Source organism: Cantharellus anzutake, assembly GCF_015039405.1.
Source record: "Cantharellus anzutake strain C23 chromosome Unknown EI90scaffold_14, whole genome shotgun sequence".
Taxonomy (NCBI): domain Eukaryota; kingdom Fungi; phylum Basidiomycota; class Agaricomycetes; order Cantharellales; family Hydnaceae; genus Cantharellus; species Cantharellus anzutake.
Window position 1 is genome coordinate 67,499 of NW_024066964.1, and position 71,713 is coordinate 139,211.

Below are 71,713 nucleotides of genomic sequence, written 5' to 3' on the forward strand. Positions count from 1 at the left end.
GACGGGCCCGATCCGGGATGACGATCCCTGGCCACTCAGACTGAAGTGGGAATCGTGAGAAGAAGGTTACTTCTTCGGTTCCCACCCCAGGTACTTTTATGTACATGCGGCTTGGGTCACATGAGGTTTGCCACGTCACCCCACATACAGCCGCAGTCATCCGGGGCTGGGTGCATCATGCATGCATCACGGGCGGGTCGATAATACATAGATAAGGGGAAATGTTGTCCGTGTGGATAAAGATAGAAGAAAGGGCAAGAGAGCAAAAGAACAGAAAGACACAAGGAAAAACATGAAGTGAGAAACAATGCTGAAGAGTGAGGGGTGGAGGTGGGCAGGGTACTGGGTGAGGGCGGGTGGAGCCGGGTCGGGCGGGTCTGCCCTGACATGGTGACCAAAACTCTGAAGATGGTAGGAAAGCACTCTCACTCACTCCCCTAAGGATTAGGGAAGAAAGTAGGGGCTAGGGGTGCAATGATTGACAGGTCCATGAAATCAACTAGGGGGAGAACTCGAGGTAACACTAAGTAATCTTCAATTTCTTGTCATGGTGGATTTCCCTAAGGGCCTCTGTTGCCCTTACCAGTCAAGTGGCCATTCACAACACACTAAGTACACAGACTTCAAAAATGGAAGGAGAGGGGGGAATCGTCTATTCCATTTCAATCGCTACATACATATACCCATACAACAAACATACAACTTGTGAAAAGAGTCTGAAATATATGGGTTTGGCTGAGCTAAGCCTCCACCAACAATGGTGGTAAGGTTCAGCTGCCATTGGCTTAGAATAGAATTCTGAACAACAAAAGAAAATGAAAAGAAAACACAAACTTCCTCATACCACTCCAAACACCGCGTCAAAACTCCGTCCCTTTATTCCATTCGACTCTCCTCGTCCATAGCTTTCTAATGATACCGACTTTGTAAAATTTGGTGGAGATTTGACTGAGAACAGGAATTCTCAGAAACGGAATATATATCTTGATTATCCGTGCACAGGGAAACTTGGACCAAATAATATGCAATAATTCCAAGACTCCTCCAATGACTTCTTTAGCATTTGTATCATTTAACTAGCCCGTATTCTCTTGGAATTTCACTGAGACTAGCTTGCATGTGAGCATCTGCATAGTTTATATCGTCCCATGACTCCCATCATGCCCAACAATCAGAATATCTCCACAACCACTGAGCCGATTAGGGTGAAATTCAACACTGAGTCTTTGGGCATTTTTCTGGATTTAATGACCCCAATATCGTCCTCTTCCGACAACTTTTGACCCTGTTCTCATCGATGCGGTCAAGTGCACAGACTTCGCACATGAGGACATCTCAGGTTGAATTTCTCCACCAAACCTTAACCGATTCCTTCGCGGAAAGGTTCTTTCGGTTCGTACGAAAACCCTCTTTCTTTTTTCTTATTACTCCTCCCTATAATTCCTTTTTCCTAATAATGTACAAAGGCAAGTGCCCAATTTTGACATATTTGCTGCATAAGGTTCCATGAAATTGAGCACACCTGTTATGCACTCCTACAACGTGCCAATCATCATCGAGACAGATGCTTCCGACTATGCAATATCGGGCATCATCTCCATCTGCTGCCCAGATGATGAGATTTGCCCTGTTGCTTTTTGGTCAAGGACACTGATGGCATGTCACGGCCCTGCAAAGTCCCTGCCCTTCTACCACTTCTATCATCTTCACCCCCATTCTTGCACCTGTTAATCGCACCCGTTAATTGCACCGTTGTCCATCACTTAGTGGCGCCGATAGTGATTCCTGTCTATGGCCCCGTAGCAGCGCCTCCTTCTTTCTCCTGCCACCACTTGAGTTCCTCAGCCATTCGGCCGACACCATTTTATTCTTATTCATTTGCTTAACTTACTAGCAGTCGATATTGTCGCCGCTGATCTGCTCCTTATTGACACCCGGTTTATTCCTTTATTGACACTTGGTTATTCCTTTATTGACATTTGATTTATTCGTATATTGACATTCTGATCCGCCACCATATTGGCACCTAGATTGTCGGCCTATTCATTCTGCCTCCCAACTTCACCGTCCTCTGTTCCATTCATTTCTTCTGTTCCATTTCCCTGGTCCTCATCCCCCTTTTAGTTTTGTCGCACTTACCATTCCGCTCCTGTCCTGCGCCGGACCAACCAGCCCCTTCTCTGTTCTCCTTTCATACTTATACTTGTAGTTTACTGTCGATGTACCTTAGTTCGAATATCGACTAGAAATCCCCCCAAGTCTTCTCACCTCTAAGCTCATCCCTAAGTTCCAACTTCATCTGAGTAAACGTCGCTGCAAGGTCCTCCCGCTACCCTGAAATATGGGACAGCCTCAAACGCGTGGTACAATGCTCCAGCTGAGTCATTGAAGCCAAAGTCCCACCTCCTAAGACGCCTTGCAACAGAGTTGCACATTAGCTAAGTGAACACTCACACCACCGCACTTCACTCCGCTTCCCACGATCACTGTTAGAACGGGCAGATTCAGACGACTCCGGAGTGGAATCAGAGACTTAGCGTGGAGGGACCTTGGCCTCAGTGACTCAAGCGGAGTGCTGTGCCATTGCTGTTTGTCCATTTGGTCCTTAATTTCACAGTAGGCGAGCAGGAAGTCTCTAGGGGGCATTTCAGGTCGATTTCAGACTGAGCCCGATACAAGTATGTACAAGCGCCAATATATATAATGAGGGGGCAAAAGCACAAGGAAGCAAAGGGGAACCGAATCGGGATGGAGGCGTCCAAACAGGAACAAAGGGATGTCAGAAGCGGAGTGGTACCAAAGGTCATAAGGCAGAACCTGTGATACGTCCGAAAGGAGGTAAGGAGGGCGAGGCCCAGAGGGGCAGGAGGATGAGGGGAAGTGGGGATGATGACTACTGGCTAAAATGGGAAGAAGCAGCAGTCCAAATAGGGATGAGGGAGAAATGCGAGAAATACATTACAAGCGGCGAGAGTGCCGAAGATGATCCACGAAGCTCGGAGGTTGCGGAGCTTACGGAGCTTACGGAGGTGGGGTTGAAAGTCTGAGGAATATTGGCAATGGTGTTTACGTAGTATGAGGTCACCAATGCAATGGACTAAGACCGAGGTGGAGTCAAAGTCCGAGGTAGGGACTATGACAGAGGCTTGGAGCAAAGGTACGAGCGGTGCCTGAGTACGAAGTACGGGTCAGTGGCGGAAGGTCGTAACTTGGCGGGAGGTTGGTGGGAGAGTACCAGAGGGGAGAGAGAGGAGAAAGGGAAGAGGGAAGGAGTGGTGGAAAGGGGGGTTGTCAGGTCCGAAGGTGAGTATCGGAGCAGACGGGAGGAGCGTAGGAGGATGACGGAAGGGTGGAGGTGTTGTGAGGAGGGAGCGGAGGAGTATGAGGAGGAGTAGAAGGAGGGTGGCGAGAGGGGTGGTGTTCGGTCCGAGGTGGTTATCGGAATGGACGGAGATAGGACAGGAGAGTGACAGAGGAGTGGAGGTGGCATGGGAGGTGAAGGGTGGTGTGGTGCCAGGACCGAAGGTGAATATCGGAACGGACAGCGGTAGGGTAGGATTCCGGAGGTGGGTGTTAGAAATGGGCGGAAACAGACGACTCCGGAGTGGAATCGGAGACTTAGCGTGGAGGGACCTTGGCCTCAGCGACTCAAGTGGAGCGCTGTGCCATTGCTGTTTGTCCATTTGGTCCTTAATTTCACAGTAGGCGAGCAGGAAGTCTCTAGGGGGCATTTCAGGTTGATTTCGGACTGAGCCCCAAACGAGTATGTACAAGCGCCGATATATATAATGGAGGGGGCAAAAGCACAAGGAGACAAAGGGGATCCGAATCGGAATGAAGACGTCCGAACAGGAACAAAGGGTAGACAGAAGCAGAGCGGTACCGAAGGTCATAAGGCAGGACCTGTGATACGTCTGAAAGGAGGTAGGGAGGGCGAGGCTCAGAGGGGCAGGAGGATGAGGAGAAGTGGGGATGATGACTAACTGGCTAGAATGGGAAGAAGCAGCAGTCCAAATAGGGATGAGGGGAAATGTCAGGGCAACCACACCTGACCATACAACCCCAGAACCACCTTCCCTAACCTCCCCCCACTTCCCTCATCCTCCCATCTTTCACAACTACAGCCCGCATGCGAACCCGTGGGAAAAATCACGTGGGTCAAGGCGAGCAACTCGCCTTAACCCATGTGACACCTTTTCCACATCGCGGGAACATGCTCGGCTTCTACCCATAGTCACGTTACGAACTGTACACTACATTTCCTTTTATAGCAGCCAAGCGGGGAATAGGGAAACTTACCCTTCTTCTCAACTCAATCCCCGCTTAGGCAAGTTGTAGCTACCTTCCATAATACATGACAACTCAATCCCCGCTTAGTGAGTTTGAGGAGCTTGGGATAGGATCCAGCACCTGGCTACCTGGGACACCGCAAGTGTCCAGCTCTGAGGTAGGGCCGCCCCTGGACGGAGGCCAGGCCCTGACAGGAAAATGCGAAAGATACATTACAAGAGGCGAAAGTGCTGAAGGAGATCCACGAAGCTCGGAGGTTGCGGAGCTTACGGAGGTTATGTCAGAGATCTAGAATATTGTCAGAGGCTGAATTATTGTCGGAGTCGGAGATTGTGGCAGAGGTCTGTTGGAGCGCGCGCACGGATATGCGGGCAGAAATATGCGGCGTGTCCGGAAGCGCTGTCCAAGGTTAGCAGAGTGGGATCGCGGCCTCAGCGACTCAGGTGGAGCGCTGTGCCCTGAGCTTGACGTTTGGGGGAGATCCCGTATTTACAAACTGACACTTACAGCGGACTTCAAACAAGACTTGCGGGCGGAGCGGACCTGTAGGAGGAGCATGGACTCCGCGAGCATGGACTCAGAGGGGGGGAAGCCCCCTTTGCAGAAGGAGAGACTCAGACCAGACAGGGGGGTACTCTAGTTGATTTCAGACTGGGGTCCCCGAAAGTATTTACAAGGTATATAAATAGGCAAGAGGAAATATAGAAAGGCCGGTCAGTCCGGCGCGGAGATAAGCGGGGATTGTCAAACTAAATAAGGACAAGAGCCCGGGAACTGGAAACAAGGAACAGATCAATAAACAATAAGTGGCAAGGGTTATTGATGAATAACTGAATGAGATCAATAACTTAGTGCCAATAAAGAGGGGATCAAATGCCGATATTGGCAGGGAAGCAAACAATAGATGGCACTCGGCAAGGAATGAATGATAAGCTGCCAAGTGACAAATGACCAGAGGAAAAGCGGAGGTCAGCGCGCGGCGCCGATACAAGTCCGCAAATAAGCGGGGTCGGTGCGGTGCCGACACAAGTCCGCGAACAGAGGTTGATCTGCCAGCACTGTCACACAGGGACAGCATGAAGGCCAACAGAGGTACAGAGGGGAGTGGGAGTGTTGACCTGACCAGAGGTGTCAAGGGCAACCAGAAGTGGCCAGAAGGTGCAGAGATGGGCAGAGGGTGCGGAGTGGGCAGAGGGTGCGGAATGCATGGAAGCAGGGCATGGCTGTGACCACATAGCGGGAAGCGATGAGTGTGGTTCAGATGGAGACAAGGCAGGCATGACTGAATGCCGGGAGCGCCAAGGGCTCAGGAACTGGAGGTAAGGTCGGAATACCGGCAGGGTCTAGGTTCTGATTATTGGCCAAGTCTCATGCAGTAAGGCAGGGGGCCAGACATGGGGTTGGGGGCTGGTTAGGATGGGTTTCGGGTCGGCGGATTCGCCTATCGGCATTGGTTCGCCGCTGATGGAGCCCCGGGATTTGTCGGTCGTGACAGGTTACAGAGGTGGGGTTGAAAGTCCGAGGAATATTGGCAATGGTGTTTATGTAGTATGAGGTCACCAATGCAATGGACTAAGACCGAGGTGGAGTCAAAGTCCGAGGTAGGGACTATGATGGAGGCTCGGAGCAAAGATACGAGCGGTGCCCAAGTACGAAGTACGGGACAGCAGTGGAAGGTCGTAACTTGGCGGAGGGTCAGTGGAAGAGTACCAGAGGGAGGAGAGAGGAGAAAGGTAAGAGAGAAGGAGTGGCAGGGAGGAGAGTTGTCAGGTCCGAAGGTGAGTATCGGAGCGGACAGGGGAAGCGTAGGAGGGTGACAGAAGGGTGGAGGTGTTGTGAAGGAGGAGCGGAGTAGGAGGAGGAGTAGTAGGAGGGTGGCGAGAGGGGCGGTGTTCGGTCCGAGGTGAATATCGGAGCAGACGGAGATAGGGGAGGAGAGGGAAGGAGGAGTAGAGGTGGCATGGGAGGTAAAAGGAGGTGTGTTGCCAGGACCGAAGGTGAATATCGGAACGGGCAGCGGTAGGGTAAGACTCCGGAGGTGGGGAAGGAGGAGGTCCGGGAGTCGGGTTGGGATCGGGTATGCACAGATATGACAGTGGGGAAGAAGGAGGTCCGGAAATCGGGGCGGGGTTGGGTATGCACAGATATGACAATCACCTCGAATACCGTTTCTGACACGGTGCCGGAACTCAATTATGACACCCACAACAAAGAACTTCTAGCCATCTATGAAGCCTTTCGAGGGTGGTGGCACTACTTAGAGGGCTCGGGAAACACCCATTGATGTGGTCACTGACCACAAAAACTTGGAATATTTTTGCACCATGAAACTCTTGACCCACCGCCAGGCACAGTGGTCAGAGTTTTTATCCCAATTCAACATGGTGGTCCGTTTCTGCCTGGGAAAACTGGGTGCAAAACCGGATGCATTGACTAGATGCTGGGACATCTACCCCAAAGAGGGGGATAGGGACTACGCTCACATTAACCCTCAAAACTTCAGACCGGTGTTCATGCAGGAGCAGCTCACATCCTCCCTAAGAGCTACATACCTTGTCAAACCCGTCCTCCATGCGAGTTCCCTCGTTGATGTCGATGCCATCCATAAGGACATCATCACCGCCCTTCCCAACGACCCTGCTGTTGCGGACTATCTCACTGCCATGATACCAGAGGATTCCCGTTGGTCTAGGGACACAGAGGGCCTCGTACGGCTAGACAACCGGATCTACATCCCAGATGCCAACGACCTCAGGCTTCACATGCTGAGGTACAAGCACGACCACCGGCCATAGTTTCATCGTTGCCCGACAACGATGTTACCAGCACCCCAGACATGGGTATTAGAATGTCTAATTCGCACATAGCGCCATAATGTCAGGGTCCATCCCTTGTCCAGAGGGGACGTAGCGATGAGGCCTGGGAGTGGCACTGGAGAGTCTTCTCCAGCCACTAATTCCTCAAAGTCGCTGAGGGGACTTGCCCTGGGCTTCACAGGGAATGAGTTGAGAAGAAGGGTAACCTTCTCAACCCCCTGTGAGGCCGCTACAAAAGGAGCCTGAGGACTGTGCAGTTGTCAGGTCTTCCCTGAGTTTCCATATTAGGTACCGTGGGAAGATTCTGGGCGAGCTGCTCGCCCAGAACGTTCCCACGGTTGTGGCTGTGCTGGTTTCTGGGCGAGTCGCTCGCCCAGAACGTTCCCATGGGTTCGCGTACCTGTACTATTGCGGAACAGTGGAGGAAAAATGGGGGAAAATGGGGGAAGGGTGGTTAGGAGGGGGGAAGGGGTGTCTGAGGGTGTGTGGGGTCGAGGGCTGTGCCCTGACACATAATACACAATCAACGAGCACCTTTACTTTTGAAATCCGTTGCAACGTACTAAAGACCGGATCCGCAGGACCAGGGCCACCTAAAGCCCATCCCGCGCCTCCCAATGGGGGATAGAGGGATGTCTGCGATGAGGGCCGATACCCTCACACCCCTGTCGTCGACTCCAAGCAATGGCAGAAACGATGGGAGGTTGTCGGTGAGAGGATGACACGATGCAGGAGGCATCGACTTGCAGGGATAAAGCGGGCGTCGGTTGCGAGATAGGGGGGAAGATGCCTTTGTCGTTGATCAGCATGGATCCAGTGGGGCAGCACCCGTCGCATGGCACTTGACATCGCCGCGCTGTGCCAGTTTTGACAGGGATATCACAGCGCAGGACGAATTTAATTAGTCAACAGCGCACCCAAAATGCGTAATCACTAACCCATGGGCCGATCTGTTTACAATGGTACAACGCCCTCCATCACGATAGGTTTCATTCCTCGAACATAGGGTGGAGGCGAGGTGTTTCTAGCCACCGATTACAACCTTCCCGTACCACGTGTCAAAAAAATTCGGAAGTCAGAAAGCAGGTGTTTCATCTTCTAGCTAGAGTCGTGTAAATAATCACACCTCCTGGGACTGTTGCGACTTCTTCTGATAGGGCGATTAATTGTAGACTGGTTACCGGAGCAAGCTTCCGCGAGTCTAAACACCAAACCCTGAGTAACGCTGACACGCATGACTGATCTTCGTTATCTGGGGGCCCAACGGAACACAGTGCGGGCAGGTAAATAACATGTATCTCGGCGACACTTGTGCCATTGTACTCCGTACGTCCACATGCGTGTTGATAGCTATATTCCATGCATATGAGACTAATTAAGATAAGGTGGTCCCCTAACTAGTAGATCGAGTGTGTGCCTCAACATATGATTATTCGCTTTGAAGCGATCTCTCTAGCACCCAGAATGAGTGTTTGATGCAACCTGTCCAGAGGCCGACAGAAATAGTGATCAGCGGGCCTCCCAGAGCTGAAGGCAACTCAATTGTGATACAAAATCACCATGCATTCTTGTACGCGAACGGACTGGTTCTTTAGCACAAAGGCCGCAGGTTCGGAATTGTGTTAATTGCAAGCCTGAGCCAAACAAGGCCGCTTTCATCCAAGGGAAGGGATTGGGGCAACAAACAGCCGAGTTGATCGATCGCCTGATCTGAGCCAACACACCAAACCAGCGACGACATATGTACCCGCAACCCGCATACACGTCGGCGTAGATGAAGTTTTTGTCGGCCTCGGCCATGCGGTGGCGAACAGAAAAACCCGATCTGTCCTGATGTTTTGTTCTGGACAGTTGAGCCGCAAGCTGCTTGGTGAAGTGGGCCAAAGACCCAGGGGTCGAAACAAGCATTAACAAAATTCAAATTAATCAAGATTAGCCCCACCTCTTTTCAGCCGGGGAGAGAGGATGAATCCAGTGTACTGCGACCAGCGTAGGGCCAGACTATACATGATGCGACGATGAACAAGGTAAACTCTTGAGATAACTAGCGGGATGATGTAATCCTCACCCAAGCACATATCCACTGCTGCGCTTACAACCTGTGTGAGCGGGACGTCAGGTGGAGTCGAGAAATCGAACTGAAAGTGAATTTAAAGATCCGATACAACCGCATATATCTTCTCTTACTGTAAGTATATCATCTTTGCATATCGCGCAATGGGGCATCTCCATTCCAATTGCCAGAACCTTCCGACTCTGAGCTGCTGGTTTCTGGTTTATCAATATAGGGCTTATCGCAATGTGCATCATGCATATGAAATTCTAGGGAAACACGCAATATAAGTGTCAGAGTCCCAAGGTCCGAGGGTGTTCACTATCGAGACATGCCTGTCACTCACCGAACACCTTGCCGCCACTCTCAAAGAGCCGTCCCCCAATGTGAAAACTACTCTGCGGCTCTGTGACGCCTGACCTCATACTCTTATGACACCATGAAGGCCATCATAGATGAGTGCGTTGTGAACGACTATGTCTGGAACGCACTTCCAGAGTCCATCATCTCGCCGGGATGGAATCAGATGAAAAAGTCAGAATTCATCGAGGCATTCGGTACCGCTTGGTGGCCAGCGATGAAAGGAATGCAGGTGTGCAGTCCGATTATGCATGTGATGAGTGCACACCGAGAAACTTCTCGTTTAGATGATCGTCTTAAACGTGGTGGGAAACGAAAATAACGTAATCCTCTACACAAAGCTGGGGGTGTGTCCATTCATGACTATGCTTTTGCACTGGAGTGCTGAATAGTCCCTAAATGTAGCCTTCTGCCGTCTCAGCGGAAGGAAACCCGATCGCTACTTCATACGTACACAGGTTCCGCTTCAACGCCAGCGGGAAACTCGTGGAGCAAAGGGATTTCCTAGATACCAAATTCATACATGATTTTTGGTGGTCAGAGCCCCAGCGAAGCATAGTAGCCGGAGGAAGCCCTATAACAGCCGGAGGAAATCGTTAACCAAGACTTTATTCTACTTTGTTTCCAGTCGATGTACACGGTTCAACGAATATGCGATGCTTTTGGCCAAATAACAATGTAACATTTGACAATCATCGGAGCACCAGCCCACTCCTGAGGGTTCATCCCACTTGAATCAGTTTTTCGCAGTGGTAGAAGTCCATCGAGTCACCAGAGCGAGAACAGCGCGCTTCTGAGATTCAAAGGAATCACGAGCCGAACCGGGGGGGAATAGTTCTTCGGAGGCAAATCTGAATTGTGTTGTTTACTATTCGACATCTTCATAAACGTCGGTTGAGCGAGGTGCTGCTGAATGTACGCCTTCAGCGGCGCCGAACAACCAACCAATAAGCCGCTCAGTTTGAAGTTGTTATAAGGCCGTCACTCAGGTTTCTTGGCAAAGCTCCTGCATCCGAGTTGTGAAAAGAGGTGGTATGTTTTCGAGTCCGGGAACGTTTAGGAGCACGAGCCTGAGGGAGGGTCGAGCACCGTCCCAGCGAAGGTACTTAGCCAGTGTAGGGTTGGGTTGTGTCTGCACTTTCTGCAACGTCGCCGAGGATCCTGCAGTAAAGGAGAGGTGGTGCTACAATCCCAATAGGAGGAGACTTCAGGACTAGAAGACAGAGCCCACGAATGAGTCACATGCAGCACGAATGGCAGCCATGAGAGATGGGGTAGCATGGCAAACCAACAGTTGATGAAATTACTCATCGAGAACCGCTGGAAAAAATGGAGATAGGAGAATGTCACGAGATTCTTTGTGTCTTCAAGATTGGTCACCTTCGATGGGAACGCCCGAAGCCGATGTACCGGTGCCGTCGAGCACGACGGTCCACCGGAGCCTGAACGGGCTGTCAATGCCTATGGGAATCGCACGTACACATTCCACCGTTGCTCGAAAACCGCGAATTATCATTAGTTTCGCGACGAAAAACTCGCATTCGGTCTCCTCTCGCGTTCGCGGCACCTGTGTCGAGCCTGCGCTGCGTTGATAATCTATGGTTCGACTTCGCCACCAGTGCTGGGTAACCCAACAAGCCTACGGTCGAAGTTAAACAGCGCGAAAAATTTGTTTTACGAAAATTCACAGCAACACGAGCGAGGCCTGTAGCGTGCAAACGGCCGGGTCGCGAGATGTCACGGTTGTCAGCGTAACATGGAATGTATAACGCAACACCTTCCGGTGCTCACGGATGCCCACTGAGTGAAAGCAGCCATAACACCTCATGCAGCTCAGGCATCTTGTTTGATTTGGTGCCACCAATCGGCCCACGGAACAGGTTGCCATCATCGTTGGGCGAACTCGTGTCCGGGCACACCGCAAAAATATTCATGGTCGGAAATCGTACTAGCCAGGGGCATTGTGGTTGGGCTGGGAGAATGGATCTATTTCCGCAGGTGCTGGTGTTGCTATTCTTCCTGGCGTGAGAGATTAGTTTGAGGTCATGGTCTCTTTCAGCAATATTCGAGAAAAGGAGAAGAGTCCCCGACTCATGATGTTGAGAGCACCGGTGGTGTGCATTTGCAGCAGCTGCTGAGTCAAGCACACGGCAATTTCGTGATCAGATCACTTCAGGGTGGGTAGACATGGATGAGCACAAACAACATACTACATGAAATCCACTCATCTAAGACAACCAAGGTCACCTAAGACACAGAGGTTGAAACATATGTTTATGTTTATGTAATAATATTCGCATCTCGATTGAGTCATTTGTGACGTCAGCATTCATCGCCAGCTTAATATTAGGCCGTTGTGCGTTTGGAGCCTTTATTCCTACAAGTATGATTACTGATTATTTGATGAAGTTGGCATTGAGTTTGCAATTTACTGCCCAGAGCGAACGGCTGTTGCCGGTCTTCCGGCCCTTGTCGCTGCTAAACACTAGAACAGTTGCCCATGGCCACTTCCATCACTCTTACCTGCATGGCGGTTGACCGTGGAAGAAACCCCCTCGGTACCGTGTTTGTTATGGATGTGTCGCCTCGCGCATTGGTTAGCCACCTTCGCAGGGCTATCAAGTCTGAGAAATCCCACCAAATGGATCACCTGGATGCAGACCAGCTGGTTTTGTGGAAGCTCTCGCCACCAATACCAACGGGGGTTACAGAAGCCGAAGTCGCAGCTTTTAATCAATGGATCAAAGCAATTGAGTTCCCTGATCCTGCACGCCGCGAGGCGCTGGAGGGGAACGGCCCCGTGCAGGTTCTCAGCCCTGCACAAAAGATATCCAGATACTGGCAGGAAGGTCCCGAGGAAAGCTATCTCCATCTCGTCGTCCAAGTGCCTCATGTCGGAAAGAGGAAGCGTGAGGATCCGGGTAGGTCTTCGCGACTTTTTATTTGAAGGAAACATTTCTCATTTGTCTGCAGTGGATATTTCAAAGAAGTTGTTGGATAAATGGAATGTTCCACTCACATTTATGCCTAACGCTACCGATCTGAGTATCCATCTGGATGCACCTCTTGATCCCGAGGAGAAAATCCCCATTTCCGATCTAGAATGGCGGGACCTCCTGCAAACGAACCTGATGATCCCTAAATATCATTGCTCTTCAGATGACCTTGAGATGCTCTTCATCAAGAATGAGGATGAGAGGGCTAGATTCATCTTCCCCATATTACAGGCAGCAATCCTCCGGACTCCACCGGACTCATCAGGTACTGAAGATTCGTTCATTTCATTCTGGGACCGCAACATCCTGGATATTCTCACGACGTGTCTTGACGGGCCCAAGTGGATACGCAACAGCAACCACGGCACGCATGCTGGGTCTTTCAGGCCTGATGTTGGTCTCCTCTTGCAATTGGCCTGTTTATTCCGGGGGGAGGAGAAAAAGCCATCGTTTTCTGGAAAACATCCTCGTCAGGAGCTCGCTGAAAAGACTCGATGGGCCTATGACCCTGCTCCGTATGTGCTTGGTATGTAATTCTTCTCCCTTAGTACCTGTTATTGACCCACATGTTTAGGCTACTATGCCGTTGGTGCTGATGTCACACTTGTAGCAATCCAGTCTGCCCAGGGGGGGGACCAAATCGTTTTAAAAGACATTCTAGCTGCAGATCTGTCAACAATGCAAGGACGTATCAAAAATGCGGCAATGATGATCAGAATGGTCAAGGTTCTCCGGGCATTAGAACGTACTGTTGGAAAAGCTGTGGATGCTGATATGTTGACATTGGAACGGTGAGTATCTTTTGTGTATCTTGTTTGCATTGAACCTAACCCCGAGGTTAGCAATGATGGAAAATCCATTGAATTTTTTAAGAAGAAGATATGGAAGAAATATCGGGCAGAAGATGAACCAAAAGTTTCCTTTCTTCAATCTATCTATGGCAAACTCAAAGCAAAAGGCGTGCCAAATGTTGACTCCCTTACAAGAATTGAATTGTCCCATCCAGAACATGGTTGCTTTGTTGAACTTGAACCTCGAGGCGATGCCAAAGGTGTGGGGTCTGCTGAAGATGTTAAGAATGCGGTCATCTGTGTCCTTGAGGCCCTCCAGGTAAGTATCTGTATAGGATTATTGATTTGGGTTCATGGAGTTTGTAGGTATCCCATGCTAAACCACAGGTGTTTCATCGAGACATTTGCTGGCCAAATGTCATACGGAACATCACCAATCACAAGCAGTGGTTCCTCATTGACTGGGAAGATGCTGCCATCCCTCCAACCAGGGCAGTCCTTCATTTACGTCCTGATACACATGCACCACAAGCATTCAAGGATGACCATGGTGCAGAGGTTGACATTTGGGGTGTTGGGAGACTTATTGCTGCAGCAGATGATATGTTTGGTGTTCCTGAAAACCTCCGTTCTCTTGGACAGAGGATGGTAGAGGGTTCTGTTTTATCAGCTGAGCAAGGACTTAAAGAATTACAATCACTTTGAAGTCCTTTTTTCTTTTCTTCTTTTTCCAACCCCACAGTAATCAGTTTTGCCAGCAATGCAATGTAATTTTTTTGGCCTGCTCTTTGAAATGGCAATGAATAGGGTGAAGATCCTGGTCATGTTTATGAAGTTGGCATGCTGGTGTCAGATTAGACTTGTGCCAGTCAGAGTGTAAGCAGGTTATAAGTTGTTGAGTTCGCAAGTGATCTCGCAATAGTCAAGTGTTGCCTCACACTCCCAGTCCATCAGATATACACTGTATGAAGCTATCTTATCAACAGGGGAGTAAAGGCTTTTTTCCTTTATCCCCTCTTATGTAGTGAAAGGGTTGCTTACTATTTTGGGGACAGTAATGTTCCGTTCCCCCGTTCACCTCAGGCCTCAGTTAGTCTGTCTAAACATAAGCTTTGATGAGCTGTATATTCAATGGGGTAGAGGTAAAAGGCTACCAGGCCTTTACAACTACTCCGAGGTATATATATGTAATTTACATATCTCGGCACAAATAAATAAATAAAGAACAGCATCACTATAATGGGAATTATAGTGAAGTAAGGTCAATCCCTTACATGTAGGTTATATATACATAATGTAATTACATGTGATTAGTGCAGCTTGGGACTGCATGGTACAATGAGAAAATGAACTATCATAAACCCAACATGATAAATACAGAATGAATTAGGGAGGGCCGCAAGTATGCAGCCTATCGGGTTTCACATGTAGGATAAATAGTGGAAAACCTACAGTGGAAAGATGGCTAGGAATTTTGTGATGGGCCCATAATATGGATGGTAGAGGATGTGGAGACAATTCCAACACATGTTGCATGAGGAGAATCAGATAGGAACTCATTGAGATACGAGGATCAGATGTCAGATGTCCATTGTGCATGTGTGGGAAATGGGGTGCACAGACAGTCTCTGGTGTCCCTCAGACCTTGGAAAAATACTTATTGATCATGAAGTAACTGGTTGGAAGGATTGTCAGGGCATACACCCTGACCTAGCCCATACCTGCATCCACACCTGCACTCGCACCTGCACCCACGACTGCACCCGGCTGTTGCGCTCCCCGTGCGTGCCCTGTGCCGAATGCTCAGTGCGGCCGGATGGCCCGGACCTTGGGTCTCGGGTCTCATGTGACTTCTGGATATCTCTGGAAGTTTTCGATGTATGGTGGCCACTGTGGCAAGATGAGAAGTTAACTTCCTTCTCATCTCTGACCCACAGTAGGCAAGTTGTATATACTTGCCTCTCTTATATATAACATCTCTGACCCACAGTAGGTTGTGCCCTGGACAGGGCTAGTTACACCTAGGACTGTGGACCATAGGGGAGGGTCATGGGGACCCAGGAGTCGTCCCCTGACAAGGATATACCAAATTTGGGATTATGGGGACATGTAGTTGGAAAGTCTGAGAAATGTGCCAGTTATTCCCCACAATTTTCCCTATCTCACCCAACATCAGCAAACCTGAATGTGGAGGCCTGAGAGCTCATAGAGCTATATTTTCACACAGGGGACTATTATCTATATGAGCTCCCTGAGTGTTTAATTTACCCAATATTTAAATTTAAATTTAAAAGCATTGACTATGGCATCATGTGACTAGCCATAGCTGTCAGAGACCAGGTTCGAGACGAAGGAAAGTCTCCGTGGCAGAGGGCTTCGGCCTCAGCGACTTATGCCAAGAGCGCTGTGCCTAGTAACATGTCCGTGCCCTAACTTACTAACTGGCAACCAGAACTGAAGGGGGGTAACTCTAGTCGATTTTTATTACTGAAGTGTAACCTATGTACAAGTTGGATATATATATGGTTACAGCAAAGACGGGTCCGCAAATGGTGGAGCCGAACAGAGCGGAGCTAATGGGGTTAAACATTAGCCGACTGAATATTACCGACGAGTCGGGTCGTGGGGTTAACGGAAAGGCAGGCGATAACCCAGAAACGGAAAGGAGGGATGGGCCCGAAGGTGGGCTCTGCAGGGCAGGCAAGTGTATTGCCCAGCGGAGGCAGGAGTGCGCTAGCGGACGTCAGAGCTGTCCGGAAGTCTTCAGGGCTCCATACTTAGGGAGGCATTGGTAATAAATTGAAAGGAGGGGGTGGTGACCATCGAGGGGTACCGAGAGGATTGTGGAATACGGGAGCTCTGAGGTTAGTAAAGAAGGAGTGGAGGTAGGCCGGAGGGATCGGAGGGACCGGAAGTCGATGGCCGGGAATGGATATGACAATAGCCAAGTCCCTACCATACAAGGAACTGAACAAACTCAGCTTAACTTTCAGCACCAATGCAGCACTGCACACCAAGTGTTAGAGACCGGAGTGAGATGAGGGAGTTGTCTCCATGGCAGAGGGCTTTGGCCTCAGCGACTCAGGCCAGGAGCACTGTGCCAAGTTACACATCCATGCCCTAATTTACTTACTGGCAACAAGAACTAAAAAGGGGGATCAACTCTAGTCGATTTTAGCACTAGGGTGTAACCTATCTATGTTAGAAAGGTGCAGATTCGGACGACTCCGGAATGGAATCGGAGACTTAGCATGGAAGGACCTTGGCCTCAGCGACTCAAGCGGAGCGCTGTGCCATTGCTGGTTGTCCTAGGGGTCCCTAATTTCGGATCTAGCAGAGGGAAAGTCTCTTGGGGGGAATTCAAGTCGATTTCGGACTGAGGTTACAAGTTACTAGGTACATTGTATATAAGGAGGGGTCCGGAATCAAAAGGAACAAGGGTAGGACAAAAGGAGACAAAGGGAGATGGAAAGAGGAACAACACCGAGGGTCAAGTGTTTGACTCAATGGTGTTTGCCAAAGGAGGAATGAAGGGCCAAGGCCCAAGAAGGAAGGAAGGAGGATGGGAGTCGGGAATGGCTAGTTGACTGAATAGAAAGGAAGCAGCAGCCCAAATAGGAATGAGGGAGAATAGTGGAATTGAAATGGACAATGCAATAGTTGCAAGGTCCGGAGTAAGTCCGGAAAGTCCGAACTCGGAGGTTAAACTCCGGAATATTGGCAAAGGTAATTAAATGGAATGAGCTAACCAATACAATGGGTATAAGCGGAGGTGGGGTCAAAGTCCGAGGTCGGAGCTAAGACCGGAGGTTCCGGAGACGAGACGTGAACGGGATACCGGAGCGGAGGTCCAGAGTCAGGAGCATAGGTTTTGCATACTCGTCTGGAAGGTGTCGAGGTTGGGGTCGGACCCGGAATGTTCCGGAGTCGGACCGAAGGTGGTGTCCAAGCCGGAGGTGGGATAACCTCTTGGGAGTTGGCAAGGAGAAAGTGATGGAAGGGAAGTAGGGCTCCGGAAGTCGGAGTTCGGAGTTCCAGGAGCCCGGAGCGGAGGTTGGGATTGTATGGATATGACAATCTACAAGTTATGTATATATAGTTACAGCAAGGGTGGGCCCATGAATAGCAGGACCGAGTGGAGCAGAGCTAACAGGGATAGATGTTAGCCAACTGAATATTACCGATGAGTCGGGTTGCGGGTTTAGTGGAATGATGGGTTATAACCCACAAGTGGAAAGGAGGGATAGGCCTGAAGGTAGACTTGCAGGGCAAGCAAGTGAATTGCCTAGCAGAGGCAGGAATGCGCTAGTGGACGTTGCAAGCAGGAATTGGCTACTGTCTCCAGAAAACGGAAGGTAGCACTCCAACTCACTCCCCAAAAGCTGGGGAAGAAAGGGAAAGGGGGCTAAAAGGGGTGTTGCAGTATGAACAGGTCCATATAATCAACGGGAGGGGGGGGGGGGGGAATTTGGGGAAATATATATAATTCTGATAACTCCTGCTTATCTTCTTTCTGTGGTGGATTTTCCTAAAGGTCACGATAGCCCTTTACCAATCGTGTGGCCACTCACAGCACCCAAGTGCAAGGACTTCAAAAGTAGCGGGAGGGGAAAATCTCTCATCTGTTTCAATCGCTATGTACATATACCCATACAGCAAACATACAATCTGTGAAAAGAGTCCGAAATATATGAGTTTGGCTGAGCTAAGCCTCCACCAACAACGGCGGTAAGGTTCGGCTGCCATTGGCTTAGAATAAAATTCCAAACAACAAAGGAAATTGAAAAGAAAAACACAAACTTCCTCATACCACTCCAAACACTGCATCAAACCTCTGTCCCTTTATCCCACTCGACTCTCCTCATCCATAGTTTTCTATCAATACCGATTTTGTGAAGTCTGGTGGAGATTTGACTGAGAACGGGAATTCTCAGGAATGGAATATATATCTTGTGTCATATCCATACAATCCCGACCTCCGCTCCGGGCTCCTGGAACTCCGAACCCCGACTTCCGGAGCCCTACTTCCCTTCCGTCACTTTCTCCTTGCCGACTCCCAAGAGGTTATCCCACCTCCGGCTCGGACACCACCTTCGGTCCGACTCTGGAACATTCCGGGTCCGACCCCAACCTCAACACCTTCCAGACGAGTACGCAAAACCTATGCTCCCGACTCAGGACCTCCGCTCCGGAATCCCGTTCGTGTCTCCGTCTCCGGAACCTCCGGTCTTAGCTCCGACCTCGGACTTTGACCCCACCTCCGCTTATACCCATTGTATTGGTTAGCTCATTCCATTTAATTATGTTTGCCAATATTCCGGAGTTTAACTTCCGAGTTCGGACTTTCCGGACTTATGTCGGACCTTGCAACTATTGCATTGCTCCATTCAATTCCGCTATTCTCCCTCATTCCTATTTGGGCTGTTGCTTCCTTTCTATTCAGTCAGCTAGCCATTCCCCACTCCCAACCTCCTTCCTTCCTCCTTGGGCCTTGGCCCTTCATTCCTCCTTTGAGAAACACCATTGAGTCAAACCCTTGACCCTCGGTGCTGTTCCTCTTTCCATCTCCCTTTGTCTCCTTTCGTCCTACCCTCGCTCCTTTTGATTCCGGACCCCTCCTTATATACAATGTACATAGTAACTTGTAACCTCAGTCCGAAATCGACTTGAATTCCCCCAAGAGACTTCCCCTCTGCTAGATCCGAAATTAGGGACCCCCAGGACAACCAGCAATGGCACAGCGCTCCACCTGAGTCGCTGAGGCCGAGGTCCTTCCATGCTAAGTCTCTGATTCCACTCCGGAGTCGTCCGAATCCGACAGTTCTAACATCTTGATTATCTGTGCACAGGGAAACTTGGGCCAAATAATATGCCACAATTCCAAGACTCCTCCAATATCTTCTTTAGCATTTGTATCATTTAACTAGCCCATATTCTCCTGGAATTTCACTGAGACTAGCTTGCATGTGAGCTTCCACATAGTTCATATTGTCCCATGACTCCCATCATGCCTGATAATCAGAATATCTCCACAACCACTGAACCGATTAGGGTGAAATTCAACACTGAGTATTTGGGCATTTTTCTCGATTTAATGACCCCAAGATCGTCCTCTTCCATCAGCTTTTGACCTTGTTCTCATGGTTGCAGTCAAGTGCACGGACCTTGTGTTAGAACTGGGCGAGGGCGGATGATTCCAGAGGGGAACCGGAGACTTAGCAAGGAGGGACCTTGGCCTCAGCCACTCAAGCGGAGTGCTATGCCATTGCTGTTTGTCCATTTGGTCCTTAATTTCATAGGAGGTGAGCAGGAAGTCTCTAGGGGGCATTTCAGGTCGATTTTAGACTAAGGCCTAAAATGAGTATGTACAAGCGCCGATATATATATGGAGAGGGCGAAAGCACAAGGAAACAAAGGGGGTCTGAATTGGAATGAAGGCATCCGAATGGGAACAAAGGGATGACAGAAGCGGAGTGGTACCGAAGGTCATAGGGCTGAACCTGTGGTACATCCAAAAGGAGATAAGGAGGGCGATGCCCAGAGGGGCAGGAGGATGAGGGGAAGTGGGGATGATGACCAACTGGCTAGAATGGGAAGAAGCAGCAGTCCAAATAGGGATGAGGGGGAAACACGAAAGATACATTACAAGCGGTGTAGGCGGGATAATCACCCACACACAGACTCGGCTCGGATACCCGTTTTCACGACTATGAAACCACTTCCATTCATGTGACAACTCGGTACGGAATTTGGTACCTAAAAATAGTCCTAATTCGTACGATTCTGACGATATCAAGAACGCCCCAATTGGTCGAGATTTGATGGAGTTCTGCATTGGACAGGTTAGGCACGGAAGGTCACGAGTATGTGCGGGCGTGGGAACCTCAAGCGGCAATCCAGAATTCCAGCCTCACTCGTTCCCACGGCATCTAATAAATCAGTTTGCCATCATTTCAGTTATTGATCAATATTCTTTTATTGATACTGTTACCCTTTTTTATTATTTCGCCTAATAAGGTATCCAGGTGCCATATGGTACCAATATTTGCCATCTATTCTTTCTAAAAATAATTATTAGATATAATCCTGTACATACCGGATTTTGAAATTAAGTTCTCCCCTCCCCCATTTTCTCTAAGGTGCTAGGACACGCTAGAGAGGGTGTGAGTGTGTGGAATTCCAACAGTAGGAATAAGGGCAGTGATCTAGCTCACAATGAGTGAGTAGTGGACACTGAGCCCGGACCTTGCAGAATCCTGGAGAACCCACATGGAGTTTAAGGATCGAGAGCGTAGCGAAGTCTAGTCAAGAAGTTGGAGTTTTGGAGAGTTTGGCCCCACAAGCTTAGTCGGCATAGAGAGCCGCAAGCCCTCTTTCAGCAGCGAAAGTGCCGAAGACGATCCATGGAGCTTGGAGGTCATGGAGCTTACGGAGGTTATGGAGGCGGGGTTGAAAGTCCGAGGAATATTGGCAATGGTGTTTACGTAGTATGAGGTCACCAATGCAATGGACTAAAGCCGAGGTGGGGTCAAAGTCCGAGGTAGGAACTATGACAGAGTCTCGGAGCGAAGGTATGAGCAGTGTCTGGGTATGAGGTACGGGACAGTGGCAGAAGGCCGTAACTTGGCAGAAGGTCAGCGGAAGAAGGCCAGAGGGAAGAGAGAGGAAAGAGGAAAAGGGAGAGGAGTGGAGGAGAGGAAAGGTGTCAGGTCCAAAGGTGAGTATTGGAGCGGATGGGTGAAGGGTAGGGGAATGACGGAAGGGTGGAGGTGTTGTGAGGAGGAAGTGGAGGAGTGGGAGGAGGAGTAGGAGGAGGGTGGCGAGAGGAGTGGTGTTCGGTCCGAGGTGAGTATTGGAGCAGGCGGAGATAGGACAGGGGAAGGATGGAGGAGTGGAGGTGGCATGAGGGGTGAGAGGAGGTGTGGTGTTAGGACCGAAGGTGAATATCAGAACGGACAGCGGTAGGGTAGGACTCCGGAGGTGGTGAAGATGGAGGTCCGGGAGTCGGGTCGGGATCGGGTGTGCATGGATATGACACTTTGCTCATGAGGACATCTCAGGTTGAATTTCACCACCAAATCTCAACCAATTCCTTCACGGAATGGCTCATTCGGTTCGTACGAAAACCCTCTTTCTTCTTTCCTATTACTCCCCTCTATCATTCTTTCTTCCTAATAATGTACAAGGGTGGGAGCCCAATTTTGATGTATTTGCTGCGTAAGGTTCCATGAATTTGAGCACACCCATTATGCACTCCTACAATGTCAGAGCTGTCCAGAGAGCTTCGGGGCTCTGTACTTAGGGAGGTGTAGGTAATATATTGAATTGGAGAGGTGGTGACCATCAGGGGGGTCGGAGGTGATTGTGGAAACCGGAGGCTCCGAGGTTAGTGGCGGAGGAGCAGAGGTAATCCGGAAGGATCGGAGGTAGTGGAAGACGATGGCCATGGATGGATACGACACCAAGGGTATATAGCCCAATCAATACTAGAGTGCATGCATTGCACGTGTCCCCTGTGTCACACCTGTGCATTCCGGCCTGTTCCCCGCCCATCCCGATGCCACCCGAGCCCGTTCCCGCTATGCGAGTGTGAGCGCAAGCCCCGACCTCAGCCCTATCCCCCATGAGGACTCCCTGCTCACTCCCCCGCTTGCCCCTAGGCTCCCCTGCACCTGGCTGACTTCCCCACAGCCACACCAACCTTCCCACCCTGAGTCCGCCTCCGGCACCGTGCCCAGTGCAACTCCTCTACCCCGCCCACTTGGCCCCTACAGGGCTGCTACCATTCCCGTGCCCGACTCCGGCCCAACTCCGAGTCCAGCGCCGCTACAATACCATCGCCGCTATTGTGGCCCTACGCTCCTTTTATTTATCTGTTATTGTTTGTTTTGACCCTCGGTCATTGCTGGCCACTGTGTGGCCAACCCCGCTCTTTGTTTCCTTTTGCTTCCGGACCCTTCGGCCTTCGGCCCGGGTCCGCTTCCATTCATTCTTTCTCCCTATATATATATCCTGTATGATACTTTATTGTACCTTAGCTCTAATATCGATTTGACCACGACTCCTTAAGTCCTGACCCCAGCTGTCAAAAACCCGGATCGTAGGGGTAAATGCATGAGTCCGAATGCAGGCGGGGCTCAACTAGAGGGGGGTCCGAGGGCTCCGGTAGTGAACCGAAGCTTCTCAGGGAGCCCGGTTCTGCTGGGTGGTACAAGAGGCTCTAAGAAGGACGTGGCCTCAGCAACTCGGAGGGAGTGCTGTGCCTACGTTACGTCTCAGTTAGTCCTTGTATTTCTTATGTCTGAGGTATCTTGTAGAACAGGAATGGGATTCACTCAGAGGGACTTTGGGTGGCATTTTAGTCAAGATTAGAACTGAGGAACTACAGGTTCTAATCTATGGGTATTTATAAAGGAGAATGGGAAGGACTTAGTCAAAGTCCGAAATGACAAATGGGACAACACCGAAAGGTGCCGAATGATACCGAGAGGTACCGAAAGGTCCCAAACGATATCTTAAACAGGGAACCGAGGTGTCAGGCCAAGGAGGGCAGAGTTGGAGGCCGGAAAATGAATGGGGAAGACAAATGGGTAAAGGGGGTTAGCCAACTGAATGGTAGGAAGAAGGTAGTTGTGCTAAAAATGGAAGGTGACTAATAAGTGATAATGTGAGGGAGATCACCGAAGGATGCGGGTAGCTCCGAAAGCGGAGTTGTGTATCCGAAGGATGTTAGGTGACTCAAATAAATGAAATGGGTGGAGGAATGGTTTAAGGGCATGTCACGGGATGTCGGAGGTCTGTTGGAATATCAGAGCAAATCCGGGGTCTCCGAATGTTCCGACTCGGGACCGAGCTTCCGGGATGGGAGTGGTCAAGGTTCGGTGTACCGCAACCAGACTGGAGCTGAGACAGTCAGGAGGGAAGGTGACTTGGGGAGTGGGGAGGCATGGTGTAGGGGATGGTGAAGTTGTTAGGAAGGTGTGGTGTGGTGGGAGTGCGCAGGGTTGGGATTCCGGGATATGACACCAGCAAGGCAACCCCAGTGAGTCTGAAATGAGGGCCAAGAGACAGCTAGGGGGCACAGTGCTCCTTTAGAGTCGCTGAGGCCAAATGCCCTACCCTCGGGCCTTGTTCACAGCATCACGGCCGTCGTGGCCTAAGCGGCCCACTAACGGCAACCTTCGGTGCCGACCCCAGACCAGTGTCTAACACCCTGCACAGCTCTGAAAATATTTTCATTGGCACATGGAAGAGAAAACATCCAAGAAAGTACAAAGCGGAGAAGAGGAAGAAACTCTGCAAAGGATATTATTCTCCACACACCATACTGAGACACCAATGATGAATGACATACAGAATTTTTTCTTTGAAGGGGAAGTACCCACAGTGGATGAACTCGTGAGCAGAACATCACCTTGACTGAAGACACCGATGGAGGAAATCTTGAATGCCGCCTTCTTCAAACTTGTTTCCTTCTCAGAAAAATGTTGCAGGAAACAATCTGCCAGAATGATGTGAATGGGCAACAGTTCTCCATTGAAACGCTTATTCTTCTTGAATTGAGGAGAGAACAGGTGGGAAGCATCAAAGATGCAATCGAAGGAGCCCTACATCGAAGGAATGGGGAAAATGGCCCTCTAATCACAAAGCAAGCATGTACCTTAGGTGTAAACACAGCCAAAGGAATATGATCACTCGTGATGCAGGGTGACTTTACTCCCTCTACCAAAGGCAGTTTCAAAACATAAAAGAGACAAGGCAAGAAATGAAAGGACGGTTTACCTTCAGAATGGTTAAGAATCGCAGCCATAGTGTTTGCCCAACAGCGATGAGTGAAGGGAACGATCCCCACGGACAGATTGGACTTCCATTGGCAAGCCTGTTTAACGGACCCAATAATCCAGATTTGAACATGGTCATTCGCCTTGACCTTGCCAACATGTCAGGGCAATAGCCCCGAACCCTGAGCCACATGTAATTAGATACATATAGTCACGTGGGTAAGGGGGAACCTCTGGGTAACTGCTTACACACTACCGTAAAATACACACATTTGTATCACTTATGGCTCTGTGTGTTGAGCTACCCCAGAGACCTCACAATAAATTAGGGCACCAACGTGTTACTAGGCACAGCACTCCTGGCACAGCGCTCCTGGCACAAGTCACTGAGGCTGAAGCCCTCCATTACAGGGATGTCGTCTTTTGTCCCAGATCTGGTCTCTGACAGCAGGGACATCTGCCCAAGTGAGGGCTGCCCAATATACATTCCCACAACTCTGCTGCCATCTGGGCCCCTAGTGCCAGATGACATGCTGCAACCCCCATCACTTCTGAGCCATCCCTGACACATTCCAACCTTACCTCCAGTTCCCAAGCCCTTGGCGCTCCCAGCATTCAGTCCCTCCTGTTCCTCCCAGGCTTATGGCACAACTCAGCCTTGCCTACCCCTGCCTTGTCTCCATCTGAACCACACTCATTGCTTCCCACTATGTGGTCACAGCCACACACCACTTCCGCACCTTCCGCACCCTCTGCCCATTTCTGGTTGTCCTTGACACCTCTGGTCAGGTCAACACTCCCACCCCCCTCAGAACCTTTGTTGGCTATCAGGCTGTCCTTGTGTGGCAGTACTGACTGATCAACCTCCATTTTGCGGACTTGTATCGGCACCGCACCTCCTGATTCACAGACTTGTATTGGCACCACATGCTGAACTCCGCTTTTCCTCTGGCCTTTTTCCACTCTGCAACTTATCATTCATTCCTTGCTGAGTGCCTATTATGCTCATTCATCCATTCACTTAACTTGCCAATATTGGCATTGATCCACTTTTATTGACACTAGGTTATTGACCCTATTGTTCTTCCCATCAATAACCTTCATCACTCATTGTTGCTTATTCATTCCTCACTTCCATCTTCTGGGCTCTTGTCCTTTATTCAGTTTGACAATCCCCACTCATTTCCATGCCTGGACTGCACTGGACCAACTGGCCCTTCTATGTTTCCTCTTGCTTATTTATATCCTGTAAGGGACCTTAGTCTGAAATCAACTAGAGTACCCCCCCATCTGTACTGAGTCTCTAATTCTGAAAAGGGGCTCTTCCCCCTCTGAGTCTGTGCTTGTGGAGTCTGCACTCCTCCTATGGGCCCACTCCACCTGCAAGTCTTGTTTGAAGTCCACTGTAAGTGTCAATCTGTAAATAAGGGATCTCCCCCAGATGTCAAGCTCAGGGCACAGTGCTCCCCTTGAGTTGCTGAGGACAGGGTCCCTCTTTGATAAGTCTCCGATTCCATTCTGGAATCATCCAAAACCGCTGTGCTCTAACAGTGAGCCTGAACAGTTTGATGGGAGAGAACCCCACAAACTTTGAGTATTTCTGGTCCAGTGCGAACTAAACTTCCAGGACTGCCCCCTTGCCTTCGCTAGCAACTATTCAATCAAAATTCTCTACTTCATCCACATTGGATGGATAGTTATCAAGAGTTTGTGAATGAACTCCAGACCAATTTCAGTCACCACATTAACAAGTATGACATCGACATGCCTAACAACTTCATGGTTACAGAGAAGCTGCACTCCGCTGCTTGTTTTACAACAGGCTACCAGAACGCATCAAAGATGACATTGCTAGGGTAGGGAAACCAACCACCCTTTCGGAACTTTGCACATTACTGCAGACCTTCAACGCACACTATTGGGAGCACAAAACCACAGTGACTTGCTATGTGAAACCCTCCACCTCCAATGTCTTCGACAAGACCACTACCTCTTCCTGTTCTGACACCATCCCTTCCACCTCTTACAATCCCGCTTCTGGCAGCCAGCCTCCAAAGGACAACAAGAAGTCCAAGGCCAGCTCTGCCAAACCCAACCTCTCATCAAAACTTGGAGACAATGGCAAGCTCACACAACAAGAGTGTAAGTACCATCTCAACAAGAAACTTTGCATGTTCTGCAGACAGTCTGGCCACATGGTCAAGGACTGCCCTAAGTCTTCTTCTTGCGTGTCTAAGGCCCATTTGGCCAAGACCACTGAGCAAGGATCCACTTCTGCAGAAGCAAAAAATTAGTCCACACCCCCGTGGACTCCACATGGACCGGGGGTTGTGATTCTTCCTGCCATGCACTCAAGGAAGTATGTCTAAATGGGTCCTCCATTACTGACTTGTCCTCCCTTCACATTCCTGTTTCTTTCTCTCTTTCAAATGGTCTATTTCCTCCTTTCAATGTTGACCCTCCAGTTGATGTTCTACCTGTTGTAGATAGTGTTCTCCACCACCTCCACCACCTCCTACCTCCATAGATCACTCCACCTCTCTTCTCTTCTCTTCTCATACCTCTCCTGTCCCTGCATTCCCATCCGTAGAAAGGACAAAAAATAAACTTTTCTGCACCTATGAGAACGTCCCCACACTCTAGATTCTGGATCTTTGGACTGCTTCATTGATGACAAGTTTGTAAACGAGCTCACCTTGAAGACATACCAGATAAACCCATTACAATTATGCCTCTTCGATGGTAGCACAAATTCCATCATAACCCATGCCATTGATATTCCCCTCTGCTTTGCTTCTGGAAACATCACCCCCGCGACTTTCTTTGTCACATCACTGGATGGATGATGTTCACTAGTCCTAGGACACAACTGGCTTACTGTCAGGGACGTGCCTGGGGTTGGAGGGGTCTGGGTATAGCATCCAGCGCTAGAGACCTTGCAGGGTGCGGAGCAGGCATGCATACTGGTGGGCCCAATGTGGGACAATGGTCCCTGGCCACTTAGACTGAAGTGGGAATGATGAGTTATCATTAAAAGGGAAACTATACTACTTACCTGAACTGGGAATGGTGAGAAGAAGGCTACTTCTTTGGTTCCCACTCCAGGTATGTTTATATATGCAGCTTGGGTCACATGAGGGTTGCCACTGTCCAAAAAAGTTCAAATCCATGTCAATATATTGCAATGTGATGCAATGACCAAAATGGATATGTGGCGATGCAACAGTTGCATTGAACACTTAAACATTGCAACATGACCCATATATTGCAATGCAGCCAATCGGTTTAAATACATTGCAATGTGATCTGCTTGGTTTCAATACATTAAAAAGCTAATACATCATATATGTTGGCTCACATAGGGATTGAACACACAACCTGTGGACTAGCGTGGGAACACCAACCATATACAATTACCATATTATAGACACTATATTACCGCTCGGCCAGCAAGCCCTTACTACTAAGCAATCAACCCTTGGTTTCTCATATAGACATATTAGAGGGATAATGCATAAAGACACCGAACCCAGCTTACATAGTGAATCATGCAAGGATATCAGGGAGACCAGCACATTGCTGCATCTCCTTTCGGGAATGTCCGAAAGGTTGAGTGGGTTCTCACTCAGGTAGAATCACGTGACTTATACATGATCACATCCGGTTATTGGATAACCATTCAATTAAATTACATTCTTCACTATGCTTTATTATTATTTCCCTTAATCTTTAACTTGTATTATCTTTGGCTACTGTCTATAGGTAATATAACTGAGATCTCATGCTATAAGACAGAGCCACTGTCTATATAATTATCAGCACAGTTTCAAACAAGAGGTATAAATACTGGGAAAATTTTACAGCAGAGAAATGGCCCAGAATCATGTGAGGAAGTTGTAGTATGGATGGTGTAGGAAGTTGAGGCGATTCCAACGCAAATTTTATAATGAGAAATGGTGAAGAATTGGTGGAGATATGAGGAGTTTCAGTGTTATAGAAATGGATCTAGAATCTTATGGTCCGTGACTATAGGCAAGCAGACTTTGGGATTCCATCACCTTATTTCGCTGTCAAACCCCATGCCAAGCTTTCCCACTGGGTTTTGGTGCTGGCTGGGGGATTTGTTGAGTTTCAAGGGATTTCCCTTGACCATTGTAATATTTATATTAGATAGTTATGAGTCATATGACATGTAAGGCAGTTGCCGGAATTGTTCCTTCCTTATCTAATCATAACCCACAAAACCTTGTACCGCGATTGTAACTGCCACACCATTGTGCTACCACTGTAAGCCTTCTCTGTAACATCTGACTTGGTCCATATCGATGTCTACATCGATATTCTTACAATCTGTGAGAAAACCTCAACAGCCCGGTGAGTGCTCAGACACCGGACCTCACTCTTCCCACTCCCACCCCCCCACTGGGTGGTTGAGCTCCCATTCCTATCCTTCCTGTAGTACCCTACTGGGTCCTACAACCCTTCCTCCCTTCTTGGGAGGGAGAAGTGACCCAGGCAGCCCCAGGATGCCTGGCCACGTACCCGCGGGCCCAAATTCCCACGGTCACTCACTACCGTGCACTGGTCAACCAACCTGCCTGCCCCAACAAATCCCGCTACCGGTACGCTCCCTTGAGCGCCAAGTAACCGATAGACAACCACTGGGCTACTCCCTCAAGGAGTGCCAACTACCCATGCTACCGGTATGCTCACATGAGCGCCAAGTCACTGCTAGCCAACTGTTAGATGGCTCCCTCAAGGAGCCCCCATTATACCCGCTGCCGGTACGCTCCTTGGAGCGCCAAGTTGCCGCTAGCCAACTGTTAGGTGGCTCCCTCAAGGAGCCCCCATTATACCCGCTGCCAGTACACTCCTTGGAGTGCCAAGTCACCGTTAGCATGACACCACACCCACTGCCAGTACACTCCTTGGAGCGCCAAGTTACCGTTAGTACATCCGGTCTCAGATCTCCTCCTGCTCTCCCTTCAACAGCTACACAGCCACCTCTGTCCGTGAGCAGAACGGCTCAGGTTGGGTTCCCCGGAACCCATTCCTGTAACATTCAGCCACACCTAAGCTCCTGCTGCATGTGCATGGGAGACTTGGTGCACAGACAGTATCTGGGATCCCTCAGACTTCAAAAAATGGAGGAGAATAGTATTGTTTATGTATAAAATACCTGACATGAAGTACATAGTTTGGGAGCATAGAAAAAAATGTAGTTGGCAAGATACAACCACTGCACTTCACACCGTTTTCGGTATTGTGGTCACATGGTCCAATTTGGTTCCACACATATCTTGGCAACTAAGAGACCCAACTTTAACATGAAAATGATATATAAAATCAAAAATAAAACCTATTGACTAAAGAAAAAAAGCTCCCAAGATGGTGAAAAACCTAAACCCACTGCAAACCACAGATGGCTAGTTTATGTGGTTGCCGAGATATGCATTACTTTTTGTTGAGCCTTCAGCGAGTGCGGAACCAAATTGGACCATGTGAGAACAATACCGAAAATGGGCTGGTATCTTGCCTAGAGTTTGAAAAATACATTTATTTTGTTGCTACACAAATATGGGGTCATTTACAGTGTCATACACCATGAAATCACATGTGATACTGTCATATCCGTGCATACCCGATCCCGACCCGACTTCTGGACCTCCTCCTTCCCCACCTCCGGAGTCGTACCCTATTGTTGTCTGTTCCGATAATCACCTTCGGTCCTGGCAATACACCTTCTACCTCCCATGCCACCTCTACTCCTCCATCCCTCTCCTCCCCTATCTCCGTCTGCTCCGATACTCACCTCGGACCAAACACCGCCCCTCTCGCCACCCTCCTACTACTCCACCTCCTACTCCTCCGCTCCTCCCTCACAACACCTCCACCCTTCCGTCACCCTCCTACGCTTCCCCCGTCTGCTCCGATACTCACCTTCGGACCTGACAACTCTCCTCTCCACCACTCCTTCCCTCTTACCTTTCTCCTCTCTCCTCCCTCTGGTACTCTTCCGCTGACCTCCCGCCAAGTTACGACCTTCCACCGCTGTCCCGTACTTCGTACTCGGGCACCACTCGTACCTTTGCTCCGAGCCTCCGTCATAGTCCCTACCTCGGACTTTGACTCCACCTCAGTCTTAGTCCATTGCATTGGTGACCTCATACTACGTAAACACCATTGCCATTATTCCTCGGACTATCAACCCTGCCTCCGTAACCTCCGTAACCTCCGCAACCTCCGAGCTTCGCGGATTGCCTTCGGTGTCATATCCATACAATCCCGACCTCTGCTCCGGGCTCCCGGAACTCCGAACTCCGACTTCTGGAGTCCTACTTCCCTTCCGTCACCTCCTCCCTGCCAACTCCCAAGAGGTTATCCCACCTCCGGCTTGGACACCACCTTCGGTCCGACTCTGGAACATTCCGGGTCCGACCCCAACCTCGATACCTTCCAGACGAGTACGCAAAACCTAAGCTCCTGACTCCGGACCTCCGCTCCGGAATCCCATTCGGGTCTCCGTCTCCGGAACCTCCGGTCTTAGCTCCGACCTCGGACTTTGACCCCACCTCCGCTTATACCCATTGTATTGGTTAGCTCATTCCATTTAATTACCTTTGCCAATATTCCGGAGTTTAACCTCCGAGTTCGGACTTTCCGGACTTACTCCGGACCTTGCAACTATTGCATTGTCCATTTCAATTCCGCTATTCTCCCTCATTCCTATTTGGGCTGCTGCTTCCTTTCTATTCAGTCAGCTAGCCATTCCCGACTCCCATCCTCCTTCCTTCCTTCTTGGGCCTTGGCCCTTCATTCCTCCTTTGGCAAACACCATTGAGTCAAACACTTGACCCTCGGTGTTGTTCCTCTTTCCATCTCCCTTTGTCTCCTTTTGTCCTACCCTTGTTCCTTTTGATTCCGGACCCCTCCTTATATACAATGTACCTAGTAACTTGTAACCTCAGTCCGAAATCGACTGGAATTCCCCCCCAAGAGACTTTCCCTCTGCTAGATCCGAAATTAGGGACCCCTAGGACAACCAGCAATGGCACAGTGCTCCGCCTGAGTCGCTGAGGCCGAGGTCCTTCCACGCTAAGTCTCTGATTCCATTCCGGAGTCGTCCGAATCCGCATGTTCTAACATTCGGCACTTTCACCATTTGTAATGTATCTCTCGCGTTTTCCCCTCATCCCTATTTGGACTGCTGCTTCTTCCCATTCTAGCCAGTTAGTCATCATCCCCACTTCTCACCATCCTCCTGCCCCTCTGGGCCTCGCCCTCCCTACCTCCTTTCGGATGTATCACAGGTTCTGTCTTATGACCTTTGGTACCACTCCGCTTCTGTCTACCCTTTGTTCCCATTCGGACGTCTTCATTCCGATTCAGATCCCCTTGTTTCCTTGTGCTTTTGCCCCCTCCATTATATATATCGGCGCTTGTACATACTCGTTTTGGCCTCAGTCCGAAATCGACCTGAAATGCCCCCTAGAGACTTCCTGCTCACCTACTGTGAAATTAAGGACCAAATGGACAAACAGCAATGGCACAGCGCTCTGCTTGAGTCGCTGAGGCCAAGGTCCCTCCACGCTAAGTCTCCGATTCCACTCCGGAGTCGTCTGAATCCGCCCATCTCTAACAGATACACCCATTGTAACAGTGAGCTAAGGCATTGTGATTCATTGAAATGTATTGCAATGCATTGCAATGGGCATCACGTGATGCAGCGGATTTGTAACTTTTTGGACAACATCATCCTCATGCACAGCCCCAGCCATCCAGGTGTCCTTGTGGGGGATCCTGAAGGGATCCGCTGCAAGTGTGTGCACTGGGTGCACTGTGGGGTCATCCAGAACACCCGGGGCTGGGTGTGTTGTGTGTGCATTGTGGATGGGTCAATAGTACATTGGTCAAAGGAAAGTCATCCATGTAAATAGAAATAGAAAGAAGGGAAAATAGAAAGAATAGAGAATGAAACAAAGGGAGACATAGGAAGAGGAGGGGAGAAGGGCGCTGGGTGAGGTGGGACTGGGTGGAGCCAGGTGGAGCCGGGTCAGGTGGGTGTGCCCTGACACTTACCTGCTACAATCCATGGATTGATTGGGTCTCAAGCAGTATTACATTCTGAACTCCCAAACTAACCAAGACAGTTACCCTGAGCACTCCCCCGTCGCCTCCGGATTCACCTCCACCAACCAACATCCAACCATCTGATGTTCCGACAGCACCCATACCCCAGGCTCCAATTCCTCAGGTACCATCCATTGAGTTCATCAGCTGTTCCACATTTGTGAAGGCTGTCATATCCATCCACCGCCACCACCTTCCATCACCTCCAGCCATCCTGGATTGCCTCTGCTCCTTTATCTCCAACCTCAGAGCCCCTGGATCCCAAAATCTCCTCCAACTCCCCTGATGGCCACCACCCATTTCAATATATTACCTACACCTCCCTAAGTACAGAATCCTGAAGGTCTCTGGACAGCTCCAGCGTCCACAAGTGCTCCCCCACCTCCACTGGGTCATTTAGTTGCCTACCCTGCAAGGCCACCTTTGGACCAATCCCTTCTGGGCTATAACCTGTTAACCCTGTAACCCAAGTCATCGATAGTATTCAGTCGGCTAACCTGTGACCCCATTAGGTCAGCTCCACCCGGCCCTTGCCATTTATGGGCCCACTGCCTAGACTCCCTCTGTACCTATATATATATACATAACTTGTAGTTACAGTACACCCCAGTGATAATATCAACTAGAGTTATCCCCCCTCTTCTAGAGTTCCCCTCAGTCCATAAATTAGGGCACCAACATGATACTGGGCACAGTGCTCCTGGCAGAGTCGCTGAGGCCATAGCCCTCCAATTATAGGGACATCTTCATTCATCCCAAACCCAGCCTCTGACAGTATATAGGTACAGAGGGAGTCTAGGCAGTGGGCCCATAAATGGCAAGGGCCAGGCAGAGCTGACCTAATGGGGTTACAGGTTAGCCAACTGAATACTACCGATGACTTGGGTTACAGGGTTAATGGGTTATGCCCAGAAGTGGAATGGAGGGATCAGTCCGAAGGTGGACTTGCAGGGTAGGCAACTAAATGACCCAGTGGAGGCAGGGGTGCACTTGTGGACGTTGCAAGCAGGAACGGACTCCTAAAGGGAGAGGGGGGGAAGAAGAAAGGGAGCGCTCCAGCTCACTCCCTGACAACTCAGGGAAGAAGAGGGGGGGGGGGGGGTGAAAGGGGGTCGAGAGGTCCACTGTACTAGGTTCGATGTTTTTAGCAAACAAAACCAACCACTCAATCAAACTGGTGGAATTGCCCATAGGACCAAATTTTTCCTTGGCTTTAGTTACTAAGCCTCTTGTCGCACCCCAGAGTGCACTGACTCCAAGCTAGATGTGAAGAGGGGAGAATTCGCTTCTCTTTCCTAACTAAAGTACATACTTATATCAAATTGCTACATTGTGCCAAGGGATAGTTCTGAAACAAATGGGTTTGGCTACAGTAAGCCTCCACCACCAACAGTGGTAAGGTTTGGGTGCTGTTACCGGGATAAATCCATGCACCACAAAAACACGGTTTCTACACATTTCAGCATGTAGAACACACACCATACACCCCAGGCTTTTCCCCCAGCCCTCTACCTGCTATAGGACGCATTCCCTACATACCCCTCATTTTCCATATTTTTCCCAGCCCAATTCCGACCTCAGAGCCCAATATTGCTGCATTTCCCACATCTGCGCACTAGCATGTGACCTTCCTGGTGCCCAGCATAAAGTTCAGAAATCGATATCTCAGCTTCCACTGGACCGATTTGGACGAATTTAGTATCGGCGGAAAGCTACGATTTAGGAGGATTTATTGGAGCGGCGGGAGAAGGACGAGGAGTAGCGGTTTGGATTTGGTTATATTCATTTCATTCATTTTATATTACCTATATTGCTTTTGATGTGGGTTTATTTCCTTTTTCTGTGGCCCCATGGACTATTCATTCCTGGGCACATGGATTTTCACTTATAGTCCAGTATTATTCCTGTATGATACAGAGGACTTCCCCCCTCAGAAGGGGCCTCCCAATTGCAGTATTCTTTTGTCTAGAAGCTTAGCTATGCCAGAGCACATCCAGTAGACTCCTGACGATTGTCAACAGTGACCGGGAGTGTTGATTTTTAGAGATTTTTGCTGATTGTCAGTAGCACCTGGACCATGGCATCTTGCCACCCCCCCATCACCAACCCTATCCCAGCGCTAGTCCCCCATGTTCTTGTCAGACCCGAGTGCTCCTTGAGCCTGGTTACAGTGCCATTGGCTTGAGTAAAATCCCAAAGAACAAAAGAAAAATGAAGTGAAAATCAAAAGATTCGTCATATCACGCCCATCACTGCGTCAAAACTTCGTCCCTTTATACCATCCGACTCTCCTCAACTGTAGCTTTCGAACGATACCAATTTTGTGGAATTTGGTGTAGAATTGGCTAAGAATGGGAATTCAGTGGCATGGGATCCACAATACAATTGTCCATGCACAGGGAAACTTGGACTAAATTATCTCCTAAAATTCTGAAAGTTCCTTGACAATATCCCTTGCATTGCTCACATATTCCTAGCTTGAATTCCTCTGGAATTTCGCTGAGGCTGACCCAAACATGACCATCTGATGTTCTTGTGTAGTCCTGTGACACATGTCAAGTCCAGGAGTCAGATAATTCGCTTGGTTTCTCCACAACTACTCTTCCACTCTGGATGAGATTCTGTGCTGGGTCTATGGGTATTATTCCACAATTAATGAAATGGGTGGGTGGTGGCCATTGGGGGAGTCAGAGGAGATTTTGGGATCCAGGGGCTCCGAGCTTGGAGATAAAGGAGTGGAGGCAATCCAGGATGGCCAGAGGTGATGGAAGGTGGTGGTGGTGAATGGATATGACACTAAGTCTCTGATTCCACTCTGGAATCATCCGAATCCCCATCTTCTAACATTCTTCATTCCTTTGTGTACAGGTGTAAGGGGTTGGTGTAGGTGCCAACCCTGGTTAGCCTAGTTCCTCAGGCTGCCAACAAAAGTAACTTGTATGAAGTTATTATTTGCAACAGTATGGGAGGAAAGGCTAAGTTGCGCTTTTGTCATGACCCGGCAATTCCCACGGTCAGGTGATCACTCCCCACACCTTCTCCCTCCTCCGCTTCGACCCCGTCAACTCCGCTACGCTGCCTGAACAAGCCTGTCACCCTTCCCTGTCACTGCTACCTGTTCCACAGGCCAATGAGTCATTCCTTATCATGCTTGTTTTTCTTGATGGCCGTGCATGGCCATCCTTCTCCCACACTCTTTGTTTGTTTTTGTTCCTTCTTAAGCCTGCCCGCAATCTCCATGAGATCTGGCAACTTATTTCTATTCATTCCATTACACTTAAATACCGGTTGTATACTACCTTGTACTTTAGTTCGAAAATCAACTAGGGTTACCCCCTGCACTCTCTGTCTGACTCAGTCGCACCCTCTGCCCTCTGAAATATCAGGGCCATGTCAAGTACGAGGCGCAACGCTCACGAACGAGTCGTTGAAGCCGAAACCCCATTTCGCTGCGATTGTCATCCCTGCCCTTAATGGGCTGTTACGCCGGAGCAGCGGACCTTAACGGTCGCCGACAGCGAGTCACGGTAACATTTTCCCATGCCCTGACAGTATTTTCGAACTCCTGTCAGGGCACACACCCTGACTAGCCCGGACCCACACCTGCACCCACTTGTGCGCTCTGCCCCGCATGCTCCATGTGCCACATGCTCCGGGCCTGGTTCCCACTCTTCATGTGACTTCCGGGTATCCCCGGAAGTTTTCGCCATATTGGGCCACTGTGGGAAAGTGAGAAGTTAACCTTCTTCTCACTTTCTTACCCACAGTAGGCAAGTGTACCTTACTTGCCTTTCTATCTATTACACTTTCTTACCCACAGTAGCTCTTTGCCTTGAGACTAGGCTGTTACAGGTTGGGCTGTGGGTCATAGAGAGAGGGGTCATGGGGACCCGGGGTCCGTCCCCTGACAACTCCCCTCGCTCTTGACATTAAACGATGTCTCACAAACCCAGAACCCGTTCTCAGACCTGCCCACCAGTGGCTGGTACTTCTGCATCACCATACACGCAGTATACCTCACATGTACTATTTGATAGGGAAGAGCCAGACGAACCGTTATTCGAGAGTTTCACAGCAGACCGGGCAGATGTAAGGTCAACACCGGTGAAACGCCATCGATACTGCTGGCAACGAACGCCGAGCGAAGTTGACAGCAATTCACTTGGTAATGAGGCCGAGTCAACAGCCCAGATACCAATTGTGTTACGGATACGGAGTCTCCAACGACCATATCCGTCACATGGTCAAAGACTTCTCCTCATTATCGTTCCTCCCCTCTTTCTCCCTTCCGTCCTCTATCCCGATACCCTATCCTCCTTATCCGTTCTACCCCTTTCCCCCCCCTTGTGCAAAGCTTTTCCCAACTGGGGTTTTGGTGCTGGCCGAGGCTATTTGTGTTTCGCGGGATTTCCTGCGACCTTACCATTTGTAGATAGTCACGCGTCTTGTACGGAAACCGCCGAAGGCGGTTCCCGCTAACTATCAACTGCTCTACAACTGTCTCGTGTACCGTCATCTGTAACAACCCTCCCTGTGACTCAACTGAACCTGTGTGACTGTACAACTCTCAATATGTCTTATAAGTCTGGCTATGTCGAGTCCTCTAACGGCCCTCGCCGCAAGAACTCGAAGTCGAGAGTCGAAGACTCTCAACATGTGTATCGTCCTATTGAACCTGTACCCTATGGGTCTTCATCACTCCGCTCTTCCCCCAGTACTCAACATACGACGTCCCATCACGATCATGGTGATCGTGAACACTATGAGGCCCACTTACCCGCGATGCCGGCACGTTCGCTACGCGAATGCCAAGTAGCTGCCCATCCACCGTCTGTTTCTTCCTTTGCCAGTCATCATATGTCCCCGCCAACGGTACGTTCCCTTTGGGAACGCCAAGTCACCGAAGGCCCTAATAGTCAGCCCTCATTGCACACCTATGATATCAACCTGCTACCGGTACGTTCACACTGCGAACGCCAAGTACCCGATGGCAACTATGCGAAGTTCTCACCCATCTCACCAGTCGCGACCTCGCACATGGTACGCTCCATTGAGGAGCGCCAAGTATCCGTGGCTGACCCATCTGTCCTGGTATCTCCGACTACCTATCATCAATCCCTTAATAGCTCACTACATCACCCATCGCGATCGATGGGAATTCGATCGTCCACTCCCAGGTCAGGCTGGGATCACTCATCGATTACACTTCCAGTTATGGTACAAACTAGACATGACCCTCGTCTTCCCACTATAAGAATGGATCGAGGAATGGGGAATTTCCCCCATCCCCATAACAAATTGAGCCGGTGCCAGAACCCGAACCAGAGCCTGAGCCAGCGCCATGAGAGGAGCTACCTGCCGATCCGCTGGTTACTGTCGATGAGATTGAAGAGATCGATATTGACCAAGCCGAGCAAGCCCTGCCGAAGGGACGTATGGCCTTCATACTCACCAAGGCAATCAGCGACCTTGCTCGAACCACCTGCGACATCTGCCAGATGATCCCACTGCTGGCACCACCCCCAGCTCCTCCACCGCTGCCTTGATCTGAACCGGCCCGAAACAAGGTCCATGAACCCGAACCATTCGATGGTTCTGACCATAACAAACTCTGTACGTTCTTCATCCAATGCAAAGTAAATTTTATGACACGCGCCCAAGCATTCCTGACCGAGGCTGACAAAGTCCTGTTCGCCATCTCTTATTTGAAGGGGGCGGCACTGGACTGGTTTGAGCCCGACATCCTTCGCGGTCACCGCCCTGGTCGAGAACCATGGTGGATGAATGACTGGACAAGGTTTGTGGGAGAACTCGAGCGTAACTTCGGCCCACGCGACCCCGTTGGCAAAGCTGGGGGGTGTTTGTTCAACCTAACAATGAAGGACGGACAGACCATCAGGAAGTACGTTACCGAGTTCAACCGCTATGCAGGTAAGTTGGACAGCTGGGGTGAAGGAGCCCTCCACACCCTGTTCTACCATGGTCTGCCCGATCGCATCAAGGATGAAATTACTCGGTTTGGTAAGCCAACATCGTTATACAACTTACGGGACCTTGCCAATGAAATCGATATGCACCACTGGGAATGAAAGACCCAGACCAATCAGCACAATAAACCTGCCTCCGACACCCATGATAAAGGCTCCCAAAAACCGCACCCCACCAAATCCCACCAATCCGCCGCACCTTCCCCCACCACACCCTCCACATCCACCAACAATAAACCAAAGGACAAGCATCCTGACGGTAAGCCAAAGTCTGACCTCGCTGCAAAACTCGGGAAAGATGGCAGGCTGACCAAAGAAGAGCATCAATGGTGCTTCGACAATAACCTATGCATGTTCTGCAGTAAGCTGGGACATGTAGCTAAAGAGTGTTACAAGGCCGGGTCGAGTGCATCCAAGGCCAGAGCAGCCAAAGTCGCCACCCCAGAACCGGCCACGACACCAGAGTGTCAGGGACGCGTCCGGGGTCGAGAGGGCCCGGGGGTAATGTCCGGCACTGAGGCCATCGCAGGGTGTGGAGTGGGCGTGCATACTGGCGGGCCCGATCCGGGACAATGGTCCCTGGCCACTCAGACTGAAGTGGAGAATGTGAGAAGAAGGTTACTTCTTCGGTTCCCACTTCAGGTACATTTATGTACATGCGGCTTGAGTCACATGACGAGTGCCACATCATCCTCGGAGACAGCTGCAGGCATCCGGGTGTCCCTGTGGGGGATCCCGAGAGTGTCTGCTGCATGCGCATGTGCTGGGCACAGCGGGAAGCCGTCCAGGGTGTGTGGGCCAGACGGGTCAATAGTACATCGATACAAAGGAAGGTGGTCCGTGTAGATAAACAGGAAGAGGAAGATGAGAAGAATGAAATAAAGAAAGGAGAAGGAAGAGGGAAAAGAAAGGGGAAGAGAGGGAGGAGGGAGGAGGGAGAGGGATGGACAGCAGGGAGCGGGTGTGGTGTGGCCGGGTGGGTCCGGGTGGACCCAGGTCAGGCGGGTGTGCCCTGACACAGAGCCGGAGTCAGACTCGTCGTCTGACGCAAAAAACTAACCAGCAACCCTCTGGACGCCGCACGATCAGAGAGGGTTGTACTCAACCCCTTCGTGCGAAGAGGGAGGTACGCTTGAATGCATCCGCCCTATCTGACCCAAATTCTCTTTCTTTCTCTGTTTCTTTCGGTTCCTGTGATGGTCAATTTCCCGCTTCAAGGGGGAATGCCCCCGGCTCTCCTTTGTTTTCCAATTCCGGGGCCTCTATCCCCCGTTCAAAAATGTTTCCGCTAATGGTCCACCCTCACTTTCTCCTACCAACTGTGATCCTTCTTTTGTTTTTCCCGCTCTAATTGATTCAGGTTCTTCCGATTGTTTTATTGATACTAAGCTTGTTAATAAACACAATTTACAGACCTACTCCATACCTGCAATGCAGCTCCGCTTGTTCGACAGCACGACAAATCACATGATAACACGCACCATCGATCTCCCCATCCACTTTGCTACCGGCGATGTTACCCCGACAACATTCTATGTCACACCGTTGGATGGCTCTTGTGCTATCATCCTGGGACACAACTGGCTCGCCTGCTACAATCCATTGATTGATTGGGCAAAGAGCAGTATATCTTTCTGGACGTCTGAACAACCCAGGCCGACCCCCCAGAGCTCTCCTGTAACCCCACTGGGTGTAGTCCCTCCAGCGGACACACCGGCCCCCACCACCAACACGCTGTGTAACCCCGACTGCCAGGCCCCTTCCATCGAGTTTGTTAGCCCAGTGGCGTTTGCCTGGGCCGCAAAACTCAACGGCTCCTTAACGTTTAGCCTGAGCATCCCGTCTCGAGCAAGCGAGCTGTGCGCAACTGCGACCTCCAAGCCTGACAACCTCAACGCTGTACCAAAGGCCTATCACGAATACGCCAATGTGTTTAGCAAAAGCAAGGCTAACACTCTGGCACCACATCATGAATTCAACCTGAGGATCAAGCTAGAGGAAGGTACGCACCCCCCGTTGGGAACCTTGTATTCCCTATCCCCAACCGAGCTTGAGGCCCTTGGAGCGTTTCTCGACGAGCACCTAGCTACCGGCTTTATTAGGCCGTCTTCGTTGGCGCACGCCATGCCGGTGCTCTTTGTCCGCAAAAAGGACAGTTCACTCCACCATTGCATAGACTTTAGGGGCCTCAACTGGATAACCAAGAAGGATAGATACCCGCTGCCATGCATAGCAGACCTACTGGACACCCCAAGCCAAGCCAAAATTTACACCAAGCTCGATCTGCAGCACGCATACCATCTTGTGCATATCGCCACAGGTGATGAATGGAAGACCTCCTTCCGCACCCGCTATGGCTCCTACGAATGGCTAGTCATGCCATTTGGTCTCACCAACATGCCCGCAGCGTTCCAGCAGTTTGTCAATTCCATCTTTGCTGACCTCCTCGACGTCTGTGTTGTTGTCTACCTAGATGACATTCTGGTATACTCAGAAGACGAGGCCTCCCATGAGGAGCACGTCCGAGAAGTCCTCCCCCGGTTACAACAACACAGCCTCTTTGCAAACCCGAAGAAGTGCAAATTCCACACAGACACCATGGAATACCTCGGGTACATCCTTTCCCCCAATGGGCTAACCATGTCTGCGGAAAAGGTTAAGGCCATCCAAGATTGGCCTGAACCAAGGACGTCCAGTCCTTCCTAGGATTCGCTAATTTCTATCGGCGTTTTATCCACGAATATTCTGATATTGTGGCACCGCTGACCCGACTCACCTGCAAGGGAGTCCCCTGGGTGTTCTCTGGCGACTGCCACATGGCGTTTCAATGCCTAAAGCAGGCCTTTACCTCTGCCCCCATCCTAACCCATTGGGTCCCCGATGCACTGATCATCATCGTGTCAGGGCACGGCCCTTGACCCCACTCACCCTCAGACACCCTCACCCTTTCCCTAACCACCCTCTCTCCACATTTCCCCATTCCCCTTATCCTTCCCCCCACTGTTTCACATAATGACGCGTGCGCGCGAACCCGTGGGAACGTTCTGGGCGAGCGACTTGCCCAGAAATGTACAGCCACAACCGTGGGAACATTCTGGGCAAGCAGCTCGCCCAGAACTTTCCCACGGGTCACACCCGTTATGGAAAGTCGGCAGCAAGCGGGAACTGTATAGTTCCTAGGGTCCTTTTGTGTCGGCCTCACAGGGGGCTGAGAAGCTTACCCTTCTTCTCAGCTCATTCCCTGTGAAGGCAAGTGTACTTACCCGCTTTTCAATGAATAGCAGCTCATTCCCTGTGAAGGCTGAGGCCAGTCCCCTCAGCGACTTCGAGGAGTTAGCACCTGGGGAGAGTACCCCAGCATCCACACCCGGCCTCGCCCTCCGGCCACTCCCAGCTGGGGTCCGGATCCTGACAGCAGAAGAAGGGTTAAACCTGACCACTCCTGCTCCGATGTCGTTAGAGGAACAGATCGCTGAGCTTACACGCCAGCTCCGAGACCTACAAGGCCAGCTGGCCACTCAGGGCCAACCTGCAGCCCCCGCTCCAGCTCCTTCTCCATCACACCATGCCCCCGCTCCTAAACCACCTAAGGTAGCTGCCCCCACACCCTTCTCTGGATCCCAGGAGGACCTAGACCGCTTCAAAGCCGAGTGTGGGCTTTATATGAGCATGCGCCACATGGAATTTCGAGATGAGCGCAGCCAGGTCCTCTTTGTCCTATCCTACATGAAGGGAGGCACAGCAGGGCCATGGGCAACCCAACGCATCAACACCCTCCTCGCCCCAGGAGCCCCAACCATCGCCTTTGATGATTTTGCAGAGGAGCTTGACGCCATGTTTGCAGACCCGAATCGGCAGGCCACAGCCCGCCAGAAGCTAGCCTCACTCCGACAGGGAAGTGAGTCGGTGGACAAGCTGATCCAGCAGTTTGAGCTGCATGGCCCGGTGTCAAGGCTGGGAGACGTCGCCCTGGTGGACCGATTTGAGCATGCCCTCCACCCTCGACTTCGCGAAAGTGTCTACAGACTCCGGCCTATGCCCACAACCTGGGCTGAGTGGAAGCGTGAAACCTCCCTCTTAGACAACCAGTGGCGACGATTCCAGGCCACCCAACCCCGCCCTCTGATCACCAAACCCTCTCCATTCCACCTTTGTCCCCCCTCTGTACCTACTCCGACCCCAGGTACACCTGCACCCCCGGCCCCAACCCCAGCCCCGAAGCCGGGCCCCCAACCCATGGACCTGGATCGCATCCGCCCCCCCAGAGCTGACCAGAGACGTCCCGGCCCCTGCTACAACTGCAACCGGCTAGGGCACATAGCCCGGGACTGCCTAAGGCCAAGGCCCTACCAGGCCCGGACCGCCTTCCAGGGAGAGGGTCTGGAGGAGAAGACCCGGCTGGCCCCAGAAGACCTCCGCGCGATTGCGGACCTATTAAGAGACCGCCCCCCACAAGACCCTGATGGTGCAGAAGAGGAGGCAGAGGAGGGAAGGCCTGTGGAGGATTTTCAGGAAGACGACCGGTGAGAGATGTGCCCCGGTCGTCCCCCAGCGTCACTGTACCCGCATGTAGATACCATGGTAACTCCAGAACTACTGCGCAGCCTAAGCTGTACCGAGTGATCGCTAAGAAAAGAAGAGCCACATCCATGAACTGCAACAAAACAGACCCAAGGCAGGTCCCGGCTGAGGTCGCTGTCCCCCCACCCGCAATCTATGTGCTGTCTAAACACCCCCCTCGATCCCTCAACCTCCTAGTGAGGCTGACCACAACTACCTCGCTCACCTCAGTCACCACCTCAGCCCTCCTGGACTCCGGAGCTACAGGAATGTTTGTCAGCCGCGAGTTCATCCGGAAACACAACCTGGAGACCACCCCCCTGCCCCAACCAATCCCAGTCCATAATGTAGATGGGACTCCAAATGAGAACGGGTCCATCACTGAGGAGGTCGAAGCACTCCTCACTTTCGGGCGACACTCCGAGCGAGCCCGTTTTGCAGTAACCAACCTGGGCCGGCAGTCAGTCATCATCGGCCACTCATGGCTCCTGCACCACAACCTGGAGGTAGACTGGGCCCGACAAAAGGTCACCATGTCCCGCTGCCCACCCGCCTGCCAGAGTCCTAAGGTGGCACCGGTGACCCCAGAGGACCCCGACCTCCGAGTGGAACCTGGGGATGGGGTGTACGCAGCAGTGATTCCCCCAGGATGGGGACACGATCTGAGGGCAACCACTACCCCGTCGCAGCGAATGGCCCAAGGGGCACAGGACACCGGGACTTCAGGGACGTCTTCTCAAAAGAGGCCTTTGATCAGTTACCCCTCCGGAAGCCTTGGGACCACGCCATCGACCTCGTCCCTGATGCTAAACTGCCACGAGGAAAAACCTTCCCACTATCTCCTGCGGAACAGGGGGAGCTTGACAACTTCCTCAGAGAAAATTTAGCCAACGGACGGATCCGCCCATCCAAGTCCCCCATGGGGGCCCCAGTGTTCTTTGTGAAGAAGAAGGATGGCTCCCTAAGGCTTGTACAGGACTACTGGAAGCTGAATGAGATCACGGTTAAGAACTCCTACCCCCTCCCCCTCGTCTCTGACATCCTCACCTGCCTCCGAGGGGCTAAATGGTTCTCGGCCCTCGACCTGCGGTGGGGCTTCAACAACGTCCGCATCAAAGAAGGAGATGAGTGGAAGGCAGCCTTTGCAACCAACCGAGGGTTGTTCGAACCGATGGTAATGTTCTTCGGGCTCTGCAATTCCCCAGCCACTTTCCAAACAATGATGAATGACATCCTCCGGGACTTTATAGACCGAGGGGTCATCATTTGCTACATGGACGACATCTTGGTGTTCACAGCCACCCTGGAGGAACATCGAAAGGTAGTCCGGGAGGTCCTCACTACGCTGCGGAGCCGGAGGCTGTTCCTCAAACCGGAGAAGTGTAAGTTTGAGCAGCGGAGGATCAACTACCTGGGCCTCGTCATCTCAGAGAACCACGTTGCCATGGACCCGGTGAAGGTGCAAGGGGTGACGGACTGGCCAGCACCCACAAAAGTCAAAGAGGTCCAGTCCTTCCTTGGGTTTGTCAACTTCTACCGCCGTTTTATCCAGGACTTCTCTGAGAAGGCCCGACCCCTCCACGCTCTCACCCGGAAATCGAAACAGTGGACCTGGGGTCAGGAGGAACAGGAGGCATCTGACGGGCTGAAGGAGGCTGTCACCTCGGCACCTGTCCTCACCTTCCCATCAGACACAGGCCGGTTCCAGCTAGAGTGCGACGCCTCGAACTTCGCAACGGGGGCAGTGCTCTCTCAGCTCCAACCTGATGGGGAGTTCCACCCAGTGGCGTTCATGTCGAAAGGCTTCTCGGATGCAGAGAGGAACTACGAGATCTATGACAAGGAGATGCTTGCCATAGTCCGAGCCCTGGAGGAGTGGCGTCATTTCCTTGAGGGCACCCCCAAGAGATTTGACATATACACTGATCACAGGAACCTCTCTTACTTCCGGGCGGCTCAAAGGCTGAACCGACGCCAGGCACGGTGGTCCCTCTACCCCTCCCGTTTCCATTTTCACCTGATTCACAAGCCAGGCAGACTCATGGGGAAACCGGACTCCCTCTCCCGTCGCCCAGACCACCCAAAGGGGAGGGATGACAACACAGACATGACCCTCCTACGCCCGGACTGGTTTGAAGTCAGGGCCACAGAAGGAGCCGTGGTGGAAGGGGAAGAGGCGAACATTCTAGATAGGATACGCAGGGGGAGGGACAGAGATGAGGGAGTAGTGAAGGCGCTGAGGGAGTTAGAGAAAGGGACTCTGAGATCGGATGAATGGGAGAAGGAGGGGGAGCTGGTCCTCCACCGAGGACGGGTGTATGTCCCCAAAGACCTGCAACTCCGCCACGACCTGGTGCGACTCCACCACAACTCAGTGGCAACCGGCCACCCCGGGCGGTGGAAGACCCTGGAGCTCGTCTCCCGGAACTATTGGTGGCCCAGAATGGCTCAGTACATCGCACAGTATGTTTCCGGGTGCGACACCTGCAACCGAGTGAAGTCCTTCCCGTCCCGGAAGGTGGGGAAGCTAATCCCAAACAAGATCCCCTCCCGCAGATGGCAAGTGATCTTGGTGGATACCATTGGTGAGCTCCCAGACTCCAAAGGGTACAACGCAATCCTGGTGGTGGTGGACTGACTTTCCAAGCATATCCACGCAATCCCCACAGTCACCACTATGGACTCGGCAGGCGTGGCCCGGCTCTTCTTGGAACATGTCTGGAAGCACCATGGCCTCCCAGAGGAAGTGCTCAGTGACCGGGGAAGCGCTTTTGTCTCCCGGTTCTCCAAGGAATTGGCAAACCTTCTAGGGATTAAGCTATCCCCCTCAACGGCCTACCACCCACAAACTGACGGCCAGACAGAGTGTGTCAACCAGGAGATAGAAGCCTACCTCCGCGTGTTTGTCAACCACAGACAAGATGACTGGGCCGACTGGCTACCTCTTGCCGAATTCGCGTACAACAACCGTGTTCACTCCTCCACCCGCCGCACCCCCTTCGAGCTTGACTCTGGGCAACACCCACGCATGGGAACTGAACCAACCCGCACATCAGAGGTCGAAGCAGCTGATGACTTCGCCTCCCGCATGATGAAGATGCAGGAAGAGGCGAAAGCAGCCCTGGAGCACGCAGCAGATGAGATGGCCCGGTACTATGACCGAAACCGGAGAGCAGCACCAAGGTACAAAGTTGGGGACAGGGTCTGGCTCAGCACCCAGAACTACACAACGGACCGGCCCACCAAAAAACTCGACCACAAATGGATTGGCCCCTTCCCAATTACCAAGGTAGTATCCCCGGCAGCGGTAAAGCTGCAACTCACCCCGCAGCAGAAGGGGATCCACCCAGTAGTCTCGGTCACCAATGTCCGCCCCTACCTCCCAGACGAAATCACAGGATGCCCAGCCGACCCGCGCCCAGGCCCAGATGTGGTAAATGGGGAAGAGGAGTATGAGGTAGAAAAGGTCCTAAACTCCAGATATAGGTATGGACGACTCTGGTACCTCGTCAAATTCACTGGCTGGCCACACTCGGAGAATGAATGGCTTCCCTGGGAGAACTTGGAGCATTCCCCAGACCTCGTGGAGGAATTTCACCAAGCCCACCCCACAGCCCCCAAACCGACAAGGACCAGAAGACCCCACCAACCAAGAACATCAGCCACTTCGAGGCGAAGTGGCATAGAGGGGGGGTGATGTCAGGGCACGGCCCTTGACCCCACTCACCCTCAGACACCCTCACCCTTTCCCTAACCACCCTCTCTCCACATTTCCCCATTCCCCTTATCCTTCCCCCCACTGTTTCACATAATGACGCGCGTGCGCGAACCCGTGGGAACGTTCTGGGCGAGCGACTCGCCCAGAAATGTACAGCCACAACCGTGGGAACATTCTGGGCGAGCAGCTCGCCCAGAACTTTCCCACGGGTCACACCCATTATGGAAAGTCGGCAGCAAGCGGGAACTGTATAGTTCCTAGGGTCCTTTTGTGTCGGCCTCACAGGGGGCTGAGAAGCTTACCCTTCTTCTCAGCTCATTCCCTGTGAAGGCTGAGGCCAGTCCCCTCAGCGACTTCGAGGAGTTAGCACCTGGGGAGAGTACCCCAGCATCCACACCCGGCCTCGCCCTCCGGCCACTCCCAGCTGGGGTCCGGATCCTGACACATCGAGACAGATGCCTCCGATTACGCAATATCGGGCATCATCTCCATCCGCTGCCCGGATGATGAGATATGCCCTGTTGCTTTTTGGTCAAGGACGCTGATGGCACCGGAACTCAATTACACCCACGACAAGGAGCTTCTAGCCATCTATGAAGCCTTTCGAGGATGGCAGCACTACTTAGAAGGCTCGGGAACACCCATCGACGTGGTCACTGACCACAAAAACCTGGAATATTTTTGCACCATGAAGCTCTTGACCCGCCGTCAGGCACGGTGGTCAGAGTTTCTGTCCCAATTCAACATGGTGGTCCATTTCCGCCTGGGAAAATTGGGTGTGAAACCGGATGCATTGACTAGATGGTGGGATGTCTACCCCAAAGAGGGGGAGACTATGCTCGTGTTAACCCTCAAAACTTCAGACCGGTGTTCATGCAGGAGCAGCTCGCGTCCTCCCTAAGAGCTACATTCCTCACTGAACCCGTCCTCTGCACAAGCTCCCTCGCTGACGTCGATGCTATCCATAAGGACATCATCACCGCCCTTCCCCATGACCCTGCCGTTGCGGACTATCTCACCACCACGATACCAGGGGATTCCTGCTGGTCTAGGGATGCAGATGGCCTCGTAAGGCTAGACAACCGGATCTATGTCCCAGATGCCAACGATCTCAGGCTTCGCATACTGAGATACAAGCACGACCACCCACACTCTGGGCACTTTGGACGGAACCGTACCTTGGATCTTGTCCACTGGGAGTACACCTGGCCAGGTGTGCGCACCTTCATTAAAGACTACGTGTCTTCCTGCACCGCTTGCACCCGCGCCAAAACTCCCTGCCACAAGCCATACAGCCTGCTCAAACAGCTCCCAATCCCCGAATGCCTGTGGCATCCCATCTCCATGGACTTCATAGAACACCTTCCCGCCTCTTCTGGTTACACCGCCATATTGGTCGTCGTTGACCAGTTGTCCAAACAGTGTGTCTTCGTACCGTCTATGGACACCGTCACGGCACCGGATTTGGCAAAGCTGTTCTTACTCCATGTCTTCTCCAAGCATGGCATTCCCTCCCACATCACCTCGGATAGGGGATCTGAGTTTATCTCCCACTTCTTCCGCTCCCTGGGCAAGGCCCTCGATATACAGCTACACTTCACCTCGGGATACCACCCTGAAGGCAACGGTCAAACCGAACGGATGAACCAAACCCTGGAGCAGTATCTCCGCATTTATTGTAACTACCAGCAGGACAACTGGTCGGAACTCCTGCCCCTCGCCGAGTTCACCTACAATAACGCCCTGAATGCTACCACAGGGGTTTCACCGTTCTTCACCAACAAGGGGTATCACCCCAACCTTGCCATCCACCCTGAGCGAGATCTGACCTCGGCGCGAGCACAAGAGTACTCGGTCGATCTTGACTCCCTCCACCAGTTCCTCCGTGAAGAGATGACCCACACCCAGCAGCACTACCAAGGCCCTGCAGACACTCGACAGCTCCCCACACCGCCGTTTGACATTGGCAGCCCAGCGTTCATCAAGGCCAAGTATTTCCGCACTACTAGGCCATTGGCGAAACTTGCCGAGAAGAACCTTGGGCCATTTGAGATCATTGCACAGCCAGGTTCTCATTCACACACACTCCACCTCCCCAACACCATGAAGGCTGTGCACCCAGTCTTTCATGTCTCCCAACTTGAGCCCGTGATACCCAATTCCATCCCTAACCGGGAACAGCCTCCGCCGCCGCCAGTTGAGATTGACAGTGAACTCGAGTACGAGATCACCGAGATCCTGGATTCCAAGATTGACCGACGGCGCAGCTGCAAGCTGCTGTACCTGGTACGTTGGTTTGGGTACGAAGGCACTGACGAGGAAACCAAGTGGCTCCCCACTACGGAGCTAGAACACACCTCGGATCTCGTTGCCAATTTCCACACATGATATCCGGCGAAGCCGGGACCACCACACACTTGACAACAGAGGATGGGATTGTTAATCGGTAAAGGCAGAATCTAACAACAGAGTGGAATAGGAGTCAGAGGCACTAGTCTCAGCCTGCCCCGCTCTCTCCACCCAACCTTGCACCCCGCTCCTCAGCCTCCATGTGTTCCCTCCTCGACCGCATGTCCATTAGGCGTCGCTCCTCAGTATCGGTGATGTATTCGAGTAGGCAGCCTGCTATAGCGGTCAGGCCCATCAGAGTCTTGTTCATGGCCAGGATTGCCTCGTGGATTTGTGCAAGGTGATCCTCAGTGGAACGCTCCCCCTCATCATCTGATTCGTCATCATCCACTTCCAACACCTCCGTGTCCTCCTGAGGCCCCTTCACTCGTGGGTGCTTTGCCACGGGTGACGTCCAGTCCCCATGTCGACACTTCTGCTTCAGTCTCTGGCACTCAGCGCAAACACCGCGATTGCCCATACCCAAGACGCAGGCAACCTTACGCTGGACACAATGATCGCAAGGTGGGGGATCATCTCCCGCTGTAGATGGTCGATTACTGGCCACAGGACACTGTGATCGAGACGATCAGGATGATCAGTAGCACCCTGCGCCCCCAATCAGTTGACCAGGACTACTCACCTTCCCCATCACTGACTCAGCTGTTTTCCTTTTCTTCTTCTCCTCTTCTTCAGCAGCGAGACGAGCTGCTGCTAGACACTCTGCCTCACAGTGAGCCTCTTCTGCATGACGCAATTCCTCCATGTGATCAGCCTCAACTCGGCACCATCTGTGGCGTTCTTGGCGTTTCTGGAGCATGAGCTCCTGCTCGTCGCTGGAGTCATACTGGAGGTCTTTGATTTTCCAGGAAGAGAGGTCCATCGTGTGAGCCTTAGGGGGCATCTTGGGTTGCGATAGCAAAGTTAAGTCCTTTTGTTCAGATTGCCGTCGGAATCAAACCCGGCATAGGCTGCAGGATTCTCACACGTGCATGGGGCTTCAAGGGTTCAGTCCCAAGGGGGGGATACTGTCACGACCCGGCAATTCCCACAGTCAGGTGATCACTCCCCACACCTTCTCCCTCCTCCGCTTCGACCCCGTCAACTCCGCTACCTGCCCGACGCCACCTGAACAAGCCTGTCACCCTTCCCTGTCACTGCTACCTGTTCCATGGCCCATCACGGGCCTATGAGTCATTCCTTATCACGCTTGTTTTTCTTGATGGCCATGCATGGCCATCCTTCTCCCACACTCTTTGTTTGTTTTTGTTTCTTCTTAAGCCCGCCCGCAATCTCCGTGAGATCTGGCGACTTATTTCTATTCATTCCGTTACACTTAAATACCGGTTGTATACTACCTTGTACTTTAGTTCGAAAATCAACTAGGGTTACCCCCTGCACTCTCTGTCTGACTCAATCGCACCCTCTGCCCTCTGAAATATTGGGGCCACGTCAAGTATGAGGTGCAACGCTCACGAACAAGTCATTGAAGCCGAAACCCCATTTCGCTGCGATTGTCATCCCTGCCCTTAACGGGCTGTTATGCCGGAGTAGCAGACCTTAACGGTTGCTGACGGCGAGTCACGGTAACGTTTTCCCACGCCCTGACAGCTTTCCACTTTCCCACACTGTTAGAACGGGCAGATTCGGACGACTCCAGAATGGAATCGGAGACTTAGCATGGAAGGACCTCGGCCTCAGCAACTCAGGCGGAGCACTGTGCCATTGCTGGTTGTCCTGGGGGTCCCTAATTTTGGATCTAGCAGAGGGGAAGTCTCTTGGGGGAATTCAAGTCAATTTCGGACTGAGGTTACAAGTTACTATGTACATTGTATATAAGGAGGGGTCCGGAATCAAAAGGGGCAAGGGTACTCCGAAAGCAGACAAAGGGAGCTGGAAGGAGGAACAACACCGAGGGTCAAGTGTTTGACTCAATGGTGTTTCCCAAAGGAGGAGTGAAGGGCCAAGGCCCAAGGAGGAAGGAAGGAGGATGGGAGTGGGGAATGGCCAGCTGACTGAATAGAAAGGAAGCAGCAGCCCAAATAGGAATGAGGGAGAATAGCGGAATTGAATGGAGCAATGCAATAGTTGCAAGGTCCGACATAAGTCCGGAAAGTCCGAACTCGGAAGTTAAACTCTGGAATATTGGCAAACGTAATTAAATGGAATGAGCGAACCAATACAATGGGTATAAGCGGAGGTGGGGTCAAAGTCCGAGGTCAGAGCTAAGACCGGAGGTTCCGGAGACAGAGATGCAACTGGGATTCCGGAGCAGAGGTCCGGAGTCGGGAGCATAGGTGTTGCATGCTCATCTGGAAGGTGTCGAGGATGAGGTCAGACCCGGAATGTTCCAGAGTCGGACCGAAGGTGGTGTTGGAGCCGGAGGTGGGATAACCTCTTGGAAGTCGGCAAGGAGGAGGTGGCAGAAGGGAAGTAGGACTCTGGAAGTCAGCTTCGGAGTTCCAGGAGCCCAGAGTGGAGGTCAGGATTGTACGGATATGACACACACTATTGTATTGTACTTTGTATATACATGTTTATTACAAGACAATTATACAATTATGTAATGCGAAATAAGGGGTGGGGTTACCACTCCTTACAACAGGACTTATAAATGTATGGAACTGTAATAAAGTGGAAAAACAAATGAGAAGAAAATATAAAACAAAGATCGTTGTCAAAGAAACTGTGTGGATAGTTATGTATGGCTGATAAATCCAACAGCTGATGCAGAAGTTCAATAAAAAGAAAATAGGAGAGATGGGCAGGCCATATCCACTAATAATTGCCATCCTCCACCAATTTCCTTCATCACACCACACTCATCTGTCTCCTCCTACCTGTAGCATCCCTTCCCGACCTCTCCATTTAATTCCCCTGGTCTGTAGGTTTCTGTCAATACCAAATTTGTCCCAAATGGTTGAGATTTGACCAAGTGGTGGGCATGAGAATCACGAAATTAGCCCATGTGCAGGGTTAAAACATCACAGAATGTGTCCACAAAAGTTCCTAGGTCAATTTAATCTATGTTTGCATGTTTTGTGATTTTTCTGAAAATTTCCAGACACTCCAGAGTGCATTTTGATAGTTTGTTTACTTTGGAATGGCTTGTGATTACCATTTTGGGCCAAAAACCAGTTTCGCAATCTCCCAAAGTATGGATCTCAGCCCCACCACATGGGACTTTCGGCACTGCCACCCTCACATGTCTTTCAACATTGTGCAGAACCTCACAGTAGATAAGAAATCATCACCACCATTGCTCCACAATGGCTGGGTCGATCTGGATGAAACTTGGGGAATCCATATTTATTGTTTTTCTCTATTTTTTGAGCCCTTGCTCGTCTCTTGGCGACCAGTAGCACCAAGTGTAGTTTTGGGCTGGACCAATTCAGTACTAGCACCTTATGCAGAACTGTATTCCATAGAAAATGAAATAACACTCCATGAGCATTGGCAGTTGGTCCTCACTTGCAGGGAACCTGTAAGGAATGTGTAGCGGAAAATATTCTGGTATAGTAGGTTATCCCACCTACAATGGTGGAAAAGCTATGCTACTTACCTGAAGTGGGAAAGTGAGAAGAAGGCTGCTTCTTCTGTTCCCACCCCAGGTGCTGTTATATACATGTGGCTGTGGTCACATGGAAGGAGCCATGTCATCCCTGCACACAGCTGCACCTCTCTGGGTGTCTCTGTGGGAGATCCCAGGGGTGGCCACTGTATGGGTAGGATGTGCATGCAGGTGCAGCAATGGAGGCATTAGGGTGTAGTGGTACAGGAGGGGTGTGTGGTGCTCCCGGGTATGTGGGCATGCTGGTGGTACATAGAGAAAGAGGAAAGAGGAAAGAGGAAAGTGTCAGGGACGCGTTCGGGGTAGAGGGGGCCCGGGTGAGATGCCCGACACTGGAAGTCGAGCAGGGTGTGGAGCGGGCGTGCGTACTGGCGGGCCCGGCTCAGGAGGCAGTCCCTGGCCACTTAGACTGAAGTGGGAAAGGGTGTTATTATTATTAAAAGGGAATACTATGTTGCTTACCTGAAGTGGGAAAGGGTGAGAAGAAGGCTACTTCTTCGGTTCCCACTTCAGGTATGTTTATATACATGCGGCTTAGGTCACATGACGGGTGCCATGTCATCCTCGCATACAGCCGTAGTCACCTGGGTGTCCCTGTGGGGGATCCCAAGGGCGTCCGCTGTGAACATGCGAGCTGGAGATAGCGGGGGGTTGCCTGAGGCGCCCGGGCTGGGCGTGTCGTGAGCGCGCTGCGGGTGGGTCAATGGTACATTGATACAAGGAGAGGTCGTCTGTGTAGAATACAGAGAAAATAAAGAGAAGGTGAAATAAGTAAAGAGGGAGTGGAATGGAGAAAGAAGGAAAGAAAGAAGAGGGGGGAGGAGGTAGGGGAAGGCTGGGTGGCTGTCAGGGCCTGGCCTCGGACTCGGAGGCTCCCTGACCTCAACCCCCATCTGGCCTGTCCTCACACTATGCGGGGCATGAGATGTATAGTAAAAGGAAAGAGAATATATACACTTGCCTATGCGGGGCATGAGATGAGAAGAAGGGTAAAGGTCTCATCTCCCCGCATGGTTGCTATATAAAGGAATGGGTCACATGCCCACAACTATACAGCTCTTAGAGTTGTGTAGTGTGACCCGGAGGGAACATCCAGGTGGCAGTGCCAAGCGTGGGAACGTTCTGGGCGAGTTGCTCGCCCAGAACTGTGGCTGTGACCCGTGGGAACATTCTGGGCGAGCTGCTCGCTCAGAAAGTTCCCGCGCTATCCCGTGCGCGCGCATGTACACAACACACAAAGGCAACAACAAGGCAACAGTCGAAGAATAAAAGGGGGTAAAGTAGGTGGGGAGTCCGGGGCACCCTAAGGCAGGGTGCTGAACCCTGACAGTGGCAGGGTACCGGGTGAAGTGGGGCCGGGTGGGGCCAGGTCAGGCAGGTGTGCCCTGACAGAAAGGGGAAAGGGGAAAGGGTGAGGGTGAGGGTGAGATAGGAGTGGTGGGCAGCAGCAGTGTGGGGTGCAGCAGAGGGGTCAGGTGGGGTATGCCCTGACAGAATGGCAGATACAAGAGGGGCATGTGGCATGTGCACTGGTGATACATTGAATGGTGAGAAAGGTGGCCCATGTGGGAAGAAGGAAAGAAAGAAAGAAAGAAGGAGAGAAGGAAAGAGTGGTGTGGCATGGAGTGGGGGGTGGCAGAGTGGGGTCAGGCAGGGCATGCCCTGACAGTAAGCCCCTTTGGGGGCTGGGGGTATGTAGTGCCTGTTGACATATCTGTACATACCTGATCCTGATTCAACTTCTGGACCCCTCTCCACCACCTCTGGAGTCCTACCCTATCCCCATCCACTCTGATCTCCACCTTTGGACCTGACACCACCTTCCAACTCTCTTCTGCCAACCTCCACCAAGGTACAACCTTCCGCTCCTGTCCTGTACCCCAAACTTGGACACTGCTCATACCTCTGCTCCGAGACCCTGTCATGGTCCCAACCTCAGACTTTGACTCCACCTTGGCTTAAGTCCATTGCATTGGTGACCTCATTTCACGTAAACGCCATCGCCAATATTCCTGGGACTTCCAACCCCACCTCTGTACGCTCCACCTCCCTCAGCACCTTTGCTGCTTGTAGTATATACCTCACACTTCTCCCTCACTGTCAGGGGACGACTCCCGGGTCCCCATGACCCTCCCCCATGGCCCACAGCCTCTGGTCTGGCCAGCCCTATCCAGGGCACAATCTACTGTGGGTAAGGAGATGAATAGATAACGGCAATGTAGAATACACTTGCCTACTGTGGGTAAGGAGATGAGAAGGAAGCTAACTTCTCATCTTCCCACAGTGGCCACAATATCAGCAAAACTTCCGGGGATACCTGGAAGTCACATGAAGGGGTAGGAACTGGGCCCGGAGCATGTGGCGCGCGGAGCGTGTGTGCATGCGGGAAGCGCAGCGGGTGGAAGCGGGTCCGGACGTGGGTCTGGGTCCGGGCTAGTCAGGGTGTGTGCCCTGACACTCACCCCTTATTTGGACTACTGCTTCTTTCCATTTAGCTAGTTAGTCATCAACCCCACTTCTCCTCATCCTCCTGCCCCTCTGGGCCTCACCCTCCTTACCTCCATGCACCATAGAGTCTAACCCTTGACCCTCAGTGTAGTCCTGCTTCTGTAATCCCCTTTGTCTCCATTCGGATGCCTTTGTTCCACTTTGGACCCCTTTGTTTTCTCATGCTTCCGTCTCTCTACTATATATAGGTGCTTGTAGGTACTCAATTGACCCTCGGTCTAGAATGCCCCCCAGAGACTCTTCACTCGCTATGTCTGAAATTAAGGACAAACAGGACAAACAGGACAAACAGCAATGGCACAGCACTCCCCTTGAGTCGCTGAGGCCAAGGTCCCTCCTTGCTAAGTCTCTGATTCCACTCTGGAATTGTCCAAAACCCCTGTCTTCTAACACTCATTGGCATTGTGGAAGGTTGTTGATTCATGGCACTCATTTGTGCCACATATGTTGTAAAGTTCATGGCACTTTGCTGCACCTGATGTTCTGGTTGGTTTGAGGAGTTTTGCTCCTCAGGTTATTGTATCTCAATGTCCAATGGTTTGTTTGGATTGTATCAAGGATTGCCTCCTGTTAGAGCATGGTGGTTTTGGATGATTCTGGAATGGAATTGGAGACTTATCAAGGAGGGACCTTGGCCTCAGTGACTCAAGGGGAGCGCTGTGCCATTGCTGTTTGTCCTGTTGGTCCTTAATTTCAGACATAGGGAGTGAAGAGTCTCTGGGGGGCATTCTAGACTGAGGGTCAATTGAGTACATACAAGCACCTATATGTATATAGTAGAGAGATGGAAGCATGAGAAAACAAAGGCATCTGAATGGAGACAAAGGGGATTATGGAAGTGGGACTACACCAAGGGTCAAGGGTTAGACTCTATGGTGCATGGAGGTAAGGAGGGCAAGGCCCAGAGGGGCAGGAGGATGAGGGGAAGTGGGGTTGATGACTAACTGGCTAAATGGAAAGAAGCAGTAGTCCAAATAAGGGGTGAGGGAGAAGTGTGAAGTATATACTACAAGCAGCAAAGGTACTGAGGGAGGTCCATGAAGCTCAGAGGTAGCAGAGCTTACGGAGGTGGGGTTGGAAGTCCAAGGAATATTGGCAATGGCATTTATGTGAAATGAGGCCACCAATGCAATGGACTTAAGCCAAGGTGGAGTCAAAGTCCAAGGTTGGGACCATGACAGGGTCTCAGAGCAGAGGTATGAGCAGTGTCCAAGTTCAGGGTACGGGACAGGAGTGGAAGGTCGTACCTTGGCGGAGGTTGGCAGAAGAGAGTTGGAAGGTGGTGTCAGGTCCAAAGGTGGAGATTGGAGCAGTGTAAGGGGGCAAGGGATCTACCACCCTAACGAGAAAGAGAGGGGCCTAGAGTTGGGAGTGCTCAGGGGAGGTTTGGATGAAGAGGAAGGGGGGGGGGGGAGGAAATGGTCTGGGTGCAATGTGATAAAAAGGAAAAACTCGTAAATCTCACTGATAATCAAAGTAAAGGGAACTCTGTCCCTGTACTATGTCTTGAGCCTCTTCGGCTTTGTATTTGCCACTCTGGGCACTGGTAATCTCTGCTAAAACTACATGTCTGTTGGGGGGCACCTCTCTCTGTTGGGGGAGCCCTCCTTGTAAATACAGGAAAGAGGCAGTTATAAATATGAAAAAGTATGCATGGAAATCCAAATGATCCGACGGGGTAGGATAGCAACAGATCCACAAGGAACAAGTAAGAAAAAAAGTAATATCAAAGAAATATTGATGTTGTTAAGGAAATAAAGAAACATGGTGATTGCCTCAACCGCTGAACCAAATCCGTCACTAGTAACATCGTTCGACCCGTGTTAACAAGGGATTTCCAACGATACCAAATTCGTCTGGATCGGTGGAGAATTGATGGAGACACAGAGGAAGCAGCAGAATATGTGGGTGACAGTTGCCCAATTTGGAAACAGATGGTTGTGCATGGTCAGGAATGGTTTGAAAAAATCGGAAAGAATATGGGAAACGTAAAGGGGTATCAGTAACAGTGGTAGATGTGTTTAAGGAGTGGGGTGCTTGATGAGAGTGGTAGAATCACAACAATCAGCTCATTTGCATGGTACCAGCTGTGCCTGCCTGTCAGGGCACACACCCTGACTAGCCCGGACCCGGACCCGCGTCTGGACCTGCTTCCACCCGCCGTGCTTCCTGCACGCACGCATGCTCCGGACCCGGTTCCTACCCCTTCATGTGACTTCCGGGTATCCCCGGAAGTTTTGCTGATATTGTGGCCACTGTGGGAAGATGAGAAGTTAGCTTCCTTCTCATCTCCTTACCCACAGTAGATTGTGCCCTGGATAGGGCTGGCCAGACCTGAGGCTGTGGACCATAGGGGAGGGTCATGGGGACCCGGGAGTCGTCCCCTGACACTGCCTACAGTGGACAGGGATAGGGTAGGACTCCAGAGGTGGTGGAGAGGGGGGTCCAGAAGTCGAATCAGGATTGGGTATGTATGGATATGACACAATCCCAACCTCTGCTCCAGGTTCCCGGAACTCCAAAACTGACTCCAGAGCCCCACTTCCCTTCCATTACCTTCTCCTTGCCAACTCCCAAGAGGTTATCCCACCTCCGGCTCCGACACCACCTTCAGTCTGACTCTGGACCATTCCGGGTCCGACCTCAACCTCAACACCTTCCAGACGAGCATGCAACATCTACGCTCCCAACTCCGGACCTCCACTGTAGGAGAAATAACAGTCACCCTATGAAAACTCATTATGGAAATATGCCAGAAAAATCACAAAACCCCCATATGACAAGTAGAAATGAGAGGATAGAAGAACCTGAATTTTAACGAATTTTCACGAATTTTTATGACTACATATGACAAATATGAAGATAGAAAGTTGATAAAAATACTTCAAGCTTAGCATCAACAAGATGGAATGCTTGGGAGAATTTATAACGAATATCAAACTAGGAACAAGGTCAATCGGGTAAGATGTGACTATAAAACCAACCAGAAAACCTCCATGGAAACTGCTTTCCCATGCCTGCACACGTAGCTGAGGCCGGAAGTACCACAGAACAAGGATTCCATAGGAACCAATGCAAAACTCGATGTTGTGTTTATAATAGAGAATGTAGATGCCTTTTAGATAGACTCAATAAGGGTAATTTCAGGAAAAACTACTGATAGATGATGAAGAAATAGCCGAAATTCACGGGAAACGAGGACAACATTCAAAAGGAAAGTGTGAAGAACAACCAGTAACTACCGAGACGAGTTTGATAGCTCATTGGAAAGGAAGGGATCTATTCTTAATTCACGCAAACTTTCATAGCAAAAGGTGCACACATCAGGGAGATATTCATTAACAGGTTCAGTGACATTGTTAGAGATGGGTGGATTCAGACGACTCCGGAGTGGAATCGGAGACTTAGCGTGGAGGGACCTTGGCCTCAGCGACTCACACGGAGCGCTGTGCCATTGCTGTTTGTCCATTTGGTCCTTAATTTCACAGTAGGTGAGCAGGAAGTCTCTAGGGGGCATTTCAGGTCGATTTCGGACTAAACCAAAACGAGTATGTACAAGCGCCGATATATATAATGGAAGGGGCAAAAGCACAAGGAAAACCGAATCGGAACAAAGACGTCCGAACGGGAACAAAGGGTAGAAGGAGCGGAGCGGTACCGAAGGTCATAAGGCAGGACCTGTGATACGTCCGAAAGGAGGTAGGGAGGGCAAGGCCCAGAGGGGCAGGAGGATGAGGGGAAGTGGGGATGATGACTAACTGGCTAGAATAGGAAGAAGCAGTAGTCCAAATAGGGATGAGGGGAAAATGCGAGAAATACATTACAAGCGGCGAGAGTGCCGAAGGCGATCCACGAAGCTCGGGGGTTGCGGAGCTTACGGAGGTTACGGAGGCGGGGTTGAAAGTCCGAGGGATATTGGCAATGGTGTTTATGTAGTATGAGGTCACCAATGCAATGGACTAAGACCGAGGTGGAGTCAAAGTCCGAGGTAGGGACTATGACGGAGGCTCGGAGCAAGGTACGAGCGGTGTCCGAGTGCGAAGTACGGGACAGCGGTGGAAGGTCGTAACTTGGCGGAAGGGTGGCGGAGGAGTAACGGAGGGAGGAGAGAGGGGACAGGTAAGGGGAGAAGGAGTGGCGGAAAGGGGAGTAGTCAGGTCCGAAGGTGAGTATTGGAGCGGACGGAGATAGGGTTGGGGAGGTAAGGAGGAGGTGTGTTGCCAGGACCAAAGGTGAGTATCGGAACAGCAGCGGTAGGTTATGACTCCGGAGGTGAAGAGGGTGGAGGTCCGGAAGTCGGGTCGGGGTCGGGTATGCACGGATATGACACATGGCGGGAATGTTAGGGAAAAATGTGCTAATAAAGCAGAGAGCTCTAACACATTCATTTGTTCAATTCTTAACTATGACCAAGTATTTTGTTCTAAATTTGAACCATTTCACTTGTTTATCATTTCAAATCTCATTTCAACTAAATGTCACTGGATAAAAATTGAATAAAAAGAATTTGAAATAAAGAACTGTGACAAATGCGGCACAGTCAAGTTCTAATTAAAACATTAAAATAGCTTAGGCAAGGAAGGACAATAAGAATTCTAGGCACAGTCTGACTGCAGCAGGGCTGCAGTTCAGTGCAGCTGAGCGCAGTAGAACTATAGCATGAAAAATTCATTTTTATTCAGTTTGAGGAAAATACACTGTAAATAAATCCTGTATATACAAGGTAGAGTGTGAAAAAGGAAGGCAACCCAAGGAGTATAAAAGGGAGACCATTTCTGCGACTTTTCACCCCCCTCAGAGAAGTAAGAAAATAGAGTATTATTTTTCTCAAGCATTTCTGGTTATCACTCCAGTGTGAAAGTGATATACAGTTAAGATTGCCACTGTAGTAAAAGGCAGCAATTAGGGAGAGGAATATTAAGTAAATATTTCAACAGGAGAGCTGGTTAACACTCCAGATTTCAAAGTGTAAACACAAAACAGTTATTTTGCTACTGTTAAAACAAGCAACAAAAATAAGATAAAAATAAGACAAGGTCAAGGGACACTTCAGACATGATCTAAACCCATTAACTGAGTAGAATCTTTGAAAATTCACCAAGTAGAAGATTTAATTCAAGTTAAAATCCAAATTAAACGATCCTACACAGAATTACACCCAGATAAATTGAGAAATTACAATAGAGGAACAGCTCGGCAGGGCTTTGTTTATCTGTAAGTCAATTCTCGGAGACTTTTAAACTAACCCATTAAATAGAATTAGCCAAAACACTCGTATTGGTACTATAATTACAACAAATTTTACTAGTACACTTCCCCATCTTAACTAAAGAACCAGGGAACAGCTTGGTGGTGGTCTCGTTTGAACCTCCCAACTGACCTTCCTTCATTCTCCCCTTCAGCACTTGCAGCATCTTCCCTTCCCCCTTTAGATCCCTGGAAGCACCCTCCATCCACCCATCCCAGGTTCCCTTGCAGTCCATCACTTCCATTGGCAATCTGATCCATGTCTACATCTGCCAACTGATGATTGCACCTATCCAGAACCTCTGACCTCACCTTCCACTTCCACACCACTTCACCCAGAGGCATCTGAGATGCACTCGGACCCCTCTTAGGTCATCACACATTGACCTATTCCACTCTCCTTACCCTCAGTTCCTGGAGTTACCCTCTGGACCACACCCCACAATGGATGCAATATACCCAACTCCCTTGCTACCATCTCCTGCGATGTCTCACACCTCCAACTTCAACTCTGCTTACCTCCAACACAACTCCAACCCCGGGTTATCGAGGCCCATCCTTCGGTAACACCTCTGATTGGATCTACAGTTAAGTCCAGCCCCTTTGGCTGTTAAGTCCTTTGTTCTCCTGCACCTTTGGCTTGAGCAACCAAGGTCTGCAACTCCAGAAATCAAACTGGAGGTCTCTTGGGAGACACACAAATAGTCTGCTCTTCCTTCCTTTTCTGTTTCTGTTTGATAATGGTCTACATTTCCCATCTCTAAGTATAAACCAAACAAAAACATTGTCAGAGACTGGATGAGGGATGAGGGAGACATCCCCATGGTGGAGGGCTTTGGCCTCAGCGACTTAGACCAGGAGCGCTGTGCCTAGTTACACATCCATGCCCTAACTTACTAACTGGCAGAGAGAACTAAAGAGGGAAACTCTAGTCGATTTTATTACTAGGGTGTAACCTATCTACAAGTTATGTATATATAGTTACAAAGAGGGCGGGCCCTTGAATGGCAGGGCTGAGCAGTGTAACTGGGCAAAAGAGCTGCCCATGCAAAAGAGTAGGGACCTGGGGGTAGTGTCTGAGTCGGGTCGGAAGAAAGGGAAAGGATGGGTGGCAACAGTGCCAATACTGTGCCATGGTCTGGGTGCTAGAAAATAATCAATAAAATCTCACTAATCATGTACTCACTCCTGGTCCTTCTTGGACAGTCGTCAGGAGGCTCTTTAACGTATGGAGGGATCGCTCAACACCACATTCTTTGTAGCACAGAAGAGGGGTCCAACAACTGTACAATGCAAACTGGGTGTATATATAGAAAAAAGATAAATCAGAACAAAAAAAATAAGAGAAATAGGCGATAGGTGGTGGCAATGGAAACAGGAAGAATGTTAGCAGCTCGGCTAAAGAACAATAAGGAAAAAGGGTGGACCACAAGGTGACAATAAAATAAATAAATGAGCTCATGAAATCAATATTGACCATCAATCTCGCTTCTCTACCGCATATCCGTCGTCCTAACTCCCGTCCCGTCATTCTATCCTCTTCTCCTGATTCGTCGCTGTCCTTAGAGCTCGAAACCATGTGAATTGGTGGAAAATTGGTGGAGATATGGGGGAAATGGTGGATAATTGTGAAATTTGGGGAAGTGGCAATACGAGTCTTGAGAAAAAAGCATGGAAAAAATTGGAAAAAAATGTTAAAATGTGTCGTGGGCGTTGGGATTGTGTTGTATGCTTGAGGGTGCTCGTTGGAGCCTCGAAAAACGTGTTTCTGGCCTTGTTTGTGTGGTACTTGCTGTGCCCTCCTACAGTGGAGCAGAGCTAATGGAGTTACATGTTAGCTGACTGAATATTACCGATGAGTCAGGTTACGGGGTTAGTGGAGTGGCGGACTATAACCCAGAAACGGAAAGGAGGGATCGGCTCGAAGGTGGGCTTGCAGGGCAAGCAACTAAATTGCCCAGCGGAGGTGAGAGTGCACTAGCAGATGTTGGAGCTATCTGGAGGCCTTCAGGGCTCCATACTTAGGGAGGCGTAGGTAATATATTGAATTGAGGGGGTGGTGACCATTGGGGGAGTCAGAGGTGGTTTCAGAATCTGGAGGCTCCGAGGTTAGTGACAAAGGAGCAGAGGCAATCCGGAAGGACTGGAGGTAGAGGAGGGTGATGGCTGTGGGTGGATATGACAAACATCTCATTTCTCCATTATCACTTTCTGTCAGGGGACGCGCATGCTCGTGCAGATTGCTCCGATAACCTAGTTGTGATTAAAGCCGGGGGAAAGGGACGTTGTGGGAGGGATGAGCCGGTAGTACCCAAACACCACCATATAACGGTCTACAGATGCTACCTGGGACCCGACACACAATCCCCCAGCCCATTGCACTTCCCCCATCATCTCTGTATTTTTTGATATTTTTCCGGACCAGGTTATGGCCACTTAGTTTCCATATCGGGCCACTTCTATAATATTTTCACCATATCTCCCCCAGTTCTTCTCCGATCCAGACGCATTTTATACCGTTAGAAAGCTATCGTCAAGACGAGTCGAACAAGTCCAGCATCGGGTGATTTGGTGCAGCCGTTGTGGAGATCGTCGAATTCTATCGATTGTGTGGCCGCACCCATATATTTATCATGTTTTCTGTTGTTTTCTTTGTTCTATGTTGTTCTGTCCGTTTCTGTCCGTCCCTAACACCGTCGGATTGCTCGGACATTAGCTTTGGGTATATACAAACATGGATTTAGTATGATAAGAGATCTTCTCCTCCTTCCCCGCTTTAGTGCCAGTCCGACAGTACCGTGTCTGGGAGCGTGTGAACGAGTTCAGTTAGGTTTAGGGCGACATTGAGAAGGCAGGACACCTTGCTCGGCCCTAGGGAAGGTCCACCAGTTGGTTTAGTTGGTTTTTCACGGAAGTTTGAGTTTTCGGACCTAGTAGGAAGGTCTGCCAGTGAGTCTGTCAATGCTGCGGTTTTGCTCCTCCCCCTTTCGTTACCTGTGTGTGTGTGAGGGTGGTCTGCTCAGGTTCAGAGGTCTTGTGCCCCTGCAGCCTCTTCAGCCATTCTCCCTGCTTGCAACGTCCCCATCTTAGGGTCAGCTATATACATGTAGAGTCTGGCAATAAGGAAACCAAACGGATTGCCGATAGAATCACGTGATCATAGAATGTTCCAGAACAATGCCAGAGATGATCTGGGCCACCGGGGCTTAGGTAAGCAGAGTAGATGGGAATTACCGGCATACTTCCCACGTGCATGCAGCCAGCATAGGGTCCAGGGTCGTTACTGATCCCTGACACTTTCCTCCTTGTCCTATATCATCAATTCCTGCCTTCTGTTCCCATAACTCCATTCTCCATTCCTCCGACTCTCCAACTCATATTTAGATCTGTTTCCTCCACTTTGTTATTTCCATTTTGGTTCTAACTTTCTGTTTCTCCTTTAATATGTCTTCTGGTTATTCTAGAATTCTCGGTCCCTTTGGACCTTCACACCCCTGTCTCAGGCCCTTCATCCTTGACCTCCCATCACCTTCTGATGCTCCAGCCCTTCCCCAACCCATCTGTCAATTAGGCACTACTGTCACACTAGTACCCAGGCTGTCAACTTACCCAACCTGTTTTGCTTTGGTTTGAATCAACCTGGACGAACCTCTGTCATTTGTAGATGGTTCTTGTCTCTTAGTTCTGGGACACTTACTGACTCACCCCATATCGATCCATTGATCAAGGGTTTAAGAGCAGTTACTGTCAGGGCACATACCCTGACTTAGCCCGGACCCGGACCCGCGTCCGGACCTGCTCCACTTCCTGCACACTTCCTGCGCCGCACGCTCCGCGCGCCGCATGATCCGACCCCGGATCCCACCTCATGTGACTTCCGGGTATCCCCGGAAGTTTTCGCCATATTGGGCCACTGTGGGAAAGTGAGAAGTTAACCTTCTTCTCACTTTCTTACCCACAGTAGGCAAGTGTATCTTACTTACCCTTTATCTTATACACTTTCTTACCCACAGTAGGTTAGCCTGTGGGCCATAGAGAGGGGTCATGGGGACCCGGGGTCCATCCCCTGACAGTTACCTAGTCTGTGCTTTGAACAACCCAGTCTGCTTTCTGTGATCACCCCCCAGTCTCCATCTGTACTCCTTTGTCCATTGGTAGATGCGTCCACCTGATTCCCCATTGCACTCCCCACTACCTGGCATTCCATCAGTAATGCTGAGTGTCATATCCATCCATGGCCATCGTCTTCCACTACCTCCAATCCTTCCAGATTACCTCTGCTCCTCTGCCACTAACCTCGGAGCCTCCGGTTTCCGCAATCACCTCCGACCCCCTGATGGTCACCACCTCTCCAATTCAATATATTACCTATGCCTCCCTAAGTATGGAGCCCCGAAGCTCTCCGGACAGCTCCAACGTCCGCTAGCACATCCCCACCTCTGCTGGGCAATTCACTTGCTTGCCCTGCAAGTCTACCTTTGGGCCTATCCCTCCTTTCTGCTTGTGGGTCATAACCTGTCATTCCGTTAAACCCACAACCCAACTCGTCGGTACTATTCAGTCAGCTAACATCTATCCCCATTAGCTCTGCTCCACTCGGTCCCGCTATTCACAGGCCCACCCTCGCTGTAACTATATATACTTAACTTGTACATAGGTTACACTCCAGTGATAAAATTGACTAGAGTTGATCCCCCTTTTTAGTTCTTGTTGCCAGTAAGTAAATTAGGGCATGGATGTGTAACTTGGCACAGCGCTCCTGGCCTGAGTCGCTGAGGCTGAAGCCCTCCGCCATGGAGACAACTCCTTCATCTCGCTCAGGTCTCTAACACTGAGCACTCTACTCCAGGACAGTGAGCTATGCTCCACTTCCACCCCATCTGGCCCCATCTTCCTTCAGACCTCATCCCATTGGTTGATACCATGTCCTCCTCTCTTCCGATCATGTTTCTACACCACCCTGGCTGTCTTGGCTTGTGTTTTCTGTCGTCTCATGGCCTAACTTGTCTCTCCTATGCACTCCATTGAGTGATAGTCCTGAGCTTACTTTTTCCGGACCTCCAAACTCCACAACCCAACCCATCCACCTCTATTTACTCTTCCGTTAACCTTTGGACCTCACACCACTGGTTGACACACACTTCCATCATCAATTCTGAAGATGTTCCTTACATCGCCTTTGTCAAATGGACTCTATTGTCTAGGACACTGGTTGTCATATCCATACATACCCAATCCCAATTCGACTTCCAGACCCTCCACTTCACCACCTCCAGAGTCCTACCCTGTCCCTGTCCACTCTGATATCCACCTTCAGACCTGACATCACTCCTCTCCTCCCATCCCCCTTCTGCCAACCTCTGCCAAGTTATGACCTTCCACCGCTGTCCTGTACCCCATACTCAGCCACTGCTCATGCCTTTGCTCCAAGACCCTGTCAGGGTCCCGACCCCAGACTTTGACCCCACCTCAGCTTAATTCCATTGCATTGGTGACCTCATTCTATGTAAACACCATTACCAATATTCTTCGGACTTCCAACTCCATCTCCATAAGCTCCATAAGCTCTGCCACCTCCAAGCTTCACAGACCGATCTTGGCACTTTCGCTGCTTGTAGTATACATTTCGCACTTCTCCCTCATCCCTATTTGGACTACTGCTTGTTTACATTTAGCCAGTTAGTCATCAACCCCACTTCCCTCATCCTCCTGCCCCTCTGGGCTTTGCCCTTTCTACCTCCTTTTGGATGCACCATAGAGTCTAACCCATGAGCTTCAGCACTGCATCACTTCCATTATTCCCTCGTCTCTGTTCAGATGCCTTTGTTCCGTTTCAGACCACCCTTGTTTTCCTTGTGCTTTCATCTCTCCATTATATACAGGCACTTGTACATACTTGATTAGACCCTCAGTCTAAAATCGACTAGAAATGCCCCTAGAAACTTCCTCTTTGCTATGTCTGAAATTAAGGACCAAATGGACAAACAGCAATGCACCTTCATGGAGGTCCGATATGATAATCCTCAAAGAAGTGCCCAATGAGCCACAACTGGCGTGATCCCGTGGAATGTGTGCACTTCCTATTCCAGAATCCAGACTTTGATGGGGGTATTGCCTATGCGCCCTCATGGGTGTATCGTTTGGATGGAACACGGGTTTATTTGGAGATGATGACGGCAAACGAGTGGCACTTTCAGCAAGTAACTCACATCATTCCAGTTAGAGTCCTCAAGCTCACAGTGATGTTTAGTGATTTATTCATGGCGAGATGGATGCCATACATTTCAGGTATCATTGGTGGCATGGTGGAAATCTACATGGATGACTGTCGAGCTACTGGCTACATTCCCGGTTTGCATTGGGGCAATTGAGACGTGAGAGTCGACGTCCTTGGTAAGCTTGAAGCTAATATCTCAAAAGGAAAGTTTAGCTTGGGTTTAGTGCTTGTAGACTTAGGGACACAGCTTCACAGGAAGTACTGCTAGCTTGACCCAGTGTCAGTTTTAGGTTGAGTTAGTTGGGACTGGGGCCTCAGTGAGTCCAAAACCCCAGGTGCCCTTGCAATGGGTGGAAGGGTGGATGGTCCGATGATGATAATCGTCAGTGGCACTAGGGCGGGTTGGCGGAGTTGTGACAGCTCTTTGCCAACTTTCCGTAACTGGCACCCCCTGTGGGAAGATTCTGGGCGAGCTGCTCACCCAGAAAGTTCCCATGGTTGTGGCTGTGATGGTTTCTGGGAGAGTCGCTTGCCCAGAACTTTCCCACAGGTCTGCACATTCACAAATGCATGGATGCGCTTTCCTTTCACTGTCAACCATGGCTGTAGCAACTGTACATTCATATTTCACTTCCTCAGAGTGCATGATAGTGTAGCGGTTATTACTATTCTACAATGTGAGAGTGTTGGAACAGCAGGTGCCATTGAGAGGTTCTCAACATGTTACAACGCTTGGGTAGTTTCCAACAAGGACCATTTGGGGGCTCCTCAAAATACTCATCCTAGGCATCAGGAAAGCCTGGGAACTGTACAGTTCTCGGCTCTTTGCAGACTTCCCATAACAGGCATCCCCCGTGGGAAGGTTCTGGGTGAGCTGCTCATCCAGAAAGTTCCCATGGGTCCATGTGCATGTGGGGTCAAGGGCCATACCCTGACATAGTGGTTATGTGTGGTGCCATGTACTGCATGCAGCAAGAGCAGGGAATACAGTGTCTGTGAGAAAAAAAGCAAGTGGATATCCTCACTTGCTTAAATCCTCCTATGCACCTGCCTTTTCCATTCAATCCTACTATGACAATAGTGCAAGTGGACATCTTCACTTGCTAGCCATGAGAAAAAAGCAAGTGGACATCGTCACTTGCTAGCTGTCAGGGCACAGCCCCTGACCCCACACACCCTCAGGTACCCTTCCCCCATTTTCTCCTATTTTTGCCTTCACTGTTCCACAATCCCGCATGCATGCAGACCGTGGGAACATTCTGGGCGAGTTACTCACCCAGAAACCATCACAGCCACAAGCGTGGGAACTTTCTGGGCAAGCAGCTCACCCAGAATCTTCCCACAGGGGGGTGCCAATTATGGAAAGTCGGCAAAGAGCCGAAAACTGTATAGTTCCTGGCTCCCATTTGTAGCGGCTTCACAGGAGGTTGAGAAGGTTACCCTTCATTTCCTGTGAAGGCAAGTGTAACTAGCTACTCCCTAAATGCGTAGCAACTGTCAGGGAGTGACCCGGGGTCGAGGGCGCCCGGGTGTGTCACCCAGCACTGAGGACCCGGTAGGGTGTAGCATGGGCGTGCATACTAATGGGCCCGGCACAAAAGGGTGTCCCTGGCCACTTAGGCTAAAGTGGGAAGTGTGTTATTATTATTAGCAGGGGAATGTAAGCTACTTGCCTAAAGTGGGAAGTGTGAGAAGAAGTTTACTTCTCAGTTCCCACTTAGGCTGTGTTTATGTACATGCTGTCATATCCATTCCCGGCCATCGACTTCCGGTCCCTCCGATCCCTCCGGTCTACCTCCGCTCCTTCTTTACTAACCTCGGAGCTCCCATATTCCGCAATCCTCTCAGTACCCCTCGATGGTCACCACCCCCTCCTTTCAATTTATTACCTACGCCTCCCTAAGTACGGAGCCCCGAAGACTTCCAGACAGCTCCGACGTCCGCTAGCGCACTCCCGCCTCCACTGGGCAATACACTCGCCTGCCCTGCAGAGCCCACCTTCGGGCCTATCCCTCCTTTCCGTTTCTGGGTTATCGCCTGCCTTTCTGTTAACCCCACGACCCGACTTGTCGGTAATATTCAGTCAGCTAATGTTTAACCCCATTGGCTCCGCTCCGTTTGGCTCCACCATTTGCGGACCCATCTTCGCTGTAACCATATATATATCCAACTTGTACATAGGTTACACTTCAGTAATAAAATCGACTAGAGTTACCCCCCCTTCAGTTCTGGTTGCCAGTTAGTAAGTTAGGGCACAGACATGTTACTAGGCACAGCGCTCTTGGCATAAGTCACTGAGGCCGAAGCCCTCCGCCACGGAGACTTCCCTTCGTCTTGAACCTGGTCTCTGACAGTTGCCATGGTGGTTGTTCGGGTATAATATCCCAATTTGTAGGCTGAAGACATCTTCAGCCTGTCGATTATCTCGTCTACATGAGATATTGCTTTCAACATCTCCTCATTTGAGGAGAAGTCCACTCTGATTCTGTCATGAGCAATCATTTCCCTCTTCCATTCAAGGGGAATGTAGTTTAGGAACCTGGCATTGAAGGACACCTGGTCTGGCGGCATCACCATCTGGGACGCTGCTTTAGACAGTTCTAAGTAGAACTGTTTTAGGCCTTTTTCCGCTTCGTATTTAACGTTGTGGTACTTCTTTGTCGCATTCACCATGGCAGAGGCTTTAATGAAGGTTCTCATCAATATGTTGAGAACTTCAAGGAACATACCCTCATCTCCCCTGAGGAGAGTTTCGTCTCGGAGTCTTATTCCGAGGTCGAACACGGGTCCTGTTATAGGAATGGACCTAGAATCTTATGGTCCGTGACTATGAACAATCAAACCTTTGATCCCTGCACCTATTTCGCTGTCAAACCCAATGCCAAGCTTTCCCACTGGGTTTTGGTGCTGGCTGGGGAATTTGTTGAGTTTCAAGGGACTTCCCTTGACCATTGTGACTTTTATATTAGATAGTTAGAAGTCATATGATGTGTAAGGCAGATGCCGAAAAATGTCTTTCATTATCGAATACATAACCCACAAACCTTGTACCGCAATTGTAACATCCTCACCATTGTGCCACCACTGTAAACTCAACCTGTAACCTCGGAACCATGTCCACCTCCCTTTTCATCCTCTCCATGACAAAACCGCAGCGAGGAGGGCATTCCCACGCCCAACCTCCTGCTGCCCGCTCCCACCAGTCCACCGGGTGGTTGAGCGGTCACTCCCATCCAACCAGAAGTTCCCTATCAGGAACTGTAGCCTATCCCACCTCCTTAGGAGAGGGATATAGTCCAGGCAGCTCCAGAATGTCTGGCCATGCACCCACGGGTCCCACTTCCCACGGTCACTCACTACCGTGCACTGGTCCACCAGCCTGCTTTCCCCAACAACTCCCGCTACCGGTACGCTCCCGTGAGCGCCAAGTCACCAATAGCCACCAACTGGGCGACTCCCTTTGGGAGTCCCAGTATCCCACGCTACCGGTACACTCCATTGAGCGCCAAGTCACCGCTAGCCAACCACTCCCAGCACACCTGCTACCGGCACGCTCCCAGGAGCGCCAAGTCCCCGTTAGCAGACAGCCAGGTGGCTCCCTCAAGGAGCCCATTTCATACTCGCTACCGGTACGCTCCCAGGAGCGCCAAGTTACCGTTGGCCAACCCACAGGTTACACTGCCAGACACTCATCCCATTCCGCTCTCCCTCCGATGGCTATGCAGCCACCTCCATTAGTGAGCCAAACGGTTCAGGTTGGGTTCCCCGGAACCCATTCCTGTAACAGGTCCTGTCAGAGACCAGATTCGAGACGAGGGAGAGTCTCCGTGATGGAGGGCTTTGGCCTCAGCGACTTCTGCCAAGAGTGCTGTGCCTAGTGACACGTCCGTGCCCTAACTTACTGACTGGCAATCAGAACCGAAGGGGGGTAACTCTAGTTGATTTTATTACTGGGGTGTAACCTATGTACAAGTGGGATATATATATGGTTACAGCGAAGACGGGTCCGCAATTGGCGGAGCCAAACAGAGTGGAGCTAATGGGGTTTAAACATTAGCCGACTGAATATTACCGACGAGTCAGGTCGCGGGGTTAGCGGAAAGGCAGGTGATAACCCAGAAACGGAGAGGAGGGATAGGCCTGAAGGTGGGCTCTGCAGGGCAGGCGAGTGTATTGCCCAGCGGAGGCGGGAGTGCGCTAGTGGATGTCGGAGCTGTCCGGAAGTCTTCGGGGCTCCGTACTTAGGGAGGCATAGGTAATAAATTGAAATGAGGGGGTGGTGACCATCAAGGGGTACTGAGAGGATTGCGGAATATGGGAGCTCCGAGGTTAGTGAGGGGGAGCGGAGTTAGACCAGAGGGATCAGAGGAACCGGAAGTCGATGGCCGGGGATGGATATGACAGGTCCCCCTAATCCGCAAATCAAGCAGTCCAGATGGACTTCGTTGAATTGGGGACCTTTGCATCCTCATGAGGCGAGGAATCCCAGTAGTTCTGTGAACCACTGCCAGAACGATTCCATGTCGTTCTCCCCTGACCATTTCTTGTCAGGAAAAGCCGGCCCATTTTTTAGAGCTTCAGGCTTCACTCCCTCTGGGTAGGGGGTGAGTATTCTCACTTCAGCCATTCTTATGGCTTTTTCGTACCATTTCTCCAGGTACTCCTCTTGCTCCCCTGCCTTCGCAGGGTCGCTATCCAATGGAGATCTCTCCTTTGGGGGGGTTTTCACTGGGGGGAATCTTCCTTGCAGCATTTCTTTGGTTTTGGGCAAATTTGCCTGAAGTTGTATTTGGATTCTCTCATTGTTTTGAGAGAGTGTGGTTGTGTTACCTCTCTGTTCGAGAGGTTCGTCGAAGGTGGATGTTTGGCTGAACCTTTGGTACGTGGCGATTCTCCTAATTTCTGAATGGTGCCTTCTTTCGGCATCGTCTTCCCCTATCCTTGGGAGAAGGATCTCCTTAGCGTCTCTGTCAAGTTGCTGATGATACTCCAGTGTACTTTCACTGGTGGTTCTTTTCGTGAATTTTTCACAAGTTCTGGTTTTGTCCTGGCCTGTGGCCCAGGGTATTTTTTTGTTTCCTCACTATTTTGTGAGAAGTTTATCTCCTTCAGCAAGTCCATCTGCTCGCTGATTTTGTCAGTCAACGCATCGACTGTGTTGGCCATTCTTTCTAGAGTTATCTCTAGACGAGCCGTGCTATTGTGGCTCGTTTCCTCAATCTTTTTTGATTGAGTTTATTGCGTTTATTATGCATGATTCCTGGTTTTCCAGGAGGAAGTTTGGTTGGGCGAGCAGTGAC

General features: G+C 50.7%; 3 protein-coding genes across 3 annotated transcripts; 2 read left to right on the forward strand and 1 right to left on the reverse strand.

The window, feature by feature from the left end:
- Nucleotides 1–8,694: 8,694 nt before the first annotated feature.
- On the reverse strand, nt 8,695–9,377 carry EI90DRAFT_3048668 (uncharacterized protein). The gene is made up of 4 exons (XM_039059634.1): nt 9,294–9,377; nt 9,175–9,244; nt 9,049–9,107; nt 8,695–8,969 (listed from the first exon to the last, which is right to left on the reverse strand). The coding sequence occupies exons 1-3, from the start codon at nt 9,336–9,338 to the stop codon at nt 9,055–9,057; spliced, it is 168 nt and encodes a 55-aa protein (XP_038918299.1). The 5' UTR covers nt 9,339–9,377; the 3' UTR covers nt 8,695–8,969; nt 9,049–9,054.
- A 221-nt stretch (nt 9,378–9,598) lies between these two features.
- Nucleotides 9,599–10,119, forward strand: EI90DRAFT_3014728 (uncharacterized protein; the record flags this gene model as incomplete). Its single annotated transcript, XM_039056816.1, has 3 exons — nt 9,599–9,751; nt 9,807–9,866; nt 9,925–10,119. 3 exons carry the CDS (start codon nt 9,599–9,601, stop codon nt 10,117–10,119), a joined length of 408 nt encoding a protein of 135 aa, XP_038918300.1.
- A 1,739-nt stretch (nt 10,120–11,858) lies between these two features.
- Nucleotides 11,859–14,119, forward strand: EI90DRAFT_3048672 (uncharacterized protein). Its single transcript, XM_039059635.1, has 6 exons — nt 11,859–11,875; nt 11,929–12,440; nt 12,493–13,041; nt 13,090–13,306; nt 13,358–13,625; nt 13,673–14,119. Exons 2-6 carry the CDS (start codon nt 12,020–12,022, stop codon nt 14,009–14,011), a joined length of 1,794 nt encoding a protein of 597 aa, XP_038918301.1. The 5' UTR covers nt 11,859–11,875; nt 11,929–12,019; the 3' UTR covers nt 14,012–14,119.
- The last annotated feature ends 57,594 nt before the right edge of the window (nt 14,120–71,713 follow it).

Bases quoted from the DNA above. Each gene is read 5' to 3' on its own strand.
- EI90DRAFT_3048672 (XM_039059635.1), top strand. From the start codon at position 12,020: ATGGCCACTTCCATCACTCTTACCTGCATGGCGGTTGACCGTGGAAGA. The intron at 13,042-13,089 runs GTATGTAATTCT...CCACATGTTTAG, and splicing joins CCCTGCTCCGTATGTGCTTG to GCTACTATGCCGTTGGTGCT. The intron at 13,626-13,672 runs GTAAGTATCTGT...TGGAGTTTGTAG, and splicing joins GTGTCCTTGAGGCCCTCCAG to GTATCCCATGCTAAACCACA.
- EI90DRAFT_3048668 (XM_039059634.1), bottom strand. From the start codon at position 9,338: ATGGAGATGCCCCATTGCGCGATATGCAAAGATGATATACTTACA. The intron at 9,245-9,293 runs GTAAGAGAAGAT...ATTCACTTTCAG, and splicing joins GCAAAGATGATATACTTACA to TTCGATTTCTCGACTCCACC. The intron at 9,108-9,174 runs GTGAGGATTACA...CATCATGTATAG, and splicing joins AGCAGTGGATATGTGCTTGG to TCTGGCCCTACGCTGGTCGC.